Source organism: Hypomesus transpacificus, unplaced genomic scaffold (assembly GCF_021917145.1).
Source record: "Hypomesus transpacificus isolate Combined female unplaced genomic scaffold, fHypTra1 scaffold_91, whole genome shotgun sequence".
NCBI lineage: Eukaryota > Metazoa > Chordata > Actinopteri > Osmeriformes > Osmeridae > Hypomesus > Hypomesus transpacificus.
In genome coordinates, this window is record NW_025814042.1 from 521,973 (window position 1) to 593,694 (window position 71,722).

At 41.7% G+C, this 71,722-nt stretch overlaps 4 protein-coding genes and 1 long non-coding RNA gene across 8 annotated transcripts; 2 read left to right on the forward strand and 3 right to left on the reverse strand.

Moving 5' to 3' along the window:
• Positions 1-1,876: 1,876 nt before the first annotated feature.
• LOC124466310 lies at positions 1,877-3,477 on the reverse strand. Its single transcript, XM_047018106.1, has 5 exons — positions 3,461-3,477; positions 3,067-3,212; positions 2,780-2,942; positions 2,327-2,475; positions 1,877-2,222 (listed from the first exon to the last, which is right to left on the reverse strand). Exons 1-5 carry the CDS (start codon positions 3,475-3,477, stop codon positions 2,044-2,046), a joined length of 654 nt encoding a protein of 217 aa, XP_046874062.1. The 3' UTR covers positions 1,877-2,043.
• A 5,659-nt stretch (positions 3,478-9,136) lies between these two features.
• Positions 9,137-16,208, forward strand: LOC124466324. 3 transcript variants are annotated; one of them, XM_047018137.1, is made up of 5 exons: positions 9,137-9,253; positions 10,720-10,786; positions 14,887-15,104; positions 15,380-15,539; positions 15,884-16,179. In XM_047018137.1, the coding sequence occupies exons 1-5, from the start codon at positions 9,137-9,139 to the stop codon at positions 16,012-16,014; spliced, it is 693 nt and encodes a 230-aa protein (XP_046874093.1). In that variant the 3' UTR covers positions 16,015-16,179. The 3 variants fall into 3 exon arrangements, with proteins under 3 accessions (XP_046874093.1, XP_046874095.1, XP_046874094.1); XM_047018139.1 differs by lacking the exon at positions 15,380-15,539 and having other exon boundaries at positions 15,884-16,208; XM_047018138.1 differs by lacking the exons at positions 9,137-9,253; positions 10,720-10,786; positions 15,380-15,539 and adding exons at positions 14,151-14,248; positions 14,339-14,491.
• On the reverse strand, positions 9,149-12,826 carry LOC124466330. Its single transcript, XR_006955922.1, has 2 exons — positions 10,370-12,826; positions 9,149-9,237 (listed from the first exon to the last, which is right to left on the reverse strand). It is a non-coding gene; the product is annotated as an uncharacterized LOC124466330 (long non-coding RNA).
• A 4,790-nt stretch (positions 16,209-20,998) lies between the features above and the next one.
• Positions 20,999-33,465, forward strand: klhl40b (kelch-like family member 40b). The gene is made up of 6 exons (XM_047018128.1): positions 20,999-22,339; positions 22,556-22,716; positions 31,758-31,865; positions 32,031-32,216; positions 32,313-32,462; positions 33,039-33,465. Exons 1-6 carry the CDS (start codon positions 21,191-21,193, stop codon positions 33,181-33,183), a joined length of 1,899 nt encoding a protein of 632 aa, XP_046874084.1. The 5' UTR covers positions 20,999-21,190; the 3' UTR covers positions 33,184-33,465.
• A 280-nt stretch (positions 33,466-33,745) lies between these two features.
• Positions 33,746-50,411, reverse strand: zbtb47b (zinc finger and BTB domain containing 47b). Of its 2 annotated transcripts, XR_006955920.1 has the most exons (6): positions 49,040-50,411; positions 46,437-46,584; positions 39,772-39,887; positions 39,495-39,639; positions 38,733-39,259; positions 33,746-37,657 (listed from the first exon to the last, which is right to left on the reverse strand). XR_006955920.1 is itself a non-coding variant. In XM_047018127.1 (5 exons), exons 1-5 carry the CDS (start codon positions 50,333-50,335, stop codon positions 38,850-38,852), a joined length of 2,115 nt encoding a protein of 704 aa, XP_046874083.1. In that variant the 5' UTR covers positions 50,336-50,411; the 3' UTR covers positions 33,746-38,849. The 2 variants fall into 2 exon arrangements, 1 of the variants encoding a protein (XP_046874083.1); XM_047018127.1 differs by having other exon boundaries at positions 33,746-39,259.
• Positions 50,412-71,722: the final 21,311 nt, after the last annotated feature.

Below are 71,722 nucleotides of genomic sequence, written 5' to 3' on the forward strand. Positions count from 1 at the left end.
TCTTGTTTTGTGTTATATACAGTCATGAACATATATATTTGCAACCATTTTCCTAATTGAAACTTTCTAAAAATCGCTAGTTTGGTACGCTTATGTTACAGTGCTGAATTGCACAACAGTCCCGCATTTCTTTGACTAGCATGTCTACAGTTTTAAGTAAACTCCATTAGCAGCGAATTTCGTTTAATATCAGTGCATAACACTACTTGCTTTGGAGATATAGATACGTGCTAGATGACGTATCTGTAACCAAGTGGCGGGATTATGGGATATGAAGCCCTTACCCCATAGAGTGAATATAACTAGAGTAAGCTACTTTTGTCTTCCAAGATGGCGTCCCCATTCATTTCTATGAAAGGTGCTCAGTGGCGCAGTGAGGCAAGCGAGAGCGCGAGACTGGACGCCGCCATCTTTCCACTTCCGTGTCTTCCTGTCTAGCTTTAAACAGTGGCTCTTTTTTTCCCTAGCTCCGAGAGCTCATGTTAATCGGCTATCGGCCAATGTGAACTTTTGTGCTCGTGCCCTGTTAGTATCCGCGAGCACATTTGCAGGCAACTTTCATTGACTAAGCAAATAAATGGGTTGCTAGTTTACCCATTTTGGATTGGTTTCAAACTTAGCAAAAATCTGGAAAAATTATTCTATGAAAAAGCTAGTAGTATGAGCCAGGTTCGAGAATCAAACAAAAATTATTGGGGGAGATAGTTTTGTAAATGTTGAATGGAGTTAATAGAATAAAAATGACCGGAAGAGTCGGAAACCTAACTGTACATGCAATACCACCTACATCCACCGGGGCCTTTGCTTCAAGCCGAGGGGCGAGGGGTGGGGGCTTGCATTACCCCTCAGTTTTGAGGGCCAATGGCTAGGGGTACACTAAGGGGGAAGGGGGAGTATTGGGATTCGGCCTAAGACAGAGCATTGAGCATTGCAGTGCAGCGCCACCTACTGTTCTGGCGGTGAATTGCTTTCAGCTTGCAGAGCCGTCGGAGTAGTATAAATTCAACCAATCCGTCCGACTCCGTGCGTGCGTCTGTCCGTAACGGAGTCGGAGAAGTATAAATCGGCCTTTAATAGGGAGTGGCAAGGCTCTCCTTAGAGGGGCAATTGACTGGGTTTTTTGGGTGTGTCACACTGTTCCTTAAGGTCTCCGAATAGGGTATTTTTTGTCAAGACGCCCTGTTAGCTAAAAAGTTCGCAGCCAGTCTGCATTGGGCTGTTCATAGCACTGATTGCAACGAAAGTACAGTCATATTTTTACCGTACTCTTCTGCTGATCAGGCCATCTGATTATGAGAGTACTTTCTTTCCATGTAGTTATATGTGATCTTACAATCATCTGCCCTTACCAGGTGTACTTGTGGAAACTGTGCACACATGCCCCTGGATAGAGAAAATATATGTTGTAGGGAAATACCTCAGGTAACTAAAACTGGAGATACATGTACAAGCTACATGCTGCTTTCTGCTCATTCAAAATTGTGAAGTAACTGCATGGTCATCATGTTTTTTTTTACAGGTCATGAGAAGAATGGACCAGGTTTCTGAAGCAATATTCTATATGATTGACCATCCTGGCCTCAATCCGGTGTGCCTCAATATGTATTCCTTGCAAAATGCAATGAATATTTACAGGGTTGACCATGGCCGTTTGAGAATAAGAAGGATGGAAAGGTGAGGCCAATCTGATACAGTATATAAATAAAGTATTTATAACCAATAAGAATTAATTATTAGTTGAGCATATTACAAAAACACAGTTTGATCAAGACAGAATGAAAAACTTTATTTTTGTGTCAACACAATCATCCAGTGTTATACTCTGAAATGTAAAATAAATACTAATGATAAAATAAATAGTAAAAAAAAAGTGTGCTCTTCCACCCTGTTCTGTTTGCAGGCAATGCAGACACTTGTCCTACAGGACTTTTGTGAGCTGATGCTGGGGTTCCCTTGGAAGAAGTGTCCGTGTTGTCATCCCCTCTTGTGTGGTGCTGCGCATACGGAGGGAGTTTCCGGATGCTTCAGGGCATTACGTTGGGTTCAGAACCCCCCTTGACTGAACCGTGACAAATGTTGAGCAACAGCATCCTCCATGGAAGGCCTGTCGAGCTGAACACACAGGGGCTGGGGCACAGGAATCAGCTGGACGGTAGCCACATAAGGAAGGGGGTCATGGATGATCTCTTCCAACACCAGTTGCATCATGTCGAAGACATAGCCTGTTGTGTGTGAATAGATGTGAATACAAGTTATTTTTTAACGCCTTTGCCGTTGCACATTTTGATTTGTTGTTTATAATAAAAATTATATTTTTAAAACGTACACATTGTTGGCTCTGTTTTCATTGGTTTGACGGTGTAACCTCCCCTTTTGGCCTTTGGGAACACCAATCTATACATTAGTTTCCCCTTGGCTGTCTTCCGTTGTGCGCGCTCGGCATTCTCATTGAAGTGCATGGCAGCAAGGTACAACCTAAACAGAACAACAACAGAAATGTTGTAATACAATTGTGAATCATTTTGTATGCACACACCAATCAAATTATTCCTGTAAACTCATAGCAAAAGCTATTGCTAAAACTGTAAACTGGACTCTAACCAGTGCCTTTCAGTTAGAGCAGCCTAAAACTGAAATAATTTGCATTTTGATGGCCGGCAATTAGGCCTGATGTCTCCAAACCATTGCTCATGTCACACCTTCACTGAACAAAACCAGTTTCTGCAGAAAGTTGGTCCCCCATTCACATTTGCATTACTAAATATTTGATTGTACATACCTGCATAGCATTCCAATGAAGGGGAAAACAACGTTTTTGGGAGCAAAACACTGGATGACACTGTGGAATGACTCCACAGTTGATGTCTGGCTTAGCTTTTCAACATCAGTAAGGCCCCTCTTGTTTGTTAGCACCTTTTCAATCCTGTTCAGAGCTGTCGAACCTAAGAGAAATGTAAGAGAATGTAAATTGTAATTTAGAATCATGTATATTGATGAAGATACACAACATGTTTGCTCACATCATAGTTTTATGATACACTTTATAATACACTTTATAGTACACACCTGGTCGAAACCACTTGCTAGGGTCCTTTGAGGCATTGGGTTGATGTTCACACTTGGGGAAAGCTGGGTCAGAATGACTGTGGACATCTTGAATGTGGTTCAACACAGACTTCCATTTTGCTACCTTCTCTGTTCCGGAGAGGGAGCTTGTGGCACACCAGTACAGGTGGTTGACTATGCTCCTATGCCACTTTTTCACCAAAGCACAGTCCTTGTCTTTTGCAAGTTGTTCCAGCTTCTTTGACATGCCTAATTTAATTACATTTAAATAGAAAGACATAAAAATTGTGAGTGATAATTCAATTTATGTAAAAGCTGATAGCCACTTCACAAATGTGTTTACTAATAAACGTCTATATGTATTGAACAATATATAAATAAAGGGTCACATTACCTTTTGCTACATGCCATACGTCATAGTCATGGGTGATTTAAGGTCCCTCAGGAACTTTTGGATCTGAGGGTGACGATCGGTGATAATGCAGTCCAACTTCACACCACTACCATGTAGGAGGTCCAAAGCTCTTATGAGATCCTCCTTCTCCATGTATGAGCTTCCCCCCACCTCGTTGCTCTGTGTAGAAAGAGGCAGACATAGAAAAGCGATCCATTAACCTTTTTCCATTTTGTGGCAAAACTGGGGATTATGTACACACACGTTTCTGACCATTTTGACCACATGTGTATGCCAAAACACAGCTAAGGCTTATAGGGGTTTGTAATGACACTATTGTCAATACTACTTGTGCATATGCATGTGATCAATTGCGTTAGTCCTAATGATTTCAAATACCTGCACCAGCTGTATGTCTACGATTTTGTTGGTCTGCACATCCATCATCGTGTAGCTCCCCTACTTTGCAGAATGTCCTAAATTTAGTCAATAAACATGAGTGGAATTATTCACTGTAAGACAACACCTCACCTAAAATTGTTGATATAATTAGGGTGACCAGACGTCCTCTTTTACCCGGACATGTCCTCTTTTCGAGACCTAAAAAACGCGTCCGGCAGGGATTCTAAAATTGTTCGGGTTTTTGCCCTGTTCGAGATTCTCTTGGTCTTTCACCAACAATTACGCCCTTACAAGTTTCGGAAAGGGTATGTCCCTTACGTTCCACCTTCTTGCCAAACTCTGACTGTAGCGAGAATTTTGATCAAATAGTGCGGCATACACGACCACGACAACAGCTACGAAGGACCCTTTTCTGCGTGGCTTGACTTTACAGTGCCTTGTACACACAGGGCAGGTCTCGAACAGACTGAGGAGGCATTTCTCAAAAACAATGTGAGAGTTGAAACTTTGCTTACTCAAGCTGAGATGATTCTGTCTCCATCGTAACTGACTGTGCAGGATCAAATGTTAAATCTTGAGGATCAGTGCCTGCATAGGAAACATCCTCCACCTCCTCCTCAAATTCAAGACGAGGTCTCTTTTCTGGCCTCAGACCCTTCAAAGGAGTTGAAGACAATGGCCCAGAGACTGAAGGAGCCGTTGTGCCTACTGCCACACTTTGGCATAGCACTGATGCCTGTAGGCCAGTGGTCACCAACCTTTTTAGGCCAAAGATCACCGACCTTTGCCTTGGTGACCCGAAGATCTACCTATTGAGGCGTTGAGAGACAGAACAGACTCCAGACTGAACTTACAACTTAACTTTATATTTGGCCTTATTGTAATTGAATGAAATCAAACACTTTGTGAACAATATGAACAAGAAAAAACACTTTTGCAATGAGCAGGCTGGATATGAACGGTTTTATTTATAAACTGAAGTTACAACACAACACTGACAAATTTCTCATGTGACAAGTCAGTGTGATGGCTGTGACTGAACACTGTCTGTGAGTGCCTTGTAGTTTGGCTCATAAGCAGAGACAGCCAGTCTGAGGCAGTCTGTGAGGTGTCTGTCAGTAAGCCGGCTCCTGTACTTGGATTTGGTGATTTTCATCTGTGAAAATGCCATTTCACAGAGGTAGGTCGATCCAAAGTAGGCACTCACTTTTAGTGCACATGCACTGAGGAGAGGAAACTTCTCTCGGCTGACAAGTCCCCAAAAGTCACTGTCCCTTGACCTGGCTTTCAGCTCAATGTCATTTTGCAAATCAAGCATCTCCATGTCCACTCCACTTGGCAAAGCAAATGCTTTCTCGAATTGGTCTGCAACCTCCTCTGTATTAATAGGCAGGAATGGGTTTGAAAGAAATGCAGCAATATCCTTCATGATTTCTAACTCACCAAAACGTCGACTGAACTCCGCTGCCAGTTTGTCCAGGTGCACACAGTACTGCTCAGGGTGAAAGTCAGAAGAGTCTTTGATGGACTGTGACATTTTTTCCAGGTTTGTAAAGTGTGTCAGCGTCCCTTTCCTCAGATTCGTGGTCCAGACACAGAGTTTGGCCTTGAACGCATTCACTGCGCTGATCATGTGGAGGAAGTGCCGGTCTTTTCCCTGGAGTTCGTGGTTGAGCGAGTTCAGTTTTCCGGTTAGGTCCGTCAGAAACCCCAGGTCCAGTAGCCACGCATCCGTTGAAAGTTCCTCGTGCTCCTCGTTCCTTTTCGACAGAAACGTCTTAATCTCAGGCAGCAAGTCAACAAATCGCTGCAGCACTTTTCCGCGACTCAACCACCTGACATCAGCATGCAGAAGCAGGTCTCCATACGCCGAATCGAGCTCATCCAATAACGCCTTGAATAAGCGATGCTGAAGCGCTTTTGCTCGAATCGAGTTTACCACTTTGACCACCAGTGACATGACATGAGAAAAGTCCACAACTTTCCCAGCCAAGGCTTGCTGATGAATCACACAGTGATACTTCATGAAGTCGGGGAAATCCGGATCATTACGGCACAGTGCTATACAACCAGCGTGCACACCGCACATTGCCGGTGCCCCATCGGTAGTGATTGCCACCAGTTTCTGAATGGGGATGTTCTTTTCACGGACATAGCTTTTAAAAACGTTGTAAATATCCTCACCTCTCGTTCTCTCTTTTAATTGGAGAAGAGTGAGGAAGTCTTCCTTTGTTGTAAAGTCCTGGAAAGCCATTCTGACAAATACAACAAGCTGAGCCGTGTCCATTACATCCAGCGATTCATCAAACTGCAGTGAAAAATATTCACAGAGTGACAAGTCCTCCAACACCTGTTGACCAACGTTATCCGACAGTAACTCGATCCTTCGTGTCACTGTTGTAGGACCAAGAGGCACAGCACGGAATGCAGCTTTTATGTCCTCTTTGTTTTTGAAGGTGCTGCAAACAGTCTCTGCGGTGACGGTCAATAGTTCCTTAAACAAATCCCCATCTGTAAAAGGTCTCTTGTGTTTAGCCAAAATGTGGCTAATACGAAATGACGCCTCAGTTGCAGCCTTACTTTGAGACGTAGGTTGTGAGAAAAGCGACTGTTGAGCCTTCAACTCCACTTTCAGCTCCTGAACTTTTTTGGCGCGGATTGCGCTCTTTGGTGGATAGCAGTCTTTGAATTTCGGATGGTTAGTGTTGTGGTGCCGCTCCAAATTCCCTCGCTTAGACAGTGCCTGTGGCTGGTGGCACAACATACACACACTCTTGTCTTTTACCAAGGTAAAGATGAATTCCTCCTCCCATTCATGATGGAAACTGTAGTTTTTCGCCCTCTTTCGTGGTGCCTCTGCCATGCTTGCTAACACTATGTGGACAACGCGGCCAGGTAAATAAACAAACCAACGGCAACCACGCCCACAGGTATCCTGGGATAGCAGGTCTCTCAAAGGTCGTCTTCGGGAAAAAACGCCCATTTATTCTGTCGGTGAATTGCTTTGCAACACGCACAGGCCAATATGCAAATCCAGGTACAAGAGAACGCGTGTTCAGTTTAAGAATCCTCCGCGTTCATGAATTAGTCGGAGATCAGTATTTCTGAAATTATTTTGGAGATCGACAGGGAAAGTCTCCGAGATCGACACGTCGATCGCGATCGACAGGTTGGCGACCTCTGCTGTAGGACTTCAAACGAGGGAGGGGGAGAGTATTATAGTGGTGTTTCTTACGGATAGCTCAGTGCCTAAGGACAAAGCATACAATAGCACAAGTAAATGAAAAGGCATCTTCAACACGCAATATCCTATTCAGTCATATCGTTTGTATATAAACCCATTCATACCTATTGACCAAATAATTTTCACCAGCCTCCCCTACAAAAGGTAATGCAATTGTTTGAGATCAGACCAATAAGTGATAATACAGATGAACACTAGTTCTATTCATACTATGAATGGTTCGTTAATTTGTTGTGAATGGCTCACATAATTGATAAAAGCACCCAGTCATCATGGTAAACATACTTGGATAACCCTGCTCTGCTAAATGCTACCCAGGCATAATGCTACACATGTTTGGAACACACAAACCCCATAAGGTTATGTAAGAGTAATTAGAAGGGTTACCTTTGCTTCGTAGGCGAGGTCCCAATGTCATTTCAGTCATGACACTCACGTGATTGATTTCACCATTTATTCGTACACATGACAAATGGTTTAACATTGGCGGAATGGATGTACATGGGGAAGCGCTCCCTGCCTTCACTGCAGCATGCATGACATGAGGCAGGGAGCACCAAGTTAAATCCCCTCGCCGAGAACAGACAGACAACGTGGGGGAGAAGGGGATGGGGGAGAAGGGGACCCAGATAGCAGCTGATTCCGCGCCGGATCTGGCTGAGTTCCGGCAGATCCGCGTAACAGTCGCATCCGTTTTGCGGATCCGTTCCAGATCTGATACAAATGCTACATTCAAAGTATCATTTTACGGAACTGGCCCGTTTTTGGAACGGATTCGGACATTTCTCTATCATTAATTTTACACTCAAATTTGCTCAGTCTATTTTCGTCATTGACGACGTCTTAATCGAGTTTCAAACACCTTTCACACATTCCCAGACATGAAAAGTATTGGACATCGAGTGTTTAAAAGACAGCTTGCATATTTAATAGTCTACCTACGTTAATAACATTGTCATTTAGCCGACTCTTATCCAGTAATAACCTGTGTCATCGGAACATTTTCCTTAACCCTCATTGTGTGCTACACTTTGTATTGTAAGACAATGTCAATGGTCACACTCATAGGCCTACCTGCATTCATTGCCTTCACCCTGATATACACAAGGCCAATTATACACCATTCTACCCCATAATACAACATCAGAAACCACGGTTGGCAAACTCGGTGCAGCCACATGTAGGTGGTTAAACAAACAATAACACACAATTAGCACCACAATGTGTGATTAAAAAGTCAGTTTATGTATAATGGCCAAGACTACAACTTAAGGCCACTTAGGGTCTGCTATACAGACTTAAAACTGTCTATGTCTATAACTACCTGACGCGCTTTCTTCTACCTTACGCCGCTCCGTAGCTGGCAGTTGAAATTACAGACTCCTTGTTGTCCGTGTTTTGATGGCCCTTTATTGATCACAATGTTCTTCCATTGAACATGCAAGTACATGTGTCCATCAAGCTCCATCAACAAACATTTTTACATTCCCATGAGTGATGCGGTGTGTGCAAATTGATGCGAAATATAAACCAATGAAAATGGCTCTTACATAAGGGATGCAAAACCTGTGCAATATCAAGCCAGTCAACTGCATTAAACTTGTAAGATGGCAGATTTATTGACAGTCTGAACTAACAAACATGAATGTGCATATTCCAGGAGGGATATCCTTAGCGGAGCTTATGAGAGAAGCCCTCTGGAAATTGTAATGAGGATGTGCAATTATAATAGGGAGGCTATATGGATTGATAACATTGGATAGTCAGTGACACACCAGCCAGGTTGTCACCAAATTGCCTACCGTGCTAAAAAAACATTTACATAACTTTGAAAAACATTTACGTAACCAAGCACGACTACACCATCTGATTTCACTTTGTGGCTCCCGTTTAATAAAGAGCAGCAATTCAATTGTAAAATCAGCTGGTATAGTGGTTGTTTGAATGAAAACCCACACCCTCTTGGCACTTAATTGCTGTACACAATTGACAAATGAGTAGAAACAACAGCTATATTTGTGGAATGGAGAATGGTTGTTATAGCAGGAAGTGAGAAGAAGCACACAGAAGTCCCCAACACTGTTGATGATGGGCAGCAGATCACCAGGAAGAATCTTCAACGCTCTGCTCACTGGAAAATAAAAGTAGTAAGTACATTTAGTCATTTAGCAGATGCTCTTACAGAAACAGCCAAGAAAATTAAACTCATCTTGCTACAGAACCATGTTAAATATTTGCCCATTACATGCTAAATAAGAGTCACCATAAACAACAACCCACTGGCAATCAGAACATAACATTAGAAGAGGAGGAGTAATCCAACAGGCCTACTCTGGTAATTAAGGAGGTCTTTAGTTGGTTAAATAGCCGAGCTAACTCATGACTTAAAGGTATTTTTGACATAATTTGACATTTGCTGTTAGACTTTTAGAAGTGCATGGCAACTATCAGTTAAGCATTTACTTTTGCAGTATACCGATAGACCTCGTATATTACTTTACATCCCAAACTGTATATAAAAACAACGTTAAACCGGTACAAACAAGTACTGTAAATGTTTTTGTCCAGTTATAATCAACAAGGGGCAAGCTGATCGCACGAGATGGCTGTCTCGTGAATTTGTGGCTAAACATTCGGACACAAACCGTTATTTGTGGCAGTTAGAGGACACCAGCAAACTAGGTGGTCTAACGATACAGTACCAGCTTTTGAAAAGTAACGTTGAGTAAGTAGATAGAAGTTTATAATATTATTGTAACTAAAAATGACTTAATGTAAGTGTACATCTCATTATACAGTGCGTATACTAGCTGCTGTAGCTAGATGGCGCTAGCAATATAGCTACATCGAATACGATCCAGTGGTGTGCTCTGTTAAATTGTTAGAGCTAAGCTAACGCTATTTCTACTGGCCGGGCATGCCTCTTTATGGATAGACCTGTAGCTACCAACTTGTTATATGTATATATACATAGTAATTACCGATTGGTTTGTCCATTCTACAATTTTAAAAGCTATTGTAAAACCACGACTGGAAGAACTGCTATAAAATAAACCAGTAGCTATAGTGCTAGCTCGAGCTACTAATGTACTGTTAGCTCTAGCTTTGTCTACTGTAGCTCGGTCCTACTAACGGAACATTAGCCAGATATGCCATAGTTAGCAAGCTACGACACAAACGTAACAAATACACTGTGTTCCATCATTTTAATTAAATATGACTTGTTGCACATGTTATTTATATTATTATATTATCACGCTTACCTCGATGTTGAACAGTTCTCTTCAACGTCGCTGTCCGTTGCTCATTTGTAGCTCTACAGTCCTACAGTACAGTAGGATCTTTAGCCAGACAGGATATGGATGAGCATTGGCAACGGCAACTGTCAATTACTTGAAATGACCATTCAGAAGCAAGTTGTCGCTTGTGAATAGCTAGTTTTCAGAGTCAATCGGCCAATCAAAAATCATGCACTTTCCATTGTATTTTATTATTTCACCATATAATTTGAAACGGCATTTAATTAGTTGATTCTGATCTGAGAAATAATATCTGATCGTATTCATTTGTTAAAACAATAATAATCTTAATCATGTAAAAAATGTTCTTTCAGTTTGAGGTTTATCTGGAATACTGTAACAGAAAGGAGTCACACATCACGTCTTCAGCACAACAGGAAGGTGAGTCAAACACACAAACATACAATGTGTTACAATATTTATGGGTATAAGGAGTAAAAAGTTAACTTGTTTAGTTGTTTTTGTATTAACTTTGTTGTTATTCAGATAAATGTCTGATACACACACATATACAGTGGAAAATAAATAAATAAAGATCAGTAGAGGGCTGGGGTTAAACCCCAGATGGACCCTAAAACATGTATTTCTGTCAGAATCTATTTTAGAGAGAAGATGAAAAGGAGGCAACCTCCATTAACAGACTCCGGAGTCAGGCAGAGGGCACGCTTTGCATTAGAAAAACGACTCCATGACATTGCAGACGACTCTCATTTAACAGAACAGGCGGTAGAAAACAGGGCAGACCCATGTGACAACACCAATGACAGCGATGGCAACCATGATTGTGACTCTAGCGTTACTCCTCAAGTGGAGGATGACAATTCAGATGACCATCACACAGACATAGAATGGGGGGGAGAAGAAATGGTTTCAGAGTCTGATGATGACACTGATGAAGAGCATGTGAGCCTTTTGGACAGCTTAGCCAATTGGGCTGTACAGTTCAGTATTTCTTTGGTCGCGCTCACAGCCCTCCTTACCCTGTTGAGGGTGTACCACCCAGAACTGCCAAAAGATGCTAGGACTGTCCTCAAAACAGAAATTAATTACAAAATACAAGAAAAATGTGGTGGGTTGTATCATTATACAGGTATCTTGGCAGCGCTTCGTAACACCTTATCTCAACATATACGCAATGTTGCTGATGGCTTTAAATTCAAGCTGCAGATTAATATTGATGGGTTACCACTGTTTAAAAGCACAAATATTCAGTTTTGGCCTATTTTAGGACTTCTGTTAAGTGTTCCAATGAAGGAACCTGTTGTCATAGGCATTTTTTGTGGCAGTAAAAAACCTTATCCAGCTGAAGAATTTTTGCGAGACTTCACATGTGAGTTACAACAGCTACAGAGAGGTTTTGATTTCAGTGGGAAAAAAGTGTTCCTTGAACTGGTTTCTGTTGTGTGTGATACACCTGCTAGGGCATTTGTAAAAAACACAAAGGCTCACAATGGATATCACGGATGTGATAAATGTTCCCAGCCAGGTGTTTACATTAACAGACGAATGACTTACCCTTTAAATAATTACATGTTACGGACTGACTCATCATTTTCAGAGAGAGCTGATGAGGATCATCACCATGAAGGACCTCATGGATTTTCTAATTTAGATGTTGGTATGGTAACTCGGTTTCCCCTTGATTACATGCACCTTGCATGTTTAGGTGTAATGCGACGATTGCTAAACATTTGGCTGAGGGGCCCTCTGATGTTTCGTTTGTCCTCTAGTCTTGTTGACAGGATTTCAGAAAGTCTAACTCAGATGCGTAGGTATATACCAGTAGAGTTTGCAAGGAAACCCCGATCCCTTCGAGAATTAGATCGTTGGAAAGTTACAGAGTTCAGACAATTTCTCTTGTATACAGGCCCTGTTGTTCTGGAACCATATTTAGACAGTAATTTATATAACAACTTTATGTTGTTATCTACAGGTATTTCCATCCTTGTCAGTCCACAGCTAGTCCATATGTATAGTACATATGCAAACACACTGCTCTCCACATTTGTTAGTCATTTTGGGGAGCTGTACGGCAGAGATGCCTTAGTGTATAATGTCCATTCCTTGGTCCACCTGTCTGCAGATGCAGATGTGCATGGTTGTTTGGACACTATCTCTGCTTTTCCATTTGAAAATTACCTTCATAAACTGAAGAGGTGTGTTAGAAAGCCTGAATTTCCTCTTGCTCAGGTAGTACGAAGGTTATCAGAGGTTCAAAAGATCTGCAGCATTGGTTGTCGTGAGGGTCTAAGAAGGCAACATTATGTTGGACCTGTTCCTGATGGCCTTCAAGCTGAAGCACAGTACAGAGAGCTACATACTAAAGAATGGACAGTGAAAGTTTCCACAGGCGATAATGTTTTTGCTATAGGCAGAGATATCTGTGTTTTACATAACATCACTCAATCTGTGGAAGGAATTTATGTAGTATTCAAAGTTTTCTCAAAAATTGAAAGGTTCTTTAACTATCCTATGGGCTCAGATTTTCTTAGAACATGTATTGTGTCTCAACCAACAGGACCTTTTAAGGTAGCTAAAGTGTCAGACATTTCCTTTAAGTGTGTCCTCTTACCTTATAAAGATAAGTTTGTTGTCATGCCTTTTTTACACATGCATAGTGACAGGGCATAGTTGGAGTGGTGGGTATAAGGAGGGAGGGTGGGGAGTTTGAGTAGTGGGAGACCAATGACTAATAATAAGACAAATGACTGCCAGACTAACAGAAAAACAGCACATTTACTCCAAATGAAAAAGGGCCCAGAAAGGGTTCTGGATACTTGTGAATTTTAATGATGTAAGTATCTTTAACGAAAATGGTTGGTAAGACATACAGAAACTAACTACAATAAGTGCACTCAGAACGTGTTGAAAGTCAGACTATAACAACAATACAAACGACTACAAAGAAAGACAATTAATGAATGGAAAACATTTTGGGTTATTATTTCCAAAGAAATTATGAAATAATGCTCATTTTAATCCGTAGTATTTTCTTTTTCAGATGTATATAGTTGTGGAATTTACTGAAACAAAAACAGTAAACATTATATCAGACTCGTGGTTTGAAGATGGTGTGACTTGGTGGCCAAACTACAAAAGTGATGAACGCATCAATAGAGCTGTCCAAAAACGGGAGGATCCAGGACCAGACTGGAAACAGTATGATGTTCGAGTCCTCTTTAGAGCTGGTACGGAACCATTTAGAAAGTTAACTTAATAAGGCATTGAAATTATTAAATCATTAAATATTTGAAAGTTTATATTTAATTATTTACTAATAATTCAGATTTTCAAAACTTATCAGGTGACTACATGAAGGCAAAAGAAAAGCTGAGGGTTTCACTGATCTGTAACACGTCAGAGTTACAAACTGATGACGAGGAACAAGTAATTATGAAGAAAAGAAAAAGTAAGCCAAGGTAAGAGAAAATCTGAGGGATCTGTAACACTTAAGAGTTACAAACAGATGATGTTTTTAATAAGGATAAGTAATTAGCCAATGTTGTTCAATTCTAAACTAGTTTTTATGTTGCACATACCAGGTTGTTAGCTGTTTTGCTTTGCTTGTTAGGATCATTTTTGGTGATACAGACTCTGACAGTGAGGCAGATGAGAGGAACAAGAGAAGACGCACCTCCACTCCATTGCCTCCTATTCCTCCACCCACTCTCAATGTAGTTTGCCAGACCACTACTAGACCTCTGCCAGGCCAGAGGCATACTACAACTCCTGCACCACTTGTCCCTAGCCCTCCACCTTACATGCTTCCAAGTCCTCCACACCACTTCTCTGCTGGACATCGTCCAGATTTGAGGAGGCAATCTGACCGTGCTTGTGACACAGGTAGGCCTACTTCAAAAAAACAATTTCATATCACAGGTCTTATCAAATGGCTTTGTTCTTAATGTGCTCAATTTACCTACCTGTCCTCAGCTCCAATGTCACTGGTTGACACCCCTACGCGTCTGCCCTCAAGTCCTGTGTGGCGGATCTCTGCCACCCCTCTGTCAGAAAATGGCCAAGACCACCTTTTCGTTCCTAGCTTTAGACTGGGGAAGACCGGCACTGGACCTGTTCCTTGCTCTGGTACAATCATTTTAAAACAGACTGTGACCATATAAATGGTTAAATAAGTCAATATGAAAAAATATTTCTACTTACATTATGTGCTCTTTGAAACTATATTCAGGGGTGTCAAACCCTGGTCCTCGAGGGCCGCTGTCCTGCATGTTTTAGATGTTTCCCTGCTCCAACACACCTGATTCAATTAAATGGGTTGTTATAACGACCATTCATTCGAATCAGGTGAGCTGGATCAGGGAAACATCTAAAACATGCAGGACAGCGGCCCTCGAGGACCAGGGTTTGACACCCCTAATATATATCATACTTCATATGATAGATAAATAAATGATGAAGAGAGGAATAGCATGTAACAGCTAAAAGTAACACTTTTAATTGTTTCTTAACTCTTTCTGTAGCGGCTCAGCTGCACATCCTGACCCTGCTGGAACACATCAAGCAGCAACAAATGCAACTTGCTGCTGCTGTCAACAGTCTTGCTGCAAGAGTGGGTACAGAAACTCCAGTGGCTGAGATGCCGGACAATATGAGTTTCCCACTGGCCACCATGTCTGAAGTGGAGGAGTTGGAGGAGTGGCTGAAAGACTCAAGGAATTCTCATGCTAAGCAAAACATGGTATAAAGCCAACAACTTCATTGTCTTTTTACATCATCACCTTTAAGGCGACATCCATCACTGCTGTTTAGTCTACTGGGTGTTAATATTGTTTAGCTGGTGTTGAGTGCAGGGTTCTGTTCAGATAAACCCAGCATTTGATGCAGAATTGCAAACTTCATAGAGTTCACAAAACAACATTTTTAGACCTGATTTCATGAGCCAACAAAACTGTGCATAATTGTAGCAAATATTTTGTCTTTTGATCAAGAAGAAACCTTTTTTTATCTTGTCAGATTTCTGCGCTTGGTGCAGTAGGAGGACAGAACACCAAGAGAATATCCTGGAATGTTCTATCAAAGATTTTCTCTGACACAGTGGCCAAAAGAATTAATTGGAAAGGAGTAAATGGCAAAAAATGTTTCAAAGAAATGCTCACGAGAACTCTATTAATCAGTAAGTATTGTAAAATACAGTGAAGTAGCTGTCAAAACAATGGAGCAGTGGTTCTCAAACCTGTCCTCAGGGACCACCTGTCCTGCATGTTTTAGATGTTTCCCTGCTCCAACACACCTGATTCAAATGCATGTTCGTAAACAGGCTTCTACAGAGCAAGATAACGACCTATTCATTTGAATCAGGTTTGTTAGAGCAGGGAAACATCTAAGACATGCAGGACAGGTGGTCCCTTAGGACAGGTTTGAGAACCACTGCAATGAAGAATTAGCTGGAATAAGTGGAACATTCAGAATATCTGTTAGTGACAGTTTTATTAAGTGATGGACAAACTCCCTCAACAGAAGCTGTAAGGAAGAATCATCAGAGTGCACCGGACAGTGAGATTGACTCTTGCGCCATAAGATGGTTCAACCTGGCATCTGACAGGGGAGGCGGCCGCAAAGACAGGGCGATGGCCAAGGAGACCTCTTAGTTTGTGTCTTCTGTCTAACTCATTGTTCATTCCTGTTTTATGTGTGCATTTAGTATTGTTAAAGTGAATCATTAAACTAGGACATGGTTTTCTTCCTCTTATGCATTTGATTTGATTTAATAAAAGATTTGTATTTTTTATTATTTGTATTTTTATACATTTGTGTTTTTTGTTATGTTAAAATTTGAGAATGTACATATATTTAAACTAATGGCTTGAAAATTAATAAAAGTATTTTATTTGAAAATCTTCATGTTTTTTTTTCTTACTGAGAACTATATTGAGCGTGAACTAACATATATGGGGAATATAACCGAAATATTCGTTGCCGTTTTGGAACTGGCCCAGTGTCGGTCCGGATGTGAACCACATCCGTAAAACGGATCCGCGCCGGTATTGGCCCATTGTGCCGTTGGACACCGGCCCGAGTCCGTTTTACGGATCTGGCCCAGACTTTATGGAGGCTCTGGCCCGGATCTGGGCCAGATGATTTTTGCTATCTGGGGATGGTGGTGGGAGGCAGCAGCGCAGAACACAAAGGTAAACGAGGATGCGTGTGCATGCATGTGACGACTTTATGGCGCCGCCTATCAAGCTAAGCCTATGGGCTAAGACACGGCGATGGGTAGTATGACGCGCGCTGCCTGAGTGCCATGCCTGAACCTGCTTCGCTCATATAAGACAGTTGTGTCCCGTGAGATGCCACACTTGGAGCATCGGTTTGGCATTCCGCGTCTGTCGTTCTTGTGATGTACTGGTACTCTGAAATAAAAACGTGCCAATAAATCTATTGTATCTACACAACACTGTTTCCAACAGATTGACTAGATATCATTTGAAATAATAACGGGATCGACTTAGGTGGGTAACTTTACAGCTTAGCGAACAAACTATCGTGATTCTACTCAGCACCAACCCCATTTACAATAAACTACATCGCATATTCTACCTATAGTAGTAGATACAGGAGAAGTTAGCATTGGTAATAACTGTTAGCGACAAAATCATACTGTAGCCTAGGCTTACTTACAACTTGCGGTTGCGATGAGCGTACGGTCGGAACGGCACCTCTTTTCAGGTACAGCTTCTTAGCAAATCCTGCTTGAAATTGTCCAAGGTTGACAAAACTGTCTCAAGTGAAATGTTCAGAGCAAATGTGTAATTGCGTGTCGAACTTCGCCGGGATCTTCTCATAAACAAACAGCAGCCATGCCTGTCGAATGTTTGGCTCCTTGGGAAGACTATAAGTGTTAGCCTTCCCTGTACAGCCTGGAATACAGCATTTACGACCGTGGTCCATTTTCAATATCCTTGTTATTGCTTAGAAGTAGCCTACAGAGCACCGCGCGCAGCTAAACTAGCATCGGAGATCTACGCTACCTCGGACTTGGCAGAAACACCAGTGAGTGGGCTGGTCTGGATTTAAATTCTGAATGAGCGTCCTAAGCAACGTCACTGATCAGTCTTCGGGCTTTAGTAAACGTATTTTCTGAGGTACAGCAAATGACCCTCTCTTGTGTCAGTAAAAACCATAGACTGTAAAAACAATGGACACAGTAAAACCCCCTGTCGAAGGATCCTTAAGGAGCCTTTGTTTGAATATACCTTGGAGAAATAATGATGAAAACACTTAATAAGCGCAGCTAGTTCTGGCAGGGCAATCGGGCAGCGCCATTCAGTGATCGGGGACGTAAGGCGTCTTACTCCACCTTCCTTACTCCTCCCACTACCACACCCATGTAGCAACGCATATCCATTGGGCCACGTCCGATAAGGCGTCTTTAAAAGACGTGCGGATATGCACACACTCACCCCGGTCGTTGCATGATCAGTGCTGCTGCCACCCTCCACCGTCCCCTTCTCCCCCATGCTGTCTGTGTATCTATTCAACAGGGGGATATATCTCTATTGCTCCCTGCCTCATATGTCATGTATGTACTGTATGTGTTGCATCGAGGAGGCAGGGAGTGCTTCCCTTAGATCATCCACTCCGCCAAAGTAAATCTACATGTCCATGTCATGTAACAATAAATGCTCAAATCTAATACGTGATTGTCTTGACTGAACTAGATAAAATGTGTATTTGCATAGGATGTGTTAGAAATTGCTTGCATATGTGTATTTAGACAGGATAGATTAGCAATAGCTTGCATTATATTTTGAGAACTCTTTTCCATTCTGTTATGGATTAGCAACTGCTTGCTGATCTTGAAGATTTAGATAAGATGTGTTATAACTGCTTGCTAAAGGTTGAGACAGAATGTCTCTGTATGACAGTTAGAACTGTTTGCATAGGATGTGGTAAGAACGGCTTGTAGGGCTGCACGATTATTTGTTGATTTTAACCTAATCAAATTTAATTGTCACAATGCATTGTACCTGCAGAATGGATGGGAATAAAACTCAAAATATACAATCAATAACAATCTAACGATCTCCGTCCACACTAGCGTTTTCATATCATTTTCCAAATGTTTGTCGTCCACACTAACATGACAATCGTTGTCATGGTTACTCCACTCCTGCCCCTCCCTCCCGCCACGGTGCCCTGTTTTCATACTCCTCTGGCAATGCTATTTGGTGTTTTAAAATTGTCCCACCAGCTAACTGTTCAGCCAGGTCTCACCCAGAATCCCTGCTCTATGTTTGGTTTAAACCGTCTTCTCTGCCTTGTCCCCCTATCTTTCAGACACACCAAGTACAACACTCTAGCCTGGTCCTAACCAGACCCTCGTACATTTCATTTGTACAGAGGGTCTGGGATGTCTCGAATGACAAACGTTAACTTCCTTGAAGGCGGGTCCTCTGTTGAAGTTTAAAACTATTGGATCCACCCAGAGCCAGTCTGATTTGCCATAGCCAATCGCAAGCGTTCGCCTTAGCCAACTCCTTCACCACTAGTGTAACGGAGCTAGCTGCGTACCTGGAAAATCAAACTTTTCCCAAACCCCGTGGGGAGGAGGGCCACAACATCATGGCCACCAACAAAACTCAGCAAGGAATGTTCTTGCTCCGGGTTTAACCTATATTCGGCAGCGTTGCCACAACCGCAGAATAGTTTCGCTCGCATCTTTCTCCGCCGCCAATACTGAACTACTCAAACAAGTGCAGGACATTAACATCATCGTTCTCAGCCACTCCCTCTGTTCGCTGATTGGACCTACGAAAAAAATTGTTTCTGGAAACCGACTTCAGAACTGATATCCCAGACCTAGTACAGAAGCAAAATCCAAATTGAGCGGAAGTACGTAGGAGGGCAGAGCCAGGCTAACAACACTCGCCTTCTGCGTAGGAATAACGCGTATCTATTAAGTGATAATACTTGTACCTGAAGTAGACTAACTAAACTGGTAAATAGACTGTCTCTCCACCTTCAAGAGAAGGCTCAAGACGCACTTGTTCCGGGAGTACAACGGTACTTAGGAATGGTTTGCTGAACCCAATGCTAGTTTCCTCAAGGATCACAATGACTCTTGCTTAGACTGTTGCTCTTGTTGGTTAGTGGTAGCTGACTTAAACTGTTGTATTCTATTTTAGTTAATCCTATTTTTTTATTGCTTTCATACAGGTAAACTTGCACTTAGAGATTCATGTTGTTTAATTGTAACTTGCTTAACTACATGCTCTTATGGTTTCTTACCTTTAGCACTTATTTTTTTGGTTGTTCACAATGTGTACTTCTTGTTTTTGGCTACCCGCAATGCTTTGGGGCTATCTTGTTGTTATTATTAGTGACCTATGCACTTTGTAAAGCTCTCTCTTGGAAGTCGCTTTGGTAAATAAATTATCGAGATGGAGCAGCATATTTCTTTCACCTTCCATGTTCATCTTGACATTATAGCTATAGAGCAAAAGCTACCCCCAATGCCATGGCATCTGAACGTCATTGTATCTGAAAAGCTCCGTGGACCCGGCCACACTACTACGCGAACCCGACGTTTTCAGATGTCTCCGGCTAGGGGAGCGTATTCGAAAAGCTCCGTTTTCCGTGTCCGAATACGCAGTACAAGGCCGAAATATACTTCTGCGTTTCCGTTTACGGAGACATACTGTATGTATGCGTTTTTAAATGTACTCGGGCTAGTGTGGACGGGGCCTAAACTGCGTGGTGCAGGGAACATCTCGTGATCAGACATTAGTTGTATTCGACTCCATGCAGCGCCGCAGCCGGCTGCAGCCTACAGATTGGTGAAATCATTTATCATAGCCCACTACTTAAAATGACACATTTTCCGACTTTACAGAGTCGTTTACAACTCCTCCCTGACTGCAAGCGGCAACTCTCGCTGGTCATTTCATGCAGCCGCAGCCGATGTCGAACCCACCTATTGGAGAGCTAGATTGGCTTTGCAAAAAATAACTTTGATACAGAGCATTCTATTAAAGGAATGACGCATTTGAAATATCACTCGATCACGTGAATTTGATCGTGGGAAGCCGAAATCGTGATCGTGATTAAAATTCGATTAATTGTGCAGCCCTAACGGCTTGCATAAAAAAACCACTGGAAACTGTAGGTTGCTTAGAAGTACGCACGCCAGTTGAATACGCGCGTCATGGTAAGGCCCAAATTAAAAGATATAAATGTGATATGTGTGTCAATGACATACGGAATCTAATCGGATCTGATGAGTAGAAGAGGACAGTGTGTTCAGTATTGAGTTGTCAGTTGGATTATACCCTCTCTCTATCACTCTAGCTTTTGCAGCATAGGCTCTTGAACTTTTTTTTCAGACGTAGATCCAATATAATTTAAATTATGCAGGAGGAAGGTTACATTATTTTCTTTTACAGGTGTTAAGTCCCATTTGAATCAGGATGAACATTCAGTATTCCCCTTGCAGCAGCCTGTCAGCTGTCTAGTGGTTGGAGAGATGGAAGGCATGTCCCACAGTGAATTCCACAGCACACACTGAGGGTATAAATAACCTACCAGTTGGAGCATGGTTGAAGGGTTGGGACAGCTGAGGAAATCCACCAACCTCTGTGTTCACTTCTCTTAGGGCTAATAAGGGCGTAACTGTGCCCCTGAATCTTTCCTGGCTGGACAGTCAGCGAGCCCAAGCTTTAGTCTTCTAATGTGGGGAGTAGACTCACAGAGAACCACAGAAGATCCCTAAATCCCTATACCACCGTCTATAGCACATCTTAAGCTGCTTACTCCTGGCCTGGAACAATGGCTCTACCTATAGACCCCACAGAGGAGCCAAGGATGTACCAACAGACCCTGTTGCAGGATGGCCTATACGACCTACTGGAGAATGACAAGTTAGTGGACTGTGTCTTGAGGATCAAAGACAAGGAGTTCCCTTGTCACCGTCTGGTCCTTTGTGCCTGCAGCTCCTACTTCCGTGCTTTCTTCCTGTCTGACGTGGATGAGAGTAAGAAACGAGAGATTGTTATGGATGACGTGGAGCCTGGTGTCATGGGGTTGATCCTGAATTACCTGTACACTTCCAAAATTAATGTCAATGAGCAGAATGTCCAAGAAATCTTCTCTGTGGCCAACTTACTACAGATCCCCTCCATCTTCACAGTGTGTGTGTCTTTCCTCCAGAAGCGTCTGAGCCTTAGTAACTGCTTGGCCATCTTTAGACTGGGTCTAATGCTGGACTGCCCTCGTCTGGCAATCTCTGCTCGCAACTATGCCTGCGAACGCTTTCAGCTCATTTCACGAGACGTGGACTTTCTTCAGCTGGGTGCTAGTGAACTGGCAGCCATTTTGACATCAGATACTCTGGATGTGGAGACAGAAGAGAATGTATATGAAGCCTTGATGAGGTGGGTGGCTGAAGATGAAAATAATAGGTTGAAAGACCTTCCAGGACTACTGGACTGTGTGCGTTTGCGTCTGGTCACTCCAGAGTACTTTACAGAGACAGTAGAAAAGAATGGATGGATCATCTCTGACTCTGGGATCCAAAAGAAGATTCAGCTTGTCAGGGACGCCCGTGCAGGAAATCTGCCAGAGTACAAGAAAATGAAACTGAAGAAATCCGAAGAAGAGGAGAATGCTGGTGAAGGGAAAGAGGGAGTAAAGGGAGTAGAGCAAGAGGATGAAACGGATGAGGATTTACTTCCAGGCATCCTAAATGATAACCTGCGGTTTGGCATGTTTCTTAGGAACCTGGTGTTCATGATCAGTGAGACAGGTGCCATGGCCTATGACCCTACAGGAAATGACTGCTATGTGGCGTCACTATCCACGCAGGTCCCTAAAAATCATACCAGCTTGGTCACCAAGGAAAACCAGATTTTTGTAGCAGGAGGACTGTTCTTTGATGATGAAAATAAGGAGAACCCACTTAGCTCCTATTTCTTACAGGTATGCATCCTCAAAGCTATTAGAGTTATATTATACAGTTTTCTGCTGTCTTGAAAATGTTATCCCTATTTCTAAGCATGTATAAACATTTTAAGAATGAAGAGAAAATACATATATATTTTGTGAATGCTTGTGTTTAATTATTGCATTTACACTAAGTTAAAGCTACAATACAATGTTAATCATCACCATATATCTGACCTGCTGATGTTCCAGTATGACCCTGTTGGTGCTGATTGGCTGGGCATGCCCCCACTGCCCTCTCAACGATTTCTGTTTGGGCTGGCTGAAGCAGAGAACTCCATCTTTGTCGTCGGAGGGAAAGAACTAAAAGAGAAGGATGAAACTTTGGACTCTGTCCTGGTTTACGACAGACAGTGAGTTCACTGGTTTTGTTTGTACAATGTTTATTTTAGTTTGTACACAAATTGTGAACAGGTTGACCTAACAACCACAACTATGCCCCTTGATCTAATGGAAGGAAGAGGGGTAAGTACCCTACTATGATTATTATAAAATGTAGAGAGAGAAGAGAGCAAGTAAATGTAGGTCGTGCAGTGGATAAGAAGCATTTTAGGTTAATGACATCACAAAAATAAACTTTACACTTTAAACTTTAATTAACGTAACTATATAATTGTTAACAGTAGCCTACAATTGCAAAACAAACCAAAATCCGCCCTCCATTTCCCCGACACAAAACCCATGTTAAAAAGTTAGGCGACTGGATAATGTATTGATTAATAGTAGGCTATTTATTCTAAACGATGTCAAAAAAGCCAATTTAGATGAGTTTAGAGGGTGTTTTTTAATCAGCGAAGTAAAGGTCTAAATAGGTCCTCGACCTACGTAGCCTATCTTTCACGACATCAATCATGGCGTGTCATTTTATTTTGATTGAAGCGGTGGATGAGGGAGCTGTCATGGTACACGTTTTAAAGGGAACGTTCTTTCTGGAAGAAGTCACGTGGCCATGTGCATTGCTTTTGCCGTGGTGGATTGTATGATCCATATTTTACCTCTCGGGCTGCTTAAGAATAGGGTGCACGCGCAATTAGCTTGACTACTTAAATCTGACTTGAATTAGTAGACCGTGACCTGAAATTGGCCTTTATGGAACCGCTTAAGCCCCGCTTGACTAATTAAACTTATTCAAGTCTGGTTTAGGACTTTAAGTCTAGCTTTTTTGACCGGCCTGTATGGAACAGGCCCCAGGGCCGTTGCCAGGAATTCTGGGCCCCCTGAAAGAATATTGGTGTGGGCCCCCGCCATAGCCGCTGGAACATATTTTATCAGGGGGGTGCTGGGAGGGGGTGGCTTAATGTTGCGGGGCGGCAGGGACGGACTTGGAGTAAAAATAGGCATAGACTCAAACACCGGCCCACCAGAACCGGCCCCCGTATACGCCACCACAGCTGCCCTACTAATGCACATTTTGTGTTTGATGTAATGCTAGTTTGGAAGTTCGTACTGCGAGTACGCATAGCGCATAAGCCAAATGTTTTGGCCTTTATTTGAGCGCAAAATAGTTCAGCTTTATGTAAAATAAACATAGAAGTTTTTCAATTGGTAAAACCTTGTCTGGTGAAGGTGATTTCTTGTTGTCTTTAAAATTTTCAGCCCCACCATACGTTTCTTAGCCTGGTTTTCCATCGTTATTCTTCTCCCGGTGCTCCCGATGGCCAGTCCGCTACTGCGGGGCTGTGCCACGGTGGTGGATTTTTAAGCATATCATTTTAAATTCTCGTGCTGTCAGGGGGTATTGCTAGCCTGGCTTCCCGCCCACAAAACAAATGGGTCGGGAAGTTGGGTCTGGAGGGGCTCGTATTGGGGACTAACTATCAGGGTTCATACACATTTTGACCAACGGATTTCCATGACTTTTCCATGCCTTTTCCATGACTTTAAACCAAATTTCCATGACCAAACTTTTTCTGAAATCTTGGTGTATACGTTAAAAAGTTTTATACCATGGTCTGGGTGAATACTCAATTCTGATTGGCTGCAGGGGTGTACATTATAGGGTGATAACGGACACCTACTGCGTCATTGCAGAAAAACTGTCTTTTCACCGTTCTAAATTATTCCGCTGGCTACACAGGAGCCTGTACAAAATATCTTAAATATGTAACCATAACAACAGTGACGTGGTCAAAGCCTCCATTTACAATAAGTGAAAGACTTTAACAAGCTAACTTGTATTTACAACAATGAGTGACAGTGTCACGTAACCGCTCATCTCACATCCCATTCGCTATTCACCTCGCTAGTCAATCTACTTCAGACAGTCTGCGGCTAGCAGCAACTCTACACATGGCCGATTATTTTCTTCTTAAAAATCTTGATTTTATTTGGGGACAATAACATGGCTTGATAGCTGGCTAGTCTTGTTAAACATACTGTCAAATTATAATCACTGATTGGAGAAAATGTCAACTTTGATGCGATCATCTCACATCCATTTGCTATTCAACTCGCTCCACAGGCTGCGGCCATACTGTAGCCCTAGTACTAGTATATGGCCGATATTGTTCGTGAAAATCTTGATATTGATTTTGGGACAGTGACATGGCTGGTTAGCTAGCAAATCTTATTGTCAAACATACTGTAAAATTATATCTACTGTTTGTCAACCATACACAATGTTATTGGCTTTGAATCCTGCTAGCATAACGTTAGCTTTTGGGCTAATAGCTCAGCCAAAGGAAAGCCGGTGTTGGTTCTATGAGCTGAGCGGACTATACATATCAGAGTTGGCTAACGTTGAAAAACGTTAGATTTCTATTGCAAAACGCCTTAAAACATAAATTAATGTTTGTAAAAAAAAATCGTAGGCAAGTGACCATGGTATAAGCAGGATAATGCCCTTCGAGGTGTCCAATATCATCTGATAACGGACTCCGCTGCGCGTCGGAAGGTTCACGCCTCCGCATCGTCCGTTATCAGATGATATTGGACACCTCGTCGGGCATTATCCCTTACGAATTACACGGCTGTTCGTAATACTGTAGAATGCTCCATTCACCTAAATGGGGCTTCCCAACGTTCTTCGGTGAAAAGTTTTTTTACATTTGAACTTTGCTATGCATATTTGACCGCTGTCAATGGAAGTGGCCTTTTTGCCTCAGATTCACATCTTTTATAGCACTCCGCAAGCAGTCCGGTAACTTTTCAACCTCAGCGTACTCCGTTGCTTAGCGACGTCAGCTGATTTGAAGCCTTACAGTGCGTTCACACTGCAGCGACGTGATGCGAGCGACAACAGGTTTTCCATTCATTTTCTATGGAGCCAGGCGAATTGCTTGCGTGGTGCATTGTGGGTAGCGAAGCGACGCGACAGAGTTGAGATTTTCTCAACTTTATGCAAATGAAGAGCGATTTTCGCTGGCGATGTCCAATCGGAGTGTTTGCTTGTTTCTCGTAACGTAGCAACCATGGTGAACATTTCTAGATTTCTAGGTTTAAAGTTGGAGGAGAAACTGATCATTTGTGTGGCTGGGTACCCCGTACTGTATGACTCGTCTCTATATTCGTACAGAGATGTTAATATAAAAAATGATGCATGGCGCAAGGTTGCCGAAATTGTCTGTGCTCCTGGTGGGTATTTTGTACTTTCAAATTCAGTCTAGTCACATTACGTAACTTTGTTCTGTGATAACTAGAGCTAGCTAATTAGCAAGGCTGGGACTCCCTAGTTGTATCGACAGATTAGCAGACACTTTGAGTAATGTAATAGAACGTGTTTACACATGTCAACGTGTATGTCTATTAAACCGTTTTCAAATAATGTCTTTCTAGCTGAGGATTGCAAAAAAAAAAAGGAAAAATTTGAGAGACAGCTACAAGAGAGAGAAAACCAAGGAGAAAGAGTTGGGCAGGAGTGGAGCAGGCCTGAGTAATCAAACCCTGGAAGTTTGCTGCTGTGATGGGGTTCCTGGCTCCATTTATGGAGTACAGGGACTCTAGCAGCAACTTCCCGAGGCCTGCTACCACATCCTCAGTCAGCCAGGTCAGTGAGGATGAAATAGGGCAGGCAGCCAGACAGCGAGCCAGGCGAGCCAGGCGAGCCAGGAACACCTGCCAGTGAGGCCAGAGCAGCAGCAACCACCAGCCAGCCACCAGCATCCTCTGGCCGAAAGAGGGTGCGCAAAGAAAAGCTGTCGGCATTTGAGGAGAGGATGCTTGGTGCCTTGGAGCAGGCACAGTCACCTGCCGCAGCTCCTCTTCCACCACCTCAAGCAGAGGACGAGGATGAGCTTTTTTTTTAAAGCCTTCTCCCTGCCCTGAAAAGAGTGCCACCAACTAAGCGGGCAGAATTAAAATTTAATATTCACCGCTTGATTTTTGAGGCAGAGATGCAAGCCACACAGTGATGTAATAAACCAGAAATTGTCACTGACAGAACTTTATGTTGCTTTTATTGAATTGGGCTGTTGGTGAATGGTTGGTAGTGAAAATTAATAATGATAAGAATTAAACATGATTAAGCTCATATTTTATGAAAAGAACATTCTGGAACTGTTTGCCTTTTGCTGATTAATGTGGGTGGCTCTTTAAAGAGCCTTTGTTTCTTGATGACATGGGCTACACAACTGATTGCTGCCAGGGCACTGCACCTTCTGCATTGAAATATGCAGTGAATGCATCCCTCACGTGAATTGCTGCACACGCAGCGTTGTTGCTGCCCAGTCGTGGAGCCTCCTGGAGACCTGCTGACCCCTCCTGGCCAGGACTGGCTGCTGGAGATCCAGTGGCCCCTCTCCTGGACCTCCGGATGAAGTTGTGGAGGATGCAGGTGGCCTTCACACACGCCTCTGCTTTTGTCGGGTTGACACGCCGATACATTCTCCACTGGCTGGAGAGAATACCAAACGCACACTCGACTGTCAACCTGGCACGGCTGAGGCGGTAGTTGAACATCCTCCTCTCCCTGGCGAGGTTTGTCCCAGGGAAGGGGGCGCATGAGGTTGCTCCGCAGAGGAAAGGCCTCATCACCTACGAAGACGTGTGGCAGTGGTCCACGTGGCTCTGCGCCAGAGATGATGGAGTTCTCTGGGAGGTCCAGGGTTCCATCTTTCAGGGCCTCACCAAATGCAGAGTTCCCCAGGGTCCCACCGTCACGTCCGTCACGTCCGTCCATAGCCACCGACATCGATGACCCGGAACATGCAGTCGGCGTCTACAACGGCAAGGAGGACGATGGAGAATGTCCCCTTGTAATTGTGGAACAGTGACCCTGAGTTGGAAGGGGCCTGGATAACTACATGCTTGCCATCGATGGAGCCCAGGCAGTTGGGGAAGTTCCACCTCTGAAGGAAACCTGCAGCAATGTCCCTCCAGTCCTGCTTGTTTGGCACAGGCATGAATTCTTCCACCAGGCAGTCCAAAATGGCCTGGGACACAGCCCCAACAACACCTGCCACAGTGCTTGCGCCCACACGGTAACTGAAGCTGATCGTCATGAACGAATCCCCAGTGGCAAGGTATCTACAAAGAAATACCATACATACAATTTAATGCATAGAAAATAACTACACTACATTTTAGTATGACAACACTGAAATATTAACTGTTTACTATAAAGGCTATAAAAGCTTACCATAGACAAATAGCGAGGCGTTCAGCTGGGCTGATCGCCTCGCGGAAAGAGGTGTTTAGCCTCTTTATCCGGGGTCCCACTCTGGTCAGCAGGTCATCGAACTCAGCCCGGTTGAGCCTGAAGTACCGCTGGAACAAGTCGTCGTCCAGTCGCAGCTCCTGAACGAGGCGGTGATAAGCTCTGTTGGTTACCCGCAAACGGCGAATGGGATGAACCCAGCAGCGTCGGCGGGGTCTTCTCCGGCAGTGGAGCAGGGCGACGAGAGCAATCCTCTGGACGTTATTCATGATGAATGAAAGAATATTGATGGAGAGCACCTGTATTTATACCAATGTATTCCGTCTAAAAATATATAAAGAGCGGGAGGGAATTTAATTTGTTTGTTCTGAATACAGGGTGTGGTTATCATTCAAAATCCAGCTAGGCCTATGCATACAATTATTTACAATGTTACTGGAAACATTGTATATGGTGCTAGCTAGCTTGCAGAATGTGTACCTATTACAATAGCCTACATTAATAATACAAATTAGAGTAAACACTATAAATACAACATTGGACCATAGACAACTCTGTATTCCAGCCGGCCCAATACCGGTTACATAGTGCGGGTGGCATTTAATCTTTCACTCACTCGCACTGTGCGTTCACACTGCAGCGACGCAAATCGCTTGCCATCGCTCACCTTCCCACAGTGCACCACGCTCGGGGGCGTTTCAAACAGATGAATGTAGAATGTTGTTCTCTAAAGTCACTGTTGTAGTTGTCATGGCCAAGTGTGCAGACTTGGGTTTACGTAGTTGCAACATCGATCAAAATACAACTTGTATACAACATACAAAACTGTTTAATAGACATACACGTTGACATGTGTAAAAAATGTTTTACTATATTCCTCAGTCTCTGCTAATCTGTCGGTACGATAGGGAGTTCCAGCCGGGCTAGCTAGCTAGTTACCACAGAACGAAGTTACGTAATGTGACTAAACTGACAAGTACAAGCACCCACAACTTCGGCAAACCTTGCGCCATGCATTGTTTTTTTTTAATTAACATCTCTGTACAAATACAGTTATGTATCGTACAGGACTGGGTAAGCAGCCACACAAATGATTAGTTTCTCCTCCACCTTGAAACCTAGAAATGTTTGCCATGGTTGCTACATTACGAGAAACAAGAAAACACTCCGATTGGCCATCGCTAGCGAAAATCGCTCCTCATTTGCATAAAGTTTAGAAAATCTCAACTTTGTCGCGTCGCGTCGCTACCCACAATGCACCACGCAAGCGATTCGCCTGGCTTCATAGAAAATGAATGGAAAACATGTTGTCGCTCGCATCGCGTCGCTGCAGTGTGAACGCACTGTAAAGAATGTTCAACGTCTATGAAGTTCAACGTCAAACTATTTTTCTGCTGATCAACACTAAGAACGGTAACAAATAAATTGTGAAAAGACACACTGTGTTAAGTAGTTTTTTTGGCAAGTAGCCGTGTAATAAGCGCCATAATGTATAGAACGCCGGTCATAGTCGGGAAAATAAGCCCCTTCAGCCCACATTACCTCCGCAGTTAGGACTTTATTTTTTGTCACAGCATCGGTTATCGACCCCTGCTGCTGCTAGGCGTAGCAGTGGACCTCGCTGTGGTGAGAACGCCGGTGATGGGTGCTGCTGTAGCTTTGCTAGCAGCACCCATCACCGGGCTGCTGTAGCACTAGCTTTGCTAGCAGCAGAGCTCTTATGTTTGCTACCTTTGGAATGGCTAGTTAATGCCGCCTCTCCCATGTTTAAAATGTCGAATGATTTTCCACCACACAACCGACATTTTGCTCGTCCCGGGTCTTTGTCTGTTTAATGTATCTTTCCATTTGTAGCCAAGCATCGTTAAAGCTACACTTTCCTAGCATTTTGAATTATCCCTTGCGCTTCTCTGAGTTACTGTTGCTATGGCCATCTAACTTTTCAGTTAGTATGAGAGCGTATGCCTGCTTATATTTTGAATGTATTTATTTTAAACGCATGTGAATTATTTAAAACTCAGCTTAAATGAACAACATGAAAATATGATTATAACAACTTTCCATGACTTTTCCAAAACTTTTGGGATTTAATTTTTTTCAAGCACTTTTCCAGGCCTGGAAATAACCATTTAAAAATTCCATGACTTTTCCAGGTTTTCCATGACCGTACGAACCCTGAACTATATAAAACCAGGAGCTGGGCGGACCATTGAAATTGCCAGGGCGGGCTTTATACGATGATGGACAGATGATCAACACTAACGTAATCAACAACGTCACGAAAGAGCGCTTGGGTTGAATTTGTTTTCAACAAACAACATATTATGTTGCTCTGATTGGTTGCAGGTCTATCCAATTGAGCGAAGAGGCATTTGTTTTACAAGTTTGGTTGAAATACGCCCCATAGTCACAGCCCAACGGAGAGTTATCAGACTCATATTCTGACTAAAATTATGAGTATGACAACGTCGGGCTAGGGTGCTGCAGCCCCCTCAGCACTCCTAGTTCCTGCGGCCATGGCCCCCGCCCCCCCGACTTTTCATTGCCAAATATCAATTTTACACCACTTTTTTTCTTAGACTATATGTATTACAATTTGTTCTTTATTTTTCAGTTTCTCTATGGTCAACCAATAATAATACCCAGAGACTCTTTGAGTGGCTGGAAAAAATTACGAATTGGGTGCATTGCGTCAGGCACTAATAAGTCAAAATAGCCAACGAGTGTCTACCTCACTCACTTACTTACCATCATCAACATTTTCACTATCCCCTTCACTAGTATCTGTAGTAGCCCTACTTTATGGTATTTGGGGTCTGGCTCTGTAGACGGCAAAGAGTCAGTGCCTTAAGTAGACTTCAAAATATTTAATATCTTATTTAATTTCATATTGCTTTTGTACACATTTGCTATGCTAGGGCGCCTGTGCAGCTAGCTTAACACTCTCACCTTTCTTCAAAAACCAATCACTGATATTCTGGGCTCCTGATGTGCTCCTGGCCTCTCTTCTTCCTCTACTCTCTTTTTTGTCTTCCCGATTTATGTTTCTGTTTTGGCATTGTCAGTTCTCTATTGATAACCAGCTGGCTGCTGCTGTAGTTCGTGAGCTATAATGTTACGCACACATTTTCAAAAGTGGAGCGAACCATGGACCAAACAATTTTTTAAAGAAGGGTGTGGAAAACAGAAACTTCATTTTTAAATGTTGCTATATTTTGTGGCTTTGTTTTAACTCTGATGTATTAGTATGAGAATTCGTTAGGCCTATGAATAATAATTTAGTCATAGAAAGGGAAGCCTACATAATAGCCTACTGGGATTTTTGTGGGCCCCCCCTGGGCTGTGGGCCCCTAGAATTGTCATCACCGTCCACCCCTAAACAATGGCCCTGAGAGCGACTAACAATAAGTACAGGGACATTCCCCCGAGGCAAGTAGGGTGAAGTGCCTTGCCCAGGGACACAACTTCATTTTGCTCGGCTGGTAACCTTGCACGAACCTGCAACCTTCTGATTGGTAGCCCAATTCTCTAACCGCTCAGCCATCTGACCCCTGTTCAGATCCCTGGATCTCAACATAAGGAAACACATGGAACATAAGGAAACACACCAATGTGTGCCATCTAGATTTTCCCTTGAGATTTATTCTACTTTACATATTCAATGCACTGAGCTTTGGCAATATCTTAAATAGATTATCACAGTGGTCGAAACGTTTCCTCTGTCTCACAATCATGAGCATATATGATGCTACAATACCTTGTTGTATATGTTCAGCATTAGTAAATGTATTTCTCCCAAAGGTCCTTCAAATGGGGAGAGTCGGACTCCCTGCCCTACCCAGTTTATGGTCATGCAACTGTATCACATAACAATATCATCTATGTGATTGGAGGAAAAACCGACAGCAAGTGAGTTTAACGTCACGCAATGTGTTTTTAACATTTATATCTCATGCTTTTGAATTTTCATTCCAGGATAGAATTAAAACATTTTATTATTACAGAAACCAGTTTTGTCTTATAGTTTCAGTTAAAATCTACGCTAATACCATGACTCTTATGTTCTTTGCGAAGGAAATGCCTAAGAACAGTGTGTGCATATGATGCCAAACGGTTTGAGTGGACGCAGCTTGCACCGATGAAGCTGGCCCGCTCCCTCTTTGGGGCAACTTTTCACCGAGACAAGATTTATGTGGCAACAGGTGTCACCGACACAGGACTTACAGACACATTCGAGGTCTACGACATTGCTTCCAATAAGTGAGTTTTGACATCCGTTTAACATTAGGTAGCCAAACTGACAAATGTATAATACATATGAGAGTTATATAAGGTATGTGTGTTTGTGTTTCACAGGTGGTCAGATTTCGTGCCCTTCCCCCAGGAGAGGAGTTCTCTAAACTTGGTGTCCGTGGCCGGGACACTTTATGCTGTGGGAGGTTTTGCAATGTTGCCTGTTGAAAATAGTGAAGAGTTCCTCCCTAAAGAGATGACCGATATATGGAGGTGAGAAACACATTAAGCATAAAATGTTCTACTTCATAAACTGATTTGTCTATGAACTAGAGAAAGAAGAGATTATTACAAAATAGATTAAAGATAGGGACACCATAAGCAACTACAGTATGTAATACATTACATTTACATTTATTCATTTAGAATATACTTAAATCCAAGTGATGTATAGGAACATCCTAACAATAGTAATGCATTTGTTAAGCAGTGCAACAATAACATAATCTCAACAACAATATTTCAGAATTCTTCAACAATGTAACAATAGCAATATCATATCTCAAGTGCAGCATTGTAAAATGGTTTTACTAATACAGTACAAAAATATTGTATAGTAATGTATATATCAAACCAAATGTTACAAATTTATGAAGCCTACTCAACCAAAGCATAGGATAGTTGAGGGGCCAAATAGGACTGAAATCATTTTTTAACTCACACAACAAATAAAAGATTTGATTCACACTGCATTGACCCACACTGCATGTCCTATGAGGGGTTCAGTGGGAATTCCAATACATTTTATACCTTAAATGTGACACTGACATGTCTTCCTCCATGCAAAAGGTATGATGAGGGCGAGAGGAAGTGGAATGGTATCCTGAGAGAGATCCAGTACGCTTCAGGTGCCACCATCCTGGGAGTCTGTCTCAACACCCTGCGTCTGACCAAGATAGGATCCTCTCTTTCAACTGGCTTATCACCTGCCTAGAATATTAAAATAGAGGGACTTAGAGACACAGAGACAGATAGGATCTGTGCCTTAATACTGAGTGATAACATGTATGTGAAAACTACAAACTGGACTATTTCAGTGCCATAGTTTCATCTACTGTATTATTGGCAAATACATTAATCTGATGTTCATTTATGTGACTCGAAGTGACATTTGTGACAACCTTTCATTTGTTGCTTGATTTTGCATTCATTACAGAAGTGAAACAAGCTTTTTATATTTGTTTGTATTTCTCATGGATTAAATTGGATGTTCTTATTTTTCACCGTCAATGACCATACAGCGCACAAAACAAATGAAAGTGATGCATACAGGTTGCAGGTAAAAGGTGTGAACCTTTGTTCTAAAATGTCTTTATGTTTGAGGTGAGTACTAGATACTACATACACTAAGCTGGTGGTGTCTGCATATTACTAAAATGATCCAGGAAAATTAAGCAAAGTCCCTTTCATTACACATGGCAACATGGGATGAAATTAAAATATTGAAACACTTTCCCACCAACATTGTTTTTCATAAAGAACTAGTACAAGCCTAGTTGGAATAATATATATTTATTGTTTGATAATGAAATGATTCCATTATGCTCTCCTGTGTTACAGACAAAAAACACGAATCAATACAGAAAATACAGCTAATGTTATTAGCACCTCTAGACACTATTGTCCTTGTATTGTATTAATTTAGCATTCTGCTAACATAGTTTACAACCTCTTACACATGGTACATGTACACCAAAGATAACTAAGACTTTGGACTAGCTTTGAAGACACAGATGCCAAGTGCTAAACAAAAACATGGAGTTGCTCCACTGAAGTGGTGTAGTTGTAGACAAAGCCTAATCTTTGTTTGAGAAATTAGCTCAAAGGGTTTATTTTGTAAAGTAAAGGATCAATCAATGACAAACATATATCATCAGAGTTGGGTCAGCAGGGGACACGTAGAATATGAAAACCTTTGTTCAAGTGCTGTGAGAAAACACTTTTTTGATTATCATATATTATAGTTTCTATAATTGCCACACATTTTCCATGCCCAAATTGGAAAGTCAACTTACCCAGGAACTAACCCACCTTCATACTGTATGTGCAACATTTCTGGCAACATCTCTTTCTGAACAATCTGAACAGTTTTCACTCAACAAACTGAAAAGTATAAAAAGGGAATGCTTTTCCACACCAAAAACAACATTCACTCAATTTCATTCCATTTCTCTTCCTCTCTCTAAAATCCTACGATACATTTGTTTAGGTGCCACAGACAACGCAAACACCATGGTAAATTCATAAATACACTCAGTAAGGGCCAAGAGATTTGCCTCAGCTAGTGCAATCCTTTGGATGGCAACCTCATACTAAGAAAGTGACCATTGATTGCTTTACAGACAACATGTAACAACATCATTCTAGAAACTAAGAAACTACATATACTTAATTTCCCTTACATTTTATTGTCCTCTTTGCCGTTTATAAGTGTAACATCCGTTTTATTATCTTCCTTCATGTGTGTAAAGTGTTCACAAAAATCCAAAGCTTTTTACTAATCTGGCAACCAGCAAGTTCTTCACAACCTCTGATACAACATGTAGAAAGAAAGACAATATTAGCTCATATTGTTATCTTAGCTCTAGCTCTGGGAATCAATATTGACACCTGGTGGCAACAAAGAGCAAAACCACCTTCTTCAGATATATTATATAAATAATTCTGATTATGGAAAGGGTGCTTAAAGAGAGATCAATTGTGAAAGTGTATTCTCAGAGACATGGCACAAAGACTTAATAAATAAAAAAAACTGGTAAAGTGGACATTTTACCCTTGGCAAACTCAAGTGGCTGCAAATAGTTAACATTTTCTCATCTCTTTTTGCTGAAAACTCCATCACACTCCATGCACAGCATTAACCAGGGCACAGCTCAACATATTCCTAACAGATGGCATTACAAACAAGTGGAAGCAAATCTTACTCTACTGAGTGTTGATCCACAGCAGGCCTTCTGTTAAGTAAACAGGTCAGATCATCTTTTTAGAAAATGTGCTGATGTTCAGATGGTAAAATCCTACTTTAAATAGCTTTTTACACAGAAAACTGGTAGCCAAAATAGCTACAATGTCATTATTAATTTCATTTAATAACCAATGTGTTTGTGTTTAAGTAACATCTTCTACGAATAGTTAGCATAAATTACATGTATTTATGTTTGTGTAATTTTAATTACTTCAACGACAAATGGTGGGTTAAGCGCTTCTCTCTACGGAGCCCGGGAGGTGACATATAAAAAAATACATTTTATTTTGTGGCCACAATTTATTAAATCGTGCGCATGTTTTACTTATTCGTTTTCCTTGTTGTAATTAAATAGTGCGCACGTTTTACTAATTCATTTCCTTGTTTTAGTTCAATCGTTCCCTCGTTTTATGTATTTACATTTTATGAATATCTCCCCGTGTTGTGTGCACAATTTAATCAATCATGGCCACGAAATACTTAAAAATATATATATCTACCTCTGGGGCTCAGTAACTCTCTACCAGTTTATTGATATAATCTCTACGGCTCGTTTTGTCAACATTGTCAATATTTCGCCCATTATGCCATAGGAAAAATATAATTCAAAGTGCAAATATTGTTCAAAGTATCTCAGTAGTACCACTACCATTCTCTTCCAAATCAATGATTCCCTTCACTGTCAACTGTTAACATTAAATTCCAGTTAACATCTGTTAATTTAAGGCAAAATAATACTTTCACAATGACTTTTTATTATCCCCTCAAAGTATCTCACAAAAGTCCTTGATTGAATCCTGTCACAATATGTAATCTTATAGCAATCAACTTGATGTCTTCACAATGACGGGCTTACGTTATGGACGTTCTGGAGAACGTACACATTTGATTTAGGGAAGCTCCTTTACAATGAGGATTCCCTAAGGAACTCAGTGTGCTACAAAGCAACAAGGGGGCTACAGCCGTCAGAAATCTTTGAAGTACTGAAAGGCTGCTATGAAGCCTTGGCATGAATCAACCTCATGCCTTCAGGAAAATTGTGCATCTTTAATTATTAGATTGTTTAAAGCAATATGGCTACAAGTGCCTCCCAGTTATGCTTACACATATCAAATTAAGAGTTACCCTATTAAGAGCTCATGAGTACTGTGAAGAGGAAGTTGTTTCTGGACATGACCATAAATAACCTATTGGTTATACAGCCAGAATCTGGTATCCTGGACAAAACATATGGACATATTGAAAACCCACAACAGCTACAAACCTTGTCTTTCACGGGTTGTTTCTAACTCAATCCTATTCAAAAGAAGGCAAATCAGGAATCAACAAAGAGAATCCTAAAAAGTACCTTGACGACACATTAGTTGATCTACTATTTCACCATGGCAAGTAACAATATACATACCTAGTTGGGATGAGCTCACATAGGCAACTGTACACAAAGGTGCTTAAAGATTAATGTACAGAATAAAAACATTTGACATGTTATTATTTATACTAACTCTAACCCACCACTTACAATGACTTTCAATTGTACCAACAAGAATACATAGGGTAACACATTCATTTGACTCTCATCCGAATGTAAACAAACTTATGGGTAGAAAGATCCCAGAGACAAATTTGAGAACACCTGTTAGAATATCTATATGCCGAGTTAACAGTATACATGATACCTAGCAAAGAGAGGACATTGGGGCGCAGGACTTTTTCTCTTTTAGACTCTGATATTTTGGATATGGAATAGAATGAAGAATCAGAATCAAGATATATCTACAACATACTCTGACTATCTACTAAAATAATTCAGTACAATATAATTTAATTAAAACAGAAAGTGCAATAATTCTGTACATACTAAGTAAAGAGGATAGTAATTGGTCAGCTGGAAGCATCAGTCAACAATATCTCCCTCCAGCTCTGTACTCCAGTCTGGCCACTGACAGATTGTGGATTGGACAATCCTGTTGACTTCTTTTACACAGCACACAGACCCCTTTTAACTACATACATCACAAACATACACACACACGTCATCACACACCGCATTCACCAGTGCACTGCACAACAGACAAATTAATTAGGCCACTGGAAAAACCAAACAGATGACATATCACACATTATTACACAAACCATCATTGAGTATGTCTTAAATACAAATAGGGTTAAGATAAGGTGCATGGTTGATTATAAATGCTGTCTATTTTCCAACAATAAGCATGTGAAGCTCACATAGTTTGGTTATTGGCAAGGGCGTACATATTTTCAAAGACAAATCTGCATTTGGTTAATGGTAGAAAAGATCAGAACCACACGCTACATATTTAGTAATTGTCAAATCAAATAATTAATGTGGTTCTATTCCAAAGAAGCAGGTTTTGCTTGGTAGCTGAACAACGTGAGCCACTGAGTTCTGGATACAGTAGGTTAGGAGAAGAGGAGACTGTAAGGGAGGAAAAGAAAGAAGTCAGACAAAAAAGAAAAGTCTGCCTGAGTTCTCACAGCACAGCCCTCCATCAGAGCAGGTAAGGTAAACAACCACCCCAGGTTCCATACATCACAGAGAGAACCTATTCAGCCCAGGACACACACAACCCTCCGTCATGGACACCTTGGCAACCTAAGCTTTGAAATAAACAACCCCCAATTTTTGGGGGAAAGAGTTGGCTGAAGTAAAGGCCTCAAACTAATATGTTGTTCTTCACGAAAGTGTCTGTGATTCAGGAAATTCAAGTGAAATAACAGACTTCTAGTAACAAAATAAATAGAAATATATCCTACATGATTCTGAGATTATTTGATGTTCGCTATGATACAAGAGGATGGGTGTAAGTTAGGAACCACAACATATTTATGTTACTACAATTAGCTCTTTAATTAATTACACAAATAAGCCATTAATAAGCCACCATTCCAAAACATGGCTAATTACTTTATACTGCCCTCTGTTGGTTGGCCGTGGCATGGCTATGGCCAAATGTGACACTTTTTATGGCATTGACTGTATGACACTAGAAGTCAGCCATCAGCAAGCCACAAGTATGCTCTCCAGGACCACCTCGGTCAGAAGCCTTAATCTTTACTTGGGTGGGGGCCTTGTTAAGTGTTCATAAAACCTTACGAACACACTCATGACATCTTCACAAGTTCTCTAATGTATCATTCATAGCATTCATAACACAATATTATAAAAATGTTATTGGAAGCAGAATCTACACAACGTTTTGAAAAAAAGGGGCAGGCCAGTTATTGGTAGATTTCATTTTTAAAGCTTAAGATTGTAACAATGTGTGTATGTTTTGATTACAATGACAGTAAAAAAACTTATAGAACTTTTCAGATTCATTCTTAGATAAATAAATATATTAGCTTTCATATAATACATGTGGCTTATATATATATATATATATTACACTTCCACACACATGAAGATGTAACAACTGGTTTCATAAAGGTGTTATAAATCCTCATGAAGACCCTGTTCAAGTAAAGCATTTCCTGTAGCGTTTCCTTCTTACCATATAACAGGTGTGCATCGCGTTACACTTCTCGCGTGACTCGTTTTGCGCTGTCCAGGATCCAACATTTTTGAGACAGGGATACACACTAAGTGCTTTAGGTGATTACATTTTCCACTAGTTCTTGGAATTCATCTGACCAGTTGAGAACAAGGGTGGAGGAGTGGGGAAGTGGGGAAGGGGCAGGGGCAAGGGAGAGGTGTGGTGCATAGTGGCTGATGCAGCAATGGGCGTGGTCACGGAATCCACCAATCCCAGTGTAACCTGACCAATTGTAGCAGGGTCCAAGATGACCAGGGCAGAGGATTGGTCCGGGCCTGGGGCATCAGCATCAGATACCACCATTGGGTTGCTGACCTGGAAGCACTTCTCCTTGTGGGCCTTTAGCATGTTGGAGAAGCGGAAGCGCTGGCCGCACACCTCACAGGGGTACGGCTTCTCGCCTGTGTGTGTGCGACGGTGGCGTTTCATGTTAGGCCGGCTGGTAAAGCTCTTGCCACAAATCTCGCAGATGTATGGCTTCTCTCCTACAGGTAGACAGGGCAAAGAAATATAGTACATTATCGAGATTTAATACCAAAATGGACAGCGGGAATTAAAGGAGGAACATTACACACCTGAGTAATCTCACTGCATTATGCTGCAGCTGGTCAACTCACTGCTGCTTGACCATACATCTTAGATAGCCATAACCATGCACAGTTATCATGACAGGTTCATCAACACTTTTATTAAACACTAGACATGATATTATGTTCTTACCAGTGTGAGTTTTCATGTGTTCATCAAAGTACTGCTTCATGTTAAAATCCTTGCCGCACCACTGGCACATAAACTGCTTATGTCCGATGTGAATGCTCATGTGGGAGCGCAGCTGGTACTTATATTGGAAACGTTCATTGCAATTCTGGAATGACACATACACACACACAGAAATCAATCACATTTAGACCTTGGAGATATGAGTAGAGACACTGTAAGTATTATACTGTAGTTGTATGCAAGCGAGTGGAAGGTTTTATCTAAAGGAAGGTCTAACCTCACACTTGAAAGGCTTCTCTCCGGAGTGCTGGAGAGAATGTACTTTCAGAGACATGCTACGCTTAAACGACTTCCCACATGTCTCACAGGTAAACGGCATATCCTTGGTATGAGCTGTGTAAAGACAAACAGAGACAAACATCAAGTGATTTTAACTTTTTCTGTCTCAAGGCCACTTTGGGTATCTGAAAGCGTTTAACCACATTTGATAATTTTATGGTTTTTCATTCCCCACCAGTTAAATGTTTTATTTGTATCTAATGTTGGGAAGATGTCGGGGCTCAGATGGCTGAGCGGTTAGGGAATTGGGCAATTAATCAGAAGGTTGCCGGGTCGATTCCAGGCCATGCTAAAATGACGTGTCCCTGGGCAAGGCACTTCACCCTACTTGCCACGGGGGGAATGTACCTGTAGTTACTGTAAGGTGCTCTGGATAAGAGCGTCTGCTAAATGACTAAATGTAAGAGCAGCACCGCAACGTTCCAATAATAATAACATAACTTTTAAACAATCTGGTCAGTCATTCTAATTGACTTGAAGGAAAATACATGTGGTGACTGTGATAAGAAGTAGTTGCAGAATCAAAAATGTCCTCTCCTGAGTCCAAGACAGGATGCATGCATGTTAAATGATTTTTATTTAATCTGTCTAACTGTTATGGAAAGGACAGTTTCGGTATTAACCTAGAAATATTGAACATTAAATGTTTGCTTCTTCTTCAGTTTGCATTCACAGATCTTTGTTGTATAAGGAATGAAGTAAAGTAACCAAGAGCCATCCCAGCTGAAGTGTCCACTAACAAGGTATTTCTAATATTACCTACAATGTAAAAAAAAAAACGGTGTCAAAAAACAGGAACAATCTGGCAGCTGGGACCCCAGATTAAACCCATCAAATTACAGTAGAAAAAAAATAAAAACTGTTTTTAACCGTAAAATAATTGTAATTTTCCTGTACCAAATGTGATATTACATTACAGGTTGTTCTTTGCCGGTAAATATGACTTTCATTAATTGCAAACAGCATTTTTATAAGTTTAAATGTGTACTATTATCCTGAATAAAAAGGAAAAACAAATTGTAATTGAACAAACATATGAACGTTGTGTACATTCACATTATAAACTAGGGATGGGCATTCGATTAAATTGTCTTACTCGATCGTCGGGAGAATTAACGATCGATTTTCGATTAATCATAATTTTTTTCATATACAAATTCACTATAGGCCATATTAAAATGCAATGAAAATAGAAAAAACACAGCGTGTTTTCGCATTGAGATCTGTAGGTATTACAAGAAGAACAACTATTTCTGTAACTCCTAGAAGCGGAGCCGACAGCTAGAAGCCGGTGCTCAAACACAACTAACCCTAATTTTTTTTCCGGCTATTTAACAAAGCTTCATAAAAACCTTCGTCCTCAACAATATTTAAGGGTAGCATATCCATCTCGATGGACTTGCAGATCCGTTGGGTAATTTTCTCTGCTCGTTGTGCATCGCAGCTCCTCCGTGCTAACACCGAGAGCAGGATGCACCGCCACTAACCAGGGTCGGATGTACGTTCTTCAAGTGGAACATAATTTAAGTCGTGAAGGAGTTGTATTTATACTCAGCTTTGCAGTGTTGGCAGTGAACAAATACATTTTTAAGTCAAAATGGTCTCACGCTACACTTTGCCGTGACCTCTTCATGTTTACTTTTGAAATACATGGACACTCGCCGGTAACTGAATAGGCCTGTGGTGTTTTTTTCCAAACATTGGCTTCGTTTGGTAAAATATTTAATTGCTGCCACATAGCGAAATCCATTGCATTCCTTCAAGACTCACACTACGCAACAGAACACGTTTTATTGATGAACAAATAATGTAATCGACTAAATTCTTTATGATCGATAATCGATCGTCGATTAATTATGCCCATCCCTATTATAAACCCATGTTATGACACGTTTCAGTACCGAATTTACAATATATATCTGTGATAGTACATTTCAGGCTGTTCTTTACCAGTAAATACTACTTTTATTAATTAAACTTCAACATAAAAATAAAGCATCTTCAATAAAATAAAAAAATCAGTAAAGACAAAACACAATATCACAATTTAATATGTTCATTCAAAACTAGTCATGTGCACAATACACAGCATCCAGATGCTGTTATTAGTATCCAGATATTTAAAACTGTATTGCCAGTTAGCTGTACAAGTACGAGAGGAATATTGCTCAGCACACATTTGTCTTGTTGACAGGTTAGATCTTCATTTAATTTGGACAACATTCACACTCATGGTGAACACTTAATTTATCCAAACTACAGACCATCACATTACACATATCAAAACAGAACGAACACAACAACAATACTCCAAACAATGCTTATCTAACTAAGCTTAAACCTTTAACTCTGTAGATTTTCAACTTGCCGCAGGGCATTCTGGGTAACAGGAGCGTTGCCACTACACAACTATCTAATCAACTTTCCTTCATCCTACTCTGGAGTCTTTACATTTATTGGGTGTGCTTGCCTTCGGCTAGAGCACAACCTTTGTTATCTCACATATATTATTGTTTCTCTTCACACCCCTAAAACTCAGTCAATATTTAGACTACATTGACAACCTAGGTGTCAAAGGTTTCGTCTTGCTAGCGATTGAGTTGCTTGTATTGGGATTTACGTTCCGTTGAACAGTTTAGGAGGTTACAGCGTTTTTGTGGCATCAAAATGCCTTTAGTCGACGAAGGGTAATCTGTGCTAGCTACGTCACTACGTCAACACACGTTAGCAACGACGCGTGGATACAACGTGATAGAGACGTTCTAGCACGCAAATTGGAGCTTGGATTACGAGTGAAAAATACCACCCTCAAAAAATTCCAACCATTTGGCTTTGTTGAGCAAGCGATTTCGAGTGGAACTGCAATCTCGGATGTTTGATTTAGGTCGTCAAAGTCTTTGTAATTTGAGCGAGTGCGGGTCGCCCGTGAGACCGCCTAGTCTTTTAGGCGGCAGTCATGCTAGAAAGAGTCATAGTAGTATTTTCGTAGCTAATTTTATAGTTCAATTTTACACAAAAAAAAACTGAAACAGGGACATTTTATGACGCTATGACTATTGTGAAGACAGCCAGGTGGTGAGATTTTAATGTAGGTTGCTGTAAAAACTTTGATTTGTTTGCTATGTGAGAGCCCCGTTAGCCTCCATTGACGATTGCGGCAGCAATCAAACAACAGTGTTGTCAACGAGCGTTGACACTCGTCGACAACAGTGTTGTCGATCTGCATCTGATGAGTATTTTATTAATTTCGTACCAGGGTCAATTCTACATCCAAATGGAGAGCAGTGTTTTAAAGATATGGCGACTGTGAAGACAGCCAGCGGGTCAGCATATTTTTGTTGTTTGTGTAAAACTTGGAATTTGAGTGAGACCGCGTCGTTTTGACGTTAGCCTCTGAGTCACAGACTCGGCTCGCCCACTGGCAGTGTGTAGTAGTAGGTTACAGTACTGTCTTCAATGCCACAACTATGGCTAAACTTTATTATGTCTTATTACACGGCTGTTCTTAATGCTGTAGAATGCTCCATTCACTTGAATGGGGCTTCCCAACGTTTTGCGGTGAATGATTTTCTCATATTTGACAGTTGCTATGCATATTTGACCGCTGTCAAGGGAAGTGGCCTTTTTGCCCCTTTTGCGTACTCTGTTGCTTAGCGACGTCAGCTGATTTGAAGCCTAAAGACTGTTCAAAGTCTATGAAGTTCAACGTATTTGGCAAACTATTTCTCTGCTGATCAACAATACGCATGGTAACAAATACTTTGTAAAAAGACACACTGTGTTAAGTTATTTTTGTTGGCAAGTAGCCGTGTAATAAGCGGGATAATGTATAGAACGCCGGTCATTATTGGGAAAATAAGCCCTGACAGGGCGAAACAAAACCCCTTCGCTTCGCGTGGGGGTGCTGTTCGTCCTGTCGGGGCTTATTTTCCCAATAATGACCGGCGTTCTAAACATTATCTACGGTGGCCGTCATGTGCAAACGCGCTGCAAAGTAAGAAAAAAACATGCATAGACAAACCACAAGCAAATTTAGAAAACATCTTCATTAATTTGACAACACATGTACAGCATTCAGCAAACACGCTGCAAATACACACAACACAACCAAATACATAAACACGCTGCAAATACGCGTTGCAAAACGAAAGCACGCAAACCAAAAACGCTGCAGCACATAAACGCATTGCAAAAACGAAAGCACGCAAACCAAAAATGCTGCATCCAGTTTTCACAACGGAAGTTTTCCAGGCCTCTATGGGGAGAGCCAAGTGGAACATCTTGATTTTCGGCCCCATGGAGCGAGAGAGAAAGAGAGAGCATATTAGGAGTTTGGACCAACATCGAAGTAAGTCTTTTGAAAAACTGTCAAAGAGGAGGGGCACATGTAAAAATGAATACTAATCTTTTTATGTTGCCTCTTCACTTCAATTTTGGTCCTATTCAAAACAAACTTCTCATCTGCCCTCTCTGGTTCTAAAATCACGCTCTTCTACTTAGCGCTCCCACTGGCCTGGAGCACTTCCGTTGTGTTATCTGGATGCAGCGTTTTTCTGTTTGCATTTGTTTTCGGGGTTTGCGTGTTTTCCTTTTTGCAGCGCGTTTCTATATTTGCAGCGTGTTTATGTATTTGGTTGTGTTGTGTGTATTTCCAGCGCGTTTCTATATTTGCAGCGCGTTTGCTGAATGCTGCGCATGTGTGGTCAAATACATGTTTTCTTAATTTGCTTGTGTATTGTCAATTTCCTTGTACTTTGTCTATTTGTAGCATGTTTGCACATGTCAGCCAACGTAATTATCCCTTACAAAAGAAACGTTCTCATTTCCGGCGCTTTCAAACTATCAGTGAACTGTGGATAGCAACAGCAGCTAGCTTGCCTCTAGCAAACTGCTTTTGAATTAGCCATGTCCCCCTAAATTAATATCAAACTTATTTACGTTTTGGGGGGCTTATTTTCAGTTAGCAGACGGTACTATTTGAATCGCAATTCCATCTGAAATACTGCCAGTGACAACGTTGTTACAGTAGCTTGTTTCAAGGGGGTTTCTTGTTTGAAAGGGTGTTCTTAATGAATTATGTAAAATAGGCTAAATGCTAAAAAATATCACTAGATGGGAAAACTGACCTACCTGCAACCAACGCAAGCAGGCACACCCTACAATTTCCCCCGAAATTGTACTCTCTCTAGTTCATTTAGCAGACGCTTTTATCCAAAGCGACGTCCAAGAGAGAGCTTTACTATAAGTGCATTGGTCAATGATCATAGGTTTGATCTTCATTTAATTTGGACAACATTCACACTCATGGTGAACACTTAATTTATCCAAACTACAGACCATCACATTACACATATCAAAACAGAACGAACACAACAACAATACTCCAAACAATGCTTATCTAACTAAGCTTAAACCTTTAACTCTGTAGATTTTCAACTTGCCGCAGGGCATTCTGGGTAACAGGAGCGTTGCCACTACACAACTATCTAATCAACTTTCCTTCATCCTACTCTGGAGTCTTTACATTTATTGGGTGTGCTTGCCTTCGGCTAGAGCACAACCTTTGTTATCTCACATATATTATTGTTTCTCTTCACACCCTGACCTGAAAACTGACCTACCTGCAACCAACGCAAGCAGGCACACCCTACAATTTCCCCAGAAATTGTACTCTCTCTAGTTCATTTAGCAGACGCTTTTATCCAAAGCGACGTCCAAGAGAGAGCTTTACTATAAGTGCATTGGTCAATGATCATAAAGAACAAGATAGACCCAAAAAGGCTTTTGCAGGCTTTTGTAGTCTTAGATATTGACTGGTGCATGCTAGGATTGCATGTTGCAACTACCCGAGCTCAGTTCACAATTCAAGGTTCTTATGTGTAAACCAAAAAAGTTAAGAAGTTATTTGTCCGTAGGATGAAAGTAAATATCTGCAAATTAACTGTTGAAATAGCTAGTTTTGATTAAATGAAATTGTGTTTTAACAGAACATTTTGGTAAAAATGTTATTAATATTTGTAAAAAAAACATAATGTATTTTTAAGTAACAATATTTTGCTGTAATTCTTATTTAAATATATAAATGTAAAAAAACCATGTATAATTTACAGAAAAAGTACTGTAATGTAAGCTTTTTTTTTTTTACAGTGTAGGTTCAAACTATGCAGAATAAAGTATATAACAGCATTGACCCAAGTGTGCAAAAACAGGAAGTCAGATGGCTGAGCGGTTAGGGAATCGAACTAGAAATCTGAAGGTTGCCAGATCGATTCCCGGCCGTGCCAAATGACATTGTGTCCTTGGGCAAGGCACTTCACCCTAATTGCCTCGGGGGGAATGTCCCTGTGCTTACTGTAGGTCGCTCTGGATAAGAGCGTCTGCTAAATGACCAAATGTAATGTAAATGTAAGTATTCTAAAAAAACTTTATTTAAGTTTCTACACCTTGTCCAATGATTGGATGTGCGTAAACTAATCTCCAAACACTGTGAAGTAATGCAACCAAAAATAAATTTGGCCAACTTTTCTTTCACCCAAAATTTTTTGGGTCCTTATGGGTATGAAGTGCATATTATCCCTTCTGTGACATGCTAGGAGTACTCACCGACCATGTGTTTTCTGACATGCGCCATGGTGTAGAACTTCTTCTCACAGATTTCACAGGAGAATTTCTTCTCTGCGTAGCCATGCACAATCTTGTTGTGCTCATGGAGGGACCAGAGCTTTTTGAAGACCTTACCACATGTCACACACTAAAGTACAACCATAAGAAACAGGCAATTATTGTATTGTTTAGGAGTTGGGTCTGGTGTTGAATTGTGCAGAAAAGTAGAGTGCTGAAACAAAAAGGTAAGAAGTGACATTTCAAAATGTTACATTGAATAGTGCAGTCAGTTAGTATTGAGTATACATTTTTATCACATAAACAGATACTATAGGCATACAGATGCTACAGATAAAAGTATTTATACTTTTTCTAAGAACAATCTACCAAGAGAGCACTGCAGTGTAATTGCTCGATTTTTATGGGGTGCTATTTCCCACAAGTCAATATAGGGCATATGATGGCTATGTAATTAAATGGTATAAAGTATTAGCCGTGTACACCAAGTTATTACAAAAGGTGGTTAGGGCTAGGGTGAAAAAGATGAGAAGGTACAGTATGGGGAAGGAATGTAAGGAGTCAGTAGATGTTGTAAAGGGGCAGTTGAAGGTTGTGTTCAATATTAACATCAACTTACCCCTGGAAAGCCCAACCTCCTCCATACAAGTTTCACTTGTGTAATAACTTCCATATAAATGTGTAATGAAGTGTATTTACATAGCAATATCTGTATTGCTATGTAAATTGAAGAAACTGTTAAGTTATTATTATTATGTTATTATTAAGATTTAAACAAAATAGACTACCCAAAATCCATATATAAAATTAAAAGGGCAATATTTCTTACAGTTAAATAATTACTTTGTCATAATTTTGGAATTACCAAATTGTTATGTTCTATGTAATATGTCTATACAGGTCCTTCTAAAAAAATTAGCATATTGTGATAAAGTTCATTATTTTCCATAATGTAATGATAAAAATTAAACTTTCATATATTTTAGATTCATTGCACACCAACTGAAATATTTCAGGTCTTTTATTGTTTTAATACTGATGATTTTGGCATACAGCTCATGAAAACCCCAAATTCCTATCTCAAAAAATTAGCATATCATGAAAAGGGTCTCTAAACGAGCTATTAACCTAATCATCTGAATCAACTAATTAACTCTAAACACCTGCAAAAGATTCCTGAGGCTTTTAAAAACTCCCAGCCTGTTTCATTACTCAAAACCGCAATCATGAGTAAGACTGCCGACCTGACTGCTGTCCAGAAGGCCATCATTGACACCCTCTGTGTCTGAAGTCTGTGGGAAGGAAAAAGTGTGGCAAAAAACGCTGCACAACGAGAAGAGGTGACCGGACCCTGAGGAAGATTGTGGAGAAGGACCGATTCCAGACCTTGGGGGACCTGCGGAAGCAGTGGACTGAGTCTGGAGTAGAAACATCCAGAGCCACCGTGCACAGGCGTGTGCAGGAAATGGGCTACAGGTGCCGCATTCCCCAGGTCAAGCCACTTTTGAACCAGAAACAGCGGCAGAAGCGCCTGACCTGGGCTACAGAGAAGCAGCACTGGACTGTTGCTCAGTGGTCCAAAGTACTTTTTTCGGATGAAAGCAAATGTTGCATATCATTCGGAAATCAAGGTGCCAGAGTCTGGAGGAAGACTGGGGAGAAGGAAATGCCAAAATGCCTGAAGTCCAGTGTCAAGTACCCACAGTCAGTGATGGTCTGGGGTGCCATGTCAGCTGCTGGTGTTGGTCCACTGTGTTTTATCAAGGGCAGGGTCAATGCAGCTAGCTATCAGGAGATTTTGGAGCACTTCATGCTTCCATCTGCTGAAAAGCTTTATGGAGATGAAGATTTCATTTTTCAGCACGACCTGGCACCTGCTCACAGTGCCAAAACCACTGGTAAATGGTTTACTGACCATGGTATTACTGTGCTCAATTGGCCTGCCAACTCTCCTGACCTGAACCCCATAGAGAATCTGTGGGATATTGTGAAGAGAAAGTTGAGAGACGCAAGACCCAACACTCTGGCTCAGCTTAAGGCCGCTATCGAAGCATCCTGGGCCTCCATAACACCTCAGAAGTGCCACAGGCTGATTGCCTCCATGCCACGCCGCATTGAAGCAGTCATTTCTGCAAAAGGATTCCCGACCAAGTATTGAGTGCATAACTGAACATAATTATTTGAAGGTTGACTTTTTTTGTATTAAAAACACTTCTTTTATTGGTCGGATGAAATATGCTAATTTTTTGAGAGGGTTTTCATGAGCTGTATGCCAAAATCATCAGTATTAAAACAATAAAAGACCTGAAATATTTCAGTTGGTGTGCAATGAATCTAAAATATATGAAAGTTTAATTTTATCATTACATTATGGAAAATAATGAACTTTATCACAATATGCTAATTTTTTGAGAAGGACCTGTATAATTCAAAACAAGTTGGCTGATTGGAAAGGGACCAAAACACTGACATGGGACATCATTTCATCCCCTTCATTACTGAAAATCTCCTTAATTGGCATCATCATTATTATCATCATAATTACCCATTTCATGGCTTTTATTGCCACTATCTTCACCCCTTACCTGTATGCTCTTCTCACAGTTGGTCTGGTGGTGCAGGAGAAGTTCACTCTCCAGTAGGAAACGTTTGCCACACTTGTTGCAGATCTGCATGCGGTTGTGTGTCACATTCATGTGCTTCTCCAGGTACCAGCGATTGTTGAAGACACGGGGGCACTTCTTACAAGGAAAGTGTTGCTTCTCTTCCAACCTCACCTTCTGGCCCACACTTTCCATATCCAGCTTTCTCTTAAGCCCCCGGCGCCGACTACTGGGCATGGCGCTGTCAAGGTTTGGCCGCATTAAGGCAGAGGTGTCTTCGGCGGAAATTATGAGAGACCTAGTCCCCCAACAAGGCCTCTTCCTCGTGGCATGCTCCACTCCTAGAATGTTAAGATTGTTGTCTTCTTTCTCATCTTCTTGATCTTGCTCTTCTTCGCTGTCTTCAATGTCCTCTTCTCTGGGGGCGCCTTCATCTTCCTCCCCATCATACTCGTTCTCATCCTCCTCTTCCACTGAATCCCTCTCCTCATCGTGGCCATGAGGGAACATATGAGTGGTTTCAGTGGCAATGGTAGCTTTGCCCTCTGACCCTTTGGAAACATTGAGTGTCTGGTTATTGAGGTTGACCTCCACAATGATTTGCTGCCTGTTGAAGGAGGTGTGGCCATCAGAGGCCTCAGACTCCTTCCCACTCTCATCCATCTTACAGAAGCCCCTTCCTCCAGAGCCTGGTCTGCCCACCAGGCCTTCCTCCTTGTAGACCTGCTTGGCTAGGGAGACTGCGTGGTGTTGAGATGCCTGCACAAGCCCGTCCTCCACCCTCACCGAGAACAGACTGCTCCCCTGCCGTGTGTATACCCGCCTTAATCCTGTCTCCTGCTTGATCTCTCTGTACCTCTGACTAGAGGGTGTCACCACAGTGGCTCCCAACCCCTCTTGATATGATATGTCTACAGGTCCAGCAGCTGCTGCCCTCAGTGAGTGGCTGCTGATGAGGTTGTGGCAGGAGGCTGCAATGTCGCTCATCTGCAGCAGCGTGGCTGCATCAAGCACGTCGAGGATAGTGCGGCTGCTCACCAGCAGCTTGGAGGTGTAGATGAAGTTGAGGATCTGCTGCAAGCCTTGGGAGGTGAGGGCATCCAAGGACAGGTCTACACGCCGCAGCTGTTTACTCTGGGCAAACAGGGAATGGAAGAATGGGCTATAGGCTGCCAGCACTCCCTTGTGGGCAGGAAAGGTGCTGCACTGGCGCACCAAGACAATGTCCACGTCACAGAGGTCGGGCTGGAAGAGGCGTTGCTCGTTCAGCCTGTCCATCAAACAGGTAAAGTGCAGGGCCACATCCTCTACAAGAGAAAACTCAGCCGTAGGGATGTCTGTTGTCTTCTCCACTATGAGCTAAAAAAGGGAGAAAGAAAAAAAATGAAAAAAGAGAAAGAAAAAAAGAAAGGGTGAGAGGGAGAGAAAGTGACTGTCCTGCCACAAACTTAAACCATGTAAGAAAATGGTTTACGAGTAAGTACCCTTATTTTTTCCATGTAAAATGTTCTATGAATTAAAATTTTGGTCATGTCAGTTTTAATATATTTATATTTTTGGCCCTGATATCTATTTAATATATATATTTAATATATCTCCATTTAATATTGTGATAATAAATTACATTATGAATTATCAACATCATTTTTATTTTGCAGACTGTATTGCTTGCTGTAGGTTACTAAAAGGCCAAAGAAGATGTTTCAGTTGATTGAATAGTGTGATTTGCCAATAACCCTGCCAGTCCTATAAAGCACCAAGAACGAAGTAGTTCTTAAGCATTTACTCATATTGCATTCATTCATTCATAAAGAACCCACTTTTAAACAAGCTGATTCTAACAACATTTTCACTGGCAGTAGTATCTCAGCTGGAATCCCTATTCCAACATTACCATCTGCAAACTGAAAATATGCCTCCAGTAACATAAATAAGCTTGAAATCTATTTTTGGAAAACTGGCAAAAAAATTAATAACAAGTTGACTGGAAGCGATACTTGAAAGTAACAACATCTCTGGTCTGAAGACTCGGCACTCAAGTGACCAGCTATCCATGTTGTAAGTAGGGAAAAGCGCATTCAACATTAGGTGTGTTCGACTTCATGCAGCGCCGGCTGCAGGCGGCTGCAGCCAGGCTGACTTTAAGCAGCCAATGGCATTCTCAGCTTCAAGTCAGCAGGCTGTCGGCGCCGCCGGCACTGCATGAAGTCGAACAAAGCTTTTGTCAGCTTCCAGTTCCCTGACTGGACATCTGGAGCACCGGGAGAATTCCCGGTGGGCCGAAACACTTCTGGGCTGGAGGGCCGCTTGCTTAATGTCGGCTGAAGATAGAGCGACATGGTTGGCCGTTCCCCCTTTCCCCCAGGATGGTTGGTCTATTCCAAATAAACATCTATGCAGCCCTTAGCCCTGCCCCCTTTGTCTCGCTTACAGATGATAGTGACACTGACATATTGAAAGCTAGCTAGTAACGATGGAAAACTAGGCTAAGAAACGCAAGGGTGGCACTGGGGTTGAGACAAAACGACATCACCTTCACCAGACTGTTGTAGAAAAAACATCACACTGCTGTAATTATGACGATGGAGAAATGGTTAGGGATTATATGATTGAGGATGAACCTCTTAATCACCTTTTTACTTTTATATGCTATATTACTGAAAACCAGATGCAAAGCTGTTGACTGATTAGTATTACCACTAAAACATGGGAGTCAGATGGCTGAACGGTTAGGGAATCGGGCTAGTAATCTGAAGGTTGCCAGATTTTATTCCCGGCCGTGCCAAATGACGTTGTGTCCTTGGGCAAGGTACTTCACCCTACTTGCCTCGGGGGGAATGCCCCTGTACTTAATGTAAGTCGCTCTGGATAAGAGCGTCTGCTAAATGTCTAAATGTAAATGTAATGTAAAACATAGAAGACATAGAGGCCAAATATGGAAGACCAAATAGATAGTTTGAGTGCAACAGAGAGAAGTGTGTGTGTAGGCCTCTCCCATGAAGGACTACAAAGCCCAGATATTAAGAACTACAAGCACCAGACATCAGGGGACAAATGTATGTCCTTAAACTCAGTATAACCTGTGCAGCTGGGCCACAAGGCCTCACGTGGGCACTGGGTGGGAGAAAGTTAGGGAAAGTCCAGGCTATTTAAATTCTGTGACAATGGACCAACCAAGTGTGAAATGCATATATGAATCTGTGACTACATATAATGTACCAATGGTACAATATAAAAAATAATGGAGAACAAATATATAAGCAAATGTCCGGAGAAGAATTTCAGTTAGTCGGTCTACTCATGTTTTTTTGGAATCAATCCTTTGTGTTAGATTTGAATAAACACTTTGCACCATACTTTGCTGCCGTTTCCGTGCGGTTTTACATTTTGATATTGGTTAAAAACAAACTATTATTTAAACGACAAGACAAGGTTTTACCGTTGAAATGCACGGCCGGAATTGAACTGGCAACCTTCTGATTAATAGCCCGATTCCCTGCCTGCTTAGCCATCTGACCCCCAATTCAAAAAGTTGAAAGCAAGATACTACTAATAATTGTGTCCTTTGTGCTCCTCCCCCCACCTGTCACTGAAGGTCAATCACTGTTGCTAGCCCAACCTTCACTAAAGGGATTATTTGAATGCGCTGGAATTGAAAAATGTATCTTTATGTATATTTGATACCACACATTGGTGGTATCAAATTGGAAACGGATTGAGGTTGACCGGATTAAATGAGCGAAAACGAGGCACAATTTTCCCTCATCTGTCCATATCTTTTTAGTGCTGCAGACGGGACTAGCTAGATCGAAGGGCAGTTTGTAACACTCAGAATGTACTAGCTACTGTACTTTAAAATGGGTACTCGTTAACAATTTTCCTATAAGAGGCTGTGGTATTGAAGTTCAGGTTAGTAGTCAGATAGTTTCACCTATTAAAATACTTTTGATTTAAGTGAGGGTTAGAACATTCATTTGCAACGTTCAGTTGCCATTTGGCTTCCTTAACAGCGATGGAGTTATTTTTCTTACCAGTGTGTCTCGCGTACAGCGTTGCAGTTGTCTACACTGGTTTACTACCACATGTAATGATGATTTCACCAACTAATCATTTACTTGTAATGTAATGTCATAATAAATTCTAAAAGGAAAATGTATTTGTGGGGAATGTTTATTTTAACGTTTGAAACCAGTTGTATCACAGACCACTGTTGTATGTGTTGTCCGGGCAACAGATGCTAATGTCACGGTGCTAACGCCTCAGTGAAATAGTAGACTACCGTTTCCGAAAGTAGATGTACTAGCTTAATAATATCAGCGTATATATCATGTTGTACATTACATTTCACAATTGTGTTTTATATCACAAAGTAAAATGAGTAAATAGTTGTCACCCTGGCCTCTTTGCCTGTGGTGTTTCTGCAGCTGTCTTGCCGTTTTAGGTTAGCCTAGCTATCTCCCAGAAATGTACAAGTTACTACAGGTAGTCACGCGTGCGTTCGTGACGTTAGTGAAGTAAGTGGCTAGCAAGTTAGCCACCGTTAGCTTCACTTTTAGCCACAAAAACTTAATTCAAGCCTAAACTAAGAAACAGAACGTTAAATCGATTACAAGCGACGCAATCGCTACCAACACAAACCTTTTGACACAGACATTGTCTATGTAGTCCAAATATTGAGGGATCCTTGTAAATAATAATAATATATATGTGAGTAGGGATGGGTATCAAGAACCAGTTCTTGTTTAGAACCGGTTCCCAGTGAATCGATGGAATCGTTGGAATTCCTTACCGATTCTGTTAGATTCTGTGTGGTGTTGCGAATGCGCAAACTTTTATAGTTTAATCAGACTGCTGCAAACATGGCACCTAGGAAGAAGCGTTCTACAGTTTGGTTGTATTTCACACGACAATATGACAACAACGCCACTTGTAAGGCGTGTAAAAAGTATATTTCGTCGAAGGGAGGAAATACTACAAATATGAAGAAGCATTTGAACACACAGCAACAGGGGCAAATCTAGGTTCCCACTTTTGGGGGGGCTAAGATAGATAAAAGATAGATAAAACCTATTATTTTTCCTGTGACCCTGCAAAACTAGGGAAGTCTGGGGTCATGTTCCCCCAGAATACATATACAAAATATATAAATAGTGTCCTCTAGTGTTTTTTTGTTATAAAAAAAATTGGGGGGGGGGGGCTAATGAAACTTTAGGGCTAGATACGCCCATGCACAGCATTGAATGAAGTTACTGGAACGTCATGTGTTCGATGCATGCAGCAGCGCAGCTAACGTTCGCGCTTTATCTGTAACTATCTAAGATAGACCTAAACTGCTCAAAAGTGATCACAACCACTTGTTACTGTGTGAAGCAATTTGCCTTTATTGTGTGTAGTTGATCAAGTTATCTTCTGTTCCGTCATTTGAAGCATACATTTTTTCTCTGGCATTCGTCTCCCATTAGTATTTATCTTATTGATCTGAGTCAGCTAACGTTCACGTGTCCAATTATTAAACTGAGTATATTGATTTTTAATCCATTATTAAACTTAGCATTTTAATTGTTTAGCTTTTTAATAGTCCTGTTAAATGTGCCTGAAAACGCCTAAACAACTTACCCAAAGTACATATAAAGCTGTTGTTGAACCATTTGGAGTACATGGATGTAAATTGTCTCTTTTGAAAGGTGACACTCTGAAGTTATTTCCCCTGTTGTTAGGACCCCTGTAAGTCCTACTGGTGTTGAGTAATAGAAGCTTGAACACAAGGAAACTGAAAGTTTCTATCTCCGACAAGATTTTGTTTTGAAAACAGAGGCCTGAAGAGGCCTAGAGGTGGTAGGTAAAGTCGAAGCCAGTTTGGAGATTCGTTTAGAATGAGTGTGTGTGTGGGGGGGTGCAGGACGCACAGACCTAGTTGGCTGTGGAGGGGAGAATCAATAAGAGAATTGATAAGGAATCGAATCGATTCGATAAGCAGGAATTTAAGGAATCGGAATTGTTAAAATCTTATCAATACTCATTCCTATATGTGAGAGAACAAAGGTTGTGCTCTCGCCGAAGGCAAACACACCTAATAAATATATATGTGAGATAACATACTGTAGTGTGAGCCTTGCTGACACAAGCACACCCAATAACAGTAATAACTTATTCATGTCTATGTTGATTCTTAAAACATCAAATATAAGCTATAAACATTAGCCATAGCATGTAGCTACCCACCTAGCACTGATTATGATGGTAATCGATCACATTGCAGTTAAACAAATTAGCATTGGTCTCAGCATTGGTCTTGTTGGTAACAGCAACCCCTCCCCTGACGTAAGCGGTTCTTTCTCAGAGAGATGTTTCAAAGCTACGTTGGAACACATTTTTCGAGGTTCAGCGCCAGTTCTTTGGCTGTCGAAACGCCAATAACTGGTTCAAGATTAGGTACCAGCTCAGAACTGCTTTGGTGGAAAGGGGAAGAGAACTCCAGATAAAATGGTTCATTTTCAGGCCAAATAATAGTTTTTGCTTCTAAATAGGAATATTTATTCTTTAAGAGTGTAGACTGCACAGCCAAAGTATGACGCAAGGTGGGGAAAGACATCTGTAGGGGGTTAAATATTGGCCAAGCAACCAAAACGAATTCCCCTATGGTTTAAAGGAAGATGGGAAACTGAACAGTGTATTAGCATGAACCAAATAATGCCAATACCAATAGAATTCCAGGTATTTGACAATGGGTTAAATCAGAGCAAGAATGGTCAAAGTAAGGTTAAATGAAATACGCATTTAATAACATTGCAAATGAATGAAATCAATTACAAGGCAAACATGTTACAAAATGAAGGCTTTAAATCTTACCCACTCTACCGTGATCATTGTAAATCAGAGAAAGCAAGAGGTGAGCAAGGAGTAGGACAGTAGGACAAGGGAGAACTGAGGAGAAGGTCTCAGGAGATGAAGAATCCCAAGAATAATGCATTACAATTCCCTTTATACACAAGAACAACCAATCAGACCACATCTTGAATGGGGTGTGAGAGCCATCAAGTTGAGACCGTCCAGAAACTCCAGACTTTAGCATATGAGAGGTGGGGGAAGGTTTGACACCCAGCCTTACACATCTAAAACATTTGTGACTGAGTTGGACCATTTTTTCTGAACAAATGTAGGGCGCTGTCTATGGTGCTGATTTCATGTCACAAATTCTCTTACACTACATACTACAGGTTTTTGAAAAAGGCACATAATATATAGGCATATAAGAACTATGCCTTTTTAAATACACTTAAACACATAAAATCCGAAAGAACCATTTCCAACTACATTCAAAAGATAATTTTGAGAACTTTAGGTGTTTTAATTTCTGTATTCTTCTTGTAATAACATTGTTTTTAATGCAATGTTTTTAATTGTTTTTAATTGTTTTTGCTATGATAAAACGGTCAACAATAGTTATAGTACAATGCAGAACAATTTGATTGCTAGTCTATTTAACCATTTGAGAGGGTTGTGTGCAACATACAGCTAATAGATCATAAGAAACCAGTCCACTCTTCACAAAAGGGGGGCCCAAAGGTAGAATGTTCTGTGTTCGACTATACAAACAATTGATAGGGTCCCTGAGAGGCTAGAACATGAATACGTATTATTAGAAAACATTTATCTAACCGTTTTCTAACTTTAAATTTTAGAGTGTGTTGTCAAGTATGTGCCTAAATGCTATTACTTTGCACCAGTGACACTGGTCTTCAATCTACCCAGATGCTCCCATGTTACCCCGCTCCTCATCTCCCATCACTGGCTTCCCATCACGGCCCATATCAGATTCAAGACCCTGGTACTGACCTTCCGAGCGGTGAACAGGACTGCACCCGACTACATCAAGTCTCTCCTCCAGCCTTACACCCCCACCCGCCACCTACGGTCTCCTTCTGACAATCGTCTGGTGGTCCCACCTCTCAAGAGCGCCCGCTCCCAACCCAAGCTCTTCTACTGTCTGGCCCCACAATGGTGAAATCAACTCCCCACTTCCATCAGAGACACTGACTGTCTCCTCACCTTCAAGAAAAGGCTTGACGCACTTGTTCCGGGAGTACAACCGTACTTAGGAATGATTTGCTGGACCTGATGTTTGTTTCCTCCAGGAACACAATGGGCCCTATTTTAACGATCTGAAACGGAAGTATCAAAACGCAAAGCACAAGTAACTTTGTGGACGGGACTCTGGCGCGGTTGCTATTTTCCCAGTGGGATAAATGACTTTGCGCCTGGCGCAAATCTAAAATGGGTTGGTCCGAAGTAGCTACATTACTAATGGGTGTGGTTTGGAGGTAACGTGCAATAAACCAATCAGAGCGTCATCTCACATTCCCTTTAAGAGCAGCGCTTGTTCCATGGCGGATTGCTTTTATAACGACGGATTTGCCAGGCACACACCAGAAGCGGTTCACAGCCGAGGAGACCGACGTTCTAGTCAGGGCTGTAACAGATAAAGAAGTGACATTGTATGGGAAAGGCAGAGCAGTTTTCTCATTGCACTAAATTGCCCGCTCATGCTGCTCATTCAAATTCTTATTTTTTAAATTGTTATATTTTTTTATTGTAATTTTTTTTAATTGTTTAGTTCTTAGAAATTATTATAACTATTGTACTTTTTTACTTAATTTAAGACCCGTACATGTTTATTGTTTGCACCTTCCTGCCACAGTAAATTCCGTGTTTGTGTAACATAGGCTACGTGGCAAATAAACCGAATTCTGATTCTGATGGAGATGGGAGAAGAAACCCACCCAAATTAGTTTGGTTAAACAGGCGTGGGAGGAATTGTTACAAATCAAGTTCACATAGGCATACATAGAGATTTCTCATGAAAATCTTTTTATAATCATTGAAGAAATGTAACACGCCATAAATCAAAACAATGTAACGTAGCTTCGCAGAAAGAAGACCCTGGCCTCGCCAGCAGTGCGCACGGACCAAGCTTGCGCCCTTAAAATAGCATCTGAATAACGCGCCATTGACTTTAGACTATGTTTTTCCTGGTCAGTGGCGGAATTGTTTTTCTGAAACTGAAAAATAGCACTGGGGAACGTTTGCGCCGGAACACGCCTCCTTTTTTCGCTGAACCGCCCCCCGGGAGCGCAAAGTCATTCCCTGATTTACCGACGTGCGTCTGTGGAGGGAAAAGTCCACTTTGCGTCGAGTGCAAACTAGGAATGATACTGGCGTCATTGACAAAGTCAATTGCGCTGGGTGGAACATAGGGCCAAATGACTGTTATTGAGGGACTTGTAGCTTTGTTAGTTAGTTGTAACTGATTTAAATTCTTGTACTCGCTGTGAAATATATTATTGTGACTTACTTTTCTACAGGTACACTCTTGCATGTTTTGAGGTTCATGTTGTTTAATTGTAACACATGTAAATGTAACTCAGTTAAAGTTGGCCATGAACGTTCTCTTCAAACATGTAAAATGGCAATAATGGTCTGTGTAACTACCCTCCAGTTAACTTCACGAACACAAGGCGTTCTTGTTCTACAGACATTTATTTAGCACTTGTTGCCGTCAAATATGTCGTGAGAACTAGATGGATAAATACAGAAAACATAAAATGAGTACAGTACAGAGCATTAGCATCGGCGTTAAACAGATTTCTCAAACAAAAATATATATATTGTAGGCTATAAGTTGTTTAAATATAAAGAACCTTTCATACCTCATTGGACGCGTTAACTAAAAATAGGGTAGAATGCTTCTCTCTGGACCAAACACATGCTTCTCTCTTCATCAAACAAAGGTGTCAAACAATAAACACCCGATCCCCAGCAGCACAAGATCATTGGTTCCGCTTCGCAACACTACATAGGTCCTCAATAAACACCTCCATGTTTATGCAAATCAACAACACATTACAAAATAATACTTTCCTATATTAATCAAATTATTAAAATGAACTTAAATTATGCCCAACTCTGTTGGCAGCTACAATCTGCTTACGCACAGAAGCACACAGGACAATACTGTAAGAGAGTGAATGCTCTGAAAATAAACAGAAACATCCAAAACATTCGGGTCAATAAAACAAAGTGTTAAATGACTTACATATTTATGCTATTTAATTATGTGAAAGCTGTGACACTAAAATTCTACAACGCAAACACGACAAAACATGTTACGTCTGCCTGTAAACACATTAGCTGACGTGTGTCCAGAGATGGGCAAAAATATATCAAAATGTATTTTGATACAAAACACCCCTCAAATAAATGTATTAAAATAAAATACAAAATACTGGTGCCAGAAAATGTAACAAAATACAATACATGTATTACACTACTGCATTAAGTCTCAGGATTTTGCAGTACTCTGCCAGGTAGTCAAGCTCCACTTCTTTGAATGGAGGGAGCTGAAGTTTTTTCATCATTTCAGGTAGTTTGTCTCTTAAAGAGGCCAGCTTATTCAAACTGTCATACATAGAATTCCAACGTGTTGGACATGGTGTTTTCAACTGTTCTTTTGTCACTTCTGACAGGAACTCTGCCGTCTTGGGTCTTTTTGATGCATTCCAAAAAGCTGAGCACTTTCCCATGGCTGTGTGGTTCAGAGGGGAGAGTCCTTCATCGCCTGCTTCGCATCAGTTGTACACACTAAGCTCAGTGTATGAGTGGCACATATCACATGAGGTGGTAGGATTATTGCACCTTCAGACACTTCTTCTTTTGAAACATTGATGGTTACAAAGGATAGTCCATTCTCTTCTGTCATCATTCTCGTTTTCATCTGCAACAACAGATATGTTGAACTCCCTAAACGCCTTTACAAAATTTGACCCATTGTCAGTCACTGTTGTAATGATGTTTTCATTTGACATGCCAAATTCTGAGTGGATTTCCTCCAATATCTCAGCAATGCGGTTGTAGTTGTGTGGACTTGGGAAATGTCTGCATGCGAGAACGACTGATTCACATTCAGTTGAATCTGGCCTGATCCAGTGAGCTGTTACGCCCATGAAGCTAGTCTTTCTAGTGGACCAGATGTCAGCAGTGGTGCAAACATATTGCACCGTCTTCAGTTTCCCTTTCAGATCATTTTTTGGGGTATTGAAATCTGCTTCTATTTTCCTTCGCAGTGTATGTCTGGAAATCACTGTCAGATTGGGGTTTAATCCATGAATCAATTCAACAAATTCAGTTTGTTCAACTGTAGACAAAGGATGCATTCCCTTCACTATGTACGAAGTAATGAGAGAATTAAGTTTACCCTGTGTTACATTGTGTTCAAAATGGTGGGTCTGCCTATACGGGGTGTTTGTCTTTTTGACACTATAATTAGGCTCACACTCTGACTTGTGCTTTTTTAAATCATCAAGACTGTCAGGGTGAAGTCTCTTCAGGTGAGTTTTGAAATTTGATATAGCTAAAAGAGTTCCAGATATTACTGCTTTTTTTTTGGTGCAGTTTACATTCCGCCTGGACCTTCCCATCTGGTGTTTGAGAGACAATACTGAAGAACTTCCCATCCAAGATTGCAGACACAGGCCTGGTTCCATCTGTGCTTGTTGATGGTCCTTGAACATCATGTTGCTGAGACATGTTTTCCACCTGGCCAACTGTAGAATGTATGAAATAATACAACTAGGAATGCTTTCATAATATGCCTTTTAAATAAAATAAATTGGATATTTTACGTTTTTTTGTTGTTGTTGTTTTTTATACAAATGGACATCTACTGTCATAGCCTGGCTAACTGTGAACTATATTATCTGCCATTAATTGATATGGCATTATGACATTCACATGATAAGTTAACTTGTTAAACACTGGCTATGCACTAGCCTAGACAGCAGACTAGCGTCATAAGCATGTTAGCATCGCTAGCTTGATATTAAAACCTTCACCGTGTATATATAATAGGCTACGTAGCCAGACCCAGACATAAATTGTACAAGCTAGTTGACATCTGTCAGATTCAGATAAAATATTTACCTTGACAGACAACCGTCCCGAATTGTCCGGGACATCCCGAATTATGGGTAATTTTGATTTGTCCTGTAAGGGACAGCTCCAGTCCCGTATTCGAATCACAGCCTCGCCGGCCAATAATAGGCTACTATTATTGGCCGCGCAAAAACTCACGCAAAAGTTGCTATGGGACACGGTTGTTGCTTGTTGGTGAAGAGTGTGTTAACTGGCCACACTGGTGAGGTGAGTGTTATTGTGTGTCAAAATTAGAAACTTGTAATAATTGTCTTGACTATTACTATGAACAATACTTCCAAGCGAGAACAGTAGTGGTGTGCCAAAATGACACTGAAATTAGTAGGTTTATGGTATGGCTAATGAAAGCTTGCGATCTCTGTTATTGTTGGTCAGTTGTTGGCGTGTGCGCACTGGAAGAAAGTGTCCCTCATTTGGGGTTGAGGAAGTTGGCAACCCTGAAGAAAGCAGGTCTTTTCTGGTGTCTTCCAGAAAACAAAGGGGCTCTAACTCAGCTTTGATCTGAGGACTGAATTCGATTCAGTTTTTCGACTGTCGAGAAAGTATTTTGAGTATTTTAAATACAAAATTACATCCAATTTTTTATCGGCCCTATCAAATACAAATTACAAAATACTCAAAAGTCCTGAAATGTGTATTTCAAATACAAGTAATTAAAATACTGCCCATTTCTGTGTGTCCATATGTACACGATGAGTCCAAATTTTATGCAGAGTGATATTTCAGGAGCTGAATTGGTGCCAGACTACCTGTTGTTGTGTTTTCTTCATTATGAAATACAAATTAAGAGGGGGCCATCTTGTCACATTTCATCATAAAAGGAGGTTGAACAAAGTAAGCTAGCACTTTGGATTTGCCACTCCATTTATCTTTCTCCTTCCTTCTCCACATTTGTGCGCCCCCTTCTCTTTCCTCTCTTCCTGTTTATAAATGTCAGGCGGATACGTTGGATGCTGTCATTACGGAAAGAGGCACCTCTAATCACTCTTTCAATCAGGTGGTTAACCATGCATTATTCATCTTGTATGACCCATGGCAGCCATGGGGGGAAAGTTCACATGCCCAAACAGAGGTGATATTTAAACAGGCCTCCATCAAAGCTTTGTACACTCCTGAGTGACTGCTCCTCTGTTTTGTTCTTAATTTCCCTCATGATTTGTTCAAATTTCACAATTATTGTTATTTAAAAAGTTGGCTGCGATAACAAATCATGGAAATTAACATTCATTAGAGGTGAAACGGATCACTGTCTACTCAGCTATTCCAAACTGAAGCACACTGTCAGTCAGTGGATCCAATAACTAGTTTCGACCATAAGTAGCTAGTGTTTTCTCACATGTCAAGCCCTGTAAAGGACTGGCTGTGTGCATTTGGCAGAGGCCCCAATATCCACAGTCAATATGGACTTAGCAGAGTCCTACTGTTAAACAGAGGACTAAAATCCCGGCTTTATTTAACTTTCAGGCTTCATAAATAACCTTTCCCTAACACACACCTATAGGCCCTGAAGCAGCCTCAGTCTATGCACATTTGCTACACTATATGTTCAAATTTTTCTCTAGGCAAAAGATCAAGAAATCTACTGGTGTGGGGAATTCACACAGTTGTGGGTTTCCATCTCATAAATTATAAATGTAAAGCATTTGTGGGCTTTTAAAGGTTAACTTGTCAATCCCTACATTGTATGTCCCTACCTCTCTCCTTCCCTCCCTGGACCAGCGAGTGAGAATGTCCATTCTATCACATGATCATAATTATAAAGCATTTCTTGACGGTACTCTAATCCACGCTGCTCTAAACTATTCCCAACAAAAATCAACTAATTACAATATTATACATATATAAAATATAAAAAAAATATAAAATATACTAATTACAATTATAGTCAAATACCTCGGCTTTGTCCTAGCAGTGAAGCGCCGTAGAAGAGGCAAATGAGCCGGTACACTGGTGCGACTCCGTCGGCGTGGGGCACGCACAGGGTTACCGGGGATATTTCTCTCCAACGTGCGTTCACTGAGCAACAAACTGGATGAACTTCAGCTACTGGTGTGGAAAAACAGAGACTTTCATTCATCTTCCGTTTTGTGCTTTACGGAGACATGGCTGAGTGAACTGATCCCAGACTCTGCGCTACAGCTAGCGGGTTTCAAACTGCTGAGAGCGGATCGTGACCCTGTGCTCTCTGGCAAAACGAAAGGTGGTGGTATTTGTTTTTACATTAACAATGGCTGGTGTGAAAATGTGACAGTGATCCGGCAGCACTGTACTCCTGATCTGGAATCATTTTTTATTAACTGTAAACCTTTTTACTCGCCACGTGAGTTTGCTTCATTCATACTGGTCGGCGTCTACATGCCCCCTCAGCCTAGCGCCAACGAGGCTCAACGTGTGCTCGCTAACCAGATATTGTGCGTGGAGCATGAAAATCTGGATTCCTTGGTTATTGTGCTAGGCGACTTTAGCAAAGGCAATCTCATTCAAGAACTCCCCAAATACAGACAACTCATCAAATGCCCTACCAGAGAAGGGAACACTTTGGATCACTGCTACTCTACAATCAGTAAAGCATACCATGCGGTTCCCCGAGCAGCACTGGGTCACTCAGACCACGCCATGGTTCACCTGATTCCTGCATACAGGCAGAAGCTTAAGCGCTGCAAGCCTGCTGTGAGGACATCGAAACAGTGGACCAGTGAGGCTATGGAGGAACTGCGGGCGTGCTTGGACTGTACTGACTGGGACATGTTCATGACTGCCTCCAATAGTCTGGATGAGCTCACAGAGGCTGTGACATCATACATCAGCTTCTGTGAGGACTGCTGTATACCAACACGCACCAGGGTGAGCTACAACAACGACAAACCCTGGTTTACAGCTAAACTCAGAAGGCTGAGGCTGGACAAAGAGGCCGCGTTTAGGAGTGGGGACAGGGACAGTTTCAAGGAGTCGAAGAACAGGTTTAGCAAGGCGGTGAGAGAGGCTAAACGACTGTACTCAGAGAGGCTGAAGCGCCAGTTCTCTGCTAACGACTCTGCTTCTGTCTGGAGTGGGCTCAGGCAGATCACCAACTTCAAGCCCAGAGCCCCCCACTCCACTAACGACTCTTGTCTGGCCAACGACCTGAACGAGTTCTACTGTCGTTTTTACTCTTCTCCCTGTACACCAACAGCTGCACCTCCAGTCATCCGTCCGTGAAACTCCTGAAGTTTGCAGACGACACCACCCTCATTGGGCTCATCTCTGGTGGAGACGAGTCTGATTATAGGTGGGAAGCAGACAACCTGGTGACCTGGTGCAGCCAGAACAACCTAGAACTCAATGCTCTCAAGACAGTGGAGATGGTTGTGAACTTCAGGAAGAACACAGCCCCACTCACCCCCATCACCCTGTGTGACTCCCCAGTCAACACTGTGGAGTCCTTCCGCTTCCTGGGCACTATCCTCTCCCAGGACCTCAAGTGGGAACTGAACATTAGCTCCCTCACCAAGAAAGCACAACAGAGGATGTACTTCCTGCGGCAGCTGAAGAAATTCAACCTGCCAAAGACAATGATGGTGCACTTCTACACAGCCATCATTGAGTCCATCCTCACCTCCTCCATCACCACCTGGTACGCTGCTGCCACTGCCAAGGACAAGAGCAGGCTGCAGCATATCATCCGCACTGCAGAGAAGGTGATTGGCTGCAATCTGCCTTCCCTCGAGGACCTGCACACCTCGAGGACCCTGAGACGGGCGAAGAAGATTGTGGCTGACTCCTCCCACCCTGGACATTCCCTGTTTCAGTCACTCCCCTCTGGCAGAAGGCTGCGGTCCATCAGGTCCAAAACCTCACGCCATACAAACAGTTTCTTCCCTTCCGCTGTTGGCCTCCTCAACAAGGCCAAAGCTCACACTGACTGAATGTCTTTAAAAAACTTTACATTTTGCACTACACTCAATTCCTGTAATATTTGTATTTTATATTGTCTTTTATATTGTAAATTGGCAACTTATATTTTACTTATTGTATATTTTATTTTAATTGTATTCCACTTAGTATTGCTAGTTTATGTATCCTTAGTATAATTAGACCACATATTTAAATTTAAGATTCCTATATGTTTACTGTATGCACCTTCCTGCCAAAGCAAATTCCGTGTTTGTGCAAACTTTCATGGCGAATAAATCCCATTCTGATTCTGATATAGTATCTGTCAAATATCCTGTATTGGTAGTGAAATTTGCAGCCAGAGCTCTGTTTCTGACTGACCATGCACCTAGATTTTGACAGTGATCCCATGAGCTCACTCTGTTACCTGCTGTGGTATGGATTATAACATGGCGCACTATAGACCAATTATTTGTTTGTAAACATTCGGGATTCGGCGCAATGTGGTTGCAGAAAGCCGGGAAAGGATAGCAGATTAAATGGCAAACGGACCACAGGATAATACAAATAGTTAGATTTAAAAAGACCAAAAAGGTAGAGGAGGACAGCCTTTAAGAGAGAAAGTGATTACCCATTGATCTGTCGCATCAGAATTTTTATTTGGGTCACGAAAGTCTTGAAATTTGAGTGAGAATGTCGCCCGATACAGACCGCATATTCGAGCGGCAACCATGTCTTCATGATCATGAGTCATGTGACAAAGTTCATAATTTTACAGTTTTACAGTCAATACTACATCTAAAAAGTCGAGCAGGGCAGCTTTCAAGAGATATGGGAATTCTGCTTTTAGCCAGCTGGTCCGATTATTTTTCTGATTTGTTTAAACTGGCAATCTGAGTGAGACTGCGTCCCCTTTACACTGTTTTGACGTTAAGGCCCCCGTCACACCATAATGTTCTGGTAAACATTCTCTGAAAGTTCTAATCGTTCAATTTCGAGCGTTCTAGGGCGAGGTGGACACATCTGGCGTATGACTAACGTGTGACTATAACGCATGACTAACGTGGGACTGACTTATGAGGAGCGTGTAACAGCGACCAAGTAAGACACCCCTATTAGTAAAACTATTAGCGTGTGATGACTGTGATAACGTGTCACTGGGTCGCGACGACGTGTGACGAAAACAAACGATGAAAACGAAGCAAACGATGAATAACAACCAAGTACGCTAGGGTAACGACTGACAAACGATAGCCAAACGCATGCAACGTTAGTCAAACGTTCCACAAACGTTCTTCAGCGTGTCCAGCGTTTAACATTGCGCGTTTAAAAAACGCTGGTCTCCATGAGAACTTTTGTGCATGTTCAAAACGTTTTTTGGACCAGCGTTCTCCGACGATCAACAACGTTTACCGACGTCTACCAGCGTCACCAGCGTCCACACAACGCTCTTCTGGCGCTATACCAGCACTATACCAGCGACCACGGACGATTAGCAACGTTTCCTCTAACGTCATAGAACGTCGACCAGAACGTTATGGTGTGACGGGGCCTTTAGCCTCAGTCAGACTCGCTCACTGGCAGTGTGCACAATGTTGTATTTCACTCCATTATACACCAGAAACGTCAGGGAGGACTGCCTAATGTAGATACAAGCCTGATGAAGATAGCCATCCTCTCGGATTTCTTTAACCAAGCCTGTTTCATTCGTCATTTGACTGAGAAAGCGACCTTCGTTAACCAGGCTAGTTTTGCCCGATCACTTGGTCAGGCTATTTAAGGATATCGGGGTCAAGTGACTTTAGTGCATAGACAAGTGAAACGTAAATGTATTTGTCCAAAGGCCAAGAGCCTCAAAAAGTTAATATCAAGCCCTGCAATCCAGTGGCCAGAGATATATGATGACCTGATCGACACTCCAAGTGTAATAGACCGAGGAGAAGTTTGTCTTTTGCAACCGACATGCGCAGTTGAGCCTGCTTGACAGTTGTGTGACGTAGGGTGATAATTGGTCTATAGCTTCTGAGAGTCACTTCCACCCACTGAGTAAAAAGTGTGCACTCAGCAGTGATCTTCATAGTTTCCACTCATGCTGAAGGGACAGGAACAGGGGTCTAGTGAGAACGACACCAGCATAAAGTAGAAAAGGCATTACATCAGACCTCATCTCAGTCAGGGCTGAGAAATGTGACATTCTCAGAAGTAACCCTATAACCACCATGCGCATGTTTGACAAGAAGGTTGATGCTCTGATGAGACAGTTGCTGTTGGGTCCTGTGCAGCCAATCGGTGAAGTTATCGATTACTTTTACTGGGTAGAATTTCAGGCGAGAGGAAGCCCCCATATACATTGTCTCTGTTGGGTAGCAGGAGCTCCTATCGTCGGAGAAGACCGGGATGACGAGGTATGTGACTTTGTGGATCGCTACATTTCATGCCAGCTGCCTGATGAAGACCAACAACCCTTCAGATATGTCACCAACGTTCAAATGCTCAGCAGAAGTCATTCCAACTCATGCAGGAAAGGTAACAAAGTATGCCGATTTGGATTTCCAAAACCACCTTTAAAAAAAAACACGCGTAACTTACCCTATGCCACAAGAAGAGGAAGGACCACCCCAATAACATGCAATGGCACCACAAGCAGCCAAGAACAAACTGAAACCGGTCTGGGACTTGCTAAACGACCCAAAAGCACAGGTTGAAGACATGTCACAGCTATTGGCGCAGTGTAATATGACATTTGATGAGTACGACATGTATGTTGAGTCGTTGACCTCCGCAAGCGTCATTTTAATGAAGCGTGATGTCAAGGACTGCTGGGTGAACAACTACAATCCAAATTTGCTTATGGCGTGGAACGCAAACATGGACATCCAGTACATCCTTGATGAATATGGTTGGATCAAGTACATGCTCTTCTACATATTCAAGCCAGAGCGTGAGATGAGTGACTATCTCAAAAGGATAGTCAAATACATGAGCCCAGAAAATCAGACAGAACGAGATGAAATGAAAGGTGTTCTTCAGGCTTATTTAAAACACAGAGGTCAGCGCCCAGGAGTCTGTGGCCCACACGTGCAGCCTGAAAATGAAGTCTTGCTCACGCGAGGTTTTATTTCTACAAACAAGTGACAACGCACTGAGAATGAGTCTCCTGCTTAGCAGAAGAAACCAGAAGAAAGTGAGAATGTGTGAATGACGAGTATACCCGACAAATACAGAGCCAGGCCTGAAACAACAGAGTTTGAAAACGTGTCTAGCAGAATTTGCATCACATTACAGGATCGTCTATGGCAAGGAAACAGAAGACGGCAAGCGTGTCAGTCTATTAAACAACATGGGAATGATCCAGAAACGTACCAGAGGGAAGCCTGTAATCATTAGATATACTCGCTTTTCAGAAAAGAAGGACCCTGAGAACTTCTAAGGAAGATTGCTCAAACTCTACCTCCCCCATTGGTCAGAGTCATCGCTGAAAACGGAAATGTTCCCCACACACCAGGGGCCTCATGTATAAACGTTGCGTACGCACAAAAAGCTTTCGTACTCTGGTTTTCAAACACTTTGTGATGTATAAACATTTACTTTACGTGAGAATGTGCGGGCCGTCACGGAAACCTTTGAGCAGACGTGAGAATGTGCGCACTGTCCGTAAAGTCTTGTCTGGCTCTGTAACGTGGCAAATTCGTGCCGAAAAAAAGTGCCGAAACTCACCAAATATTACAGAATAAAGTTTTCACTACTACGTTTCTGACGTTCAATATTCAAAAAACACAAAAACAGTTTAATCATTAATGTGGATGATCACATCAAAATGCCAAAACGGGAAATGCTATATAGCCTTCTGTTTAATCCGCCACCACTTAATAACTTCTGTTAAACTTGAGGTTGTCAAACGTACGACAAAATCACTCAGGAAATGCATGTCACGCTAACCCTATAGCTGCCATACTGTTACGATGCGCCACCACTTGTTTCTTCATTTAAAGTTTTACATTGTACCATTTCTTCTTAATTTTTTTGCCATGGTCCAGTTCACTGAACCCACAGCATTTATGGCCCTATAATAATAATAATAATTGGGGTGTGCTTGCCTTTCGACAAAGACATGACCTCAGGAGTGCATTTACAGTCCATCTGCATATTCATTTATGGAAGGAGGCAAGGCGGGTTCAGTGGCTCATTCATGTGCGGTCAATCTCACGTTGATTGTGATTTATAAAGGAAAGGTGCGCAGGACCTGCCGTACGACCGGTTTTATACATGTGAATATTTCTGTGTGTAGGTACTTTTCGAGTTTTGGCGGTACGCCATCTTCTGGTATGAAAGCTGCGCAATCCTTAATACATGAGGCCCCAGGAGTTTTACAAACATGCCCTTGTGAGATTACCAGGAACACATAAGATATGCGCAGTGACTGCAATTGTTCAAATGAACCAACAGAAGTTTGAACAACACAGTAAGATAGTGGAACAAGTCTTAAATGATTATGTGCAGAACGGCCCTGTGGAAGATGCTTGGAACACCCCAGAAGCTGAGTTGGAGAAGTTGGAATGTATAGAAGAACGAAAACAAGCAGAACCACTTCACGAGAATGAACAAGATGAGGTTCCGGAGTTAACACGTGAGAAGCAAACTGGGGGGATTGCATTTACATTTACATTTAGTCATTTAGCAAACGCTCTTATTCAGAGCGACTTACAGTAAGTACAGGGACATTCTCCCTGGGGCAAGTAGGGTGAAGTGCCTTGCCCAAGGACACAACGTCATGTGTACTGGCCGGGAATCGAACTGGCAACCTTCAGATTACTAGCCCGATGCTCTACCCGCTGCCCGACTCCCTGTAAAAAATTTACTGTAAAGGCCCCACAAATGTGCCCAGATTTTATTCGCAAAATGTATCGAAACCTTAACCAAGCTGGCACATTCTACTTGGTTCGTGAGTGGTGCGTTGACCGTGTGCGTAGCCTAAATCCTGACCCTTTATTTTACTTTGTCACTGGTGGCGCAGGCACAGGAAAATCTCACCTCCTCAAGTGTGTTTATGCTGAGGCAACAAAAATACTCAGTAAACTGCCTAGACTATGCGAGGAAACCGACATATCCATGCCAACCGTTTTACTGACTGCATTTACAGGAACCGCTGCTTTCAACATTTCAGGCAACACTGCATTATGTCCTAAAGTTGCCACGATACTTAAAGCCACCTTACCAAGGACTTGGAAATCTCATAGATGAAGTGAGGGCCCAGCTGTCAAACGCTGAGATCATCATTTTGACGAGGTGTCAATGATTTCAAAGCCCTTGTTTGCCTACGTCAACTGGAGATTAAAATCAAATCAAAGGCAGTAACAAGCCATTTGGTGTCATGTCGGTATTGGTAGTAGGAGACTTTTATCAGCTCCCCCCACTGGGAAGAAGTAAACCGCTCTGCGTGTTTGAAGAAGATACAGATGACTTCTTGAAAGACTACTTTTCAAATGATCACACTCACAGACATTGTGCGTCAGAGAGATGATGTTGCATTCGCTGAGCTTTTGAATAGAATCAGAGTGAAGGAGAAGAAAGACACCTTGAGCAATGATGACAAAGCTCTGCTTCATCAGGCTGTGACTGACCCCGCCCGCTGCCCTAACGACGTGCTACACATCTTTTTCACCTACAAAGAAGTTAATAGACATAATGCTGCAACTGTGTCTGTTCTCCATTCCAACATCATCAACATAGATGCAGAGGACTATAGAAGAGACCCTAAAACTGGAGTGATGAAGAAGCAACACCATCCTTTTAAAGGACAAAAGGACAATCTGCTTGACATGCTACAAGCAGCTGAAGGTGCCCGTATCATGATCCCCTGAAACATAGATGTGGAAGACTGGCTTGTTAACGGGACATTTGGAAAGATTGCAAGAATAGTCACCCAGACAGAGAATGGTGCTACAGCCATTAACTCGCTGGGACTTGTGCTGGACAATCCAAATGCAGGACAAAGGTATCGGGACAACCGCCTGGTGGTCCCACCGCTCAAGATCGCCCGGTCCCAACACAAGCTCTTCTCCTCCATGGCCCCCCAGTGGTGGAATCAACTCCCCACCTCCATCAGACACAGACTGTCTCTCCACCTTCAAGAGAAGGCTCAAGACGCACTTGTTCCAGGAGTACAACGGTACTTAGGAATGGTTTGCTGAACCCAATGCTAGTTTCCTCAAGGATCACAATGACTCTTGCTTAGAAACTTGTTGCTCTTGTTGGTTAGTGGTAACTGATTTAAACTGTTGTGTTCGCTGCGAAATATTCTATTTTAGTTCATCTTATTTTTATTTTTACTGTTGCCTGCTTTTTAACAGGTACACTTGCACTTAGAGATGCATGTTGTTTAATTGTAACTTGCTTAACTACATGCTCTTATGGCTCTTCCCTTTGGCACTTATTTTTTGGTTGTTCACAATGTGTGCTTCTTGTTTTGGCTACCCGCAATGCTTTGGGGCTATCTTGTTTTTTATTATCAGTGACCTATGCACTTTGTAAAGCTCTCTCTTGGAAGTCGCTTTGGATAAAAGTGTCTGCTAAATGAATAAATATAATGTAATTCATCAGGTGAAGCTGGAAACTTGTTGGTGTACATAGAGAGGGTAAAGGAAAACCTGAAACAAAAAGGAATGGTTCGCAGGCAGTTTCCCGTCAGGTTGGCTTTTGCATGTACAATTCACAAAGTCCAAGGAATGACAACACAATCTTCCAACCCGGAATGGCCTACGTGGCTCTGAGTAGAACAACTTCACTGCAAGGACTGAAAATTAC

Bases quoted from the DNA above. Each gene is read 5' to 3' on its own strand.
- zbtb47b (XM_047018127.1), bottom strand. From the start codon at position 50,335: ATGGACAGGCTGAACGAGCAACGCCTCTTCCAGCCCGACCTCTGTGAC. The intron at 46,585-49,039 runs GTAAGGGGTGAA...GTTGTACTTTAG, and splicing joins ACTGTGAGAAGAGCATACAG to TGTGTGACATGTGGTAAGGT. The intron at 39,888-46,436 runs GTGAGTACTCCT...GTCTTTACACAG, and splicing joins TGTCAGAAAACACATGGTCG to CTCATACCAAGGATATGCCG.
- LOC124466324 (XM_047018137.1), top strand. From the start codon at position 9,137: ATGGTTGTTATAGCAGGAAGTGAGAAGAAGCACACAGAAGTCCCCAAC. The intron at 15,105-15,379 runs GTATAAAGCCAA...TTATCTTGTCAG, and splicing joins CTCATGCTAAGCAAAACATG to ATTTCTGCGCTTGGTGCAGT. The intron at 15,540-15,883 runs GTAAGTATTGTA...CTCCCTCAACAG, and splicing joins CACGAGAACTCTATTAATCA to AAGCTGTAAGGAAGAATCAT.
- klhl40b (XM_047018128.1), top strand. From the start codon at position 21,191: ATGGCTCTACCTATAGACCCCACAGAGGAGCCAAGGATGTACCAACAG. The intron at 22,340-22,555 runs GTATGCATCCTC...CTGATGTTCCAG, and splicing joins TTAGCTCCTATTTCTTACAG to TATGACCCTGTTGGTGCTGA. The intron at 32,463-33,038 runs GTGAGAAACACA...TCCATGCAAAAG, and splicing joins GAGATGACCGATATATGGAG to GTATGATGAGGGCGAGAGGA.
- LOC124466310 (XM_047018106.1), bottom strand. The intron at 2,943-3,066 runs GTGTGTACTATA...CATTTCTCTTAG, and splicing joins TAGCAAGTGGTTTCGACCAG to GTTCGACAGCTCTGAACAGG. The intron at 2,223-2,326 runs GTACGTTTTAAA...CACACACAACAG, and splicing joins GAAAACAGAGCCAACAATGT to GCTATGTCTTCGACATGATG.